This window comes from Mus musculus, chromosome 5, assembly GCF_000001635.26.
Source record: "Mus musculus strain C57BL/6J chromosome 5, GRCm38.p6 C57BL/6J".
NCBI classification, from domain to species: Eukaryota; Metazoa; Chordata; class Mammalia; order Rodentia; family Muridae; genus Mus; species Mus musculus.
In genome coordinates this window covers 64,559,441-64,631,529 of record NC_000071.6, presented here as the reverse complement: position 1 = coordinate 64,631,529, position 72,089 = coordinate 64,559,441, and the positions used below count along the sequence as shown (strand labels likewise).

At 44.8% G+C, this 72,089-nt stretch overlaps 1 long non-coding RNA gene across 1 annotated transcript; it reads left to right on the top strand.

Annotated features, from left to right (window-relative positions):
* The first annotated feature begins 20,830 nt into the window (after nt 1-20,830).
* Nucleotides 20,831-37,667, top strand: Gm3716 (predicted gene 3716). The gene is made up of 4 exons (NR_045078.1): nt 20,831-21,017; nt 21,375-21,430; nt 29,381-29,548; nt 35,207-37,667. It is a non-coding gene; the product is annotated as a predicted gene 3716 (long non-coding RNA).
* Nucleotides 37,668-72,089: the final 34,422 nt, after the last annotated feature.

The following is a 72,089-nucleotide window of genomic DNA, read 5'->3' as shown; positions in this document are numbered from 1 at the left end:
TGGCAACATAAACATTAGCATGTTTGAGGGTAACCTGGCCTACCTGCATGAGAGAGTTTAAAAAAAGAAAAGGGAAGGGCTGGCGGGATGGCCCAGCAGTTAAGAGCACTAGCTGCTTTTGTCGAGGACCTGGGTTCAATTCCCAGCACCCACATGTTGGTTCATAGCCACCTATAACTCCTGTTCCAGGAGATCTGATACCGTCTTCTGACATTCACAGGCACTAGGGATTACGAACAGACACTATCATGTCCTGCTTGTTTGCATGGGTTCTGGGGATTGAACTCACATTTCCATGCTTGCAAGACCATTGTTTTCCCTGCTGCCCTATGCTCAACGCCCTCCTTTAATTTGCTATATGATATCATGTTGTGAACTCAGGAATGCTTGTAAGAGGGTTAAAGCCAGCCCCTTGATTGTACATGTGTACAGCCCACCCATTCCCAGATCCTCCTTCTCTCTGACCTCCAAACATGACACCATCCAGGGCATGGCTAGGTAGACATTGAAGCAAGCGCTCCTCCTCCACTGGTCCCCACCTCCACTCTTGGAGCTTAGGCAACTCCAGGGATACTGCACCCTCTGCAAGACATGCACTGTGCAGTGGGTCAGCCCAGGTCAGTGGCTTGCCCTGCTTGTCACCTGCTCAGAGCAGGTGCTACGATGCTGCAGCCTGGGGCAAGAATGCCTATTGCTGTGCTCAGGCCTAGTACACTGGAGGGAGTGTGTGCTGGATCTTCCAAGCCTTCCTCCATTCACACCTGCTTCCTTCTGAGGTGAAGATAACAGTGTGGACTCTGGGTGGATATGCCAACAAGAAGGCCTAGGGTGGGGCCCAAAGGTGTCCAGGAAAAAGGAAGCAGGGAGCTAGGAACATTTCCCTGTGAGTCACAGCAGTGTCAGGATAGCAACACCTCCTGAGAAGATGCTCAGGGGCATCCCCCGCCCCCCCCATGCCGTCTCCTTCTCCGTTGCTCCATCAGATTTCACATGTAAAATACACATCAAAAGAGAAAACAAGATTGTAGAGCCTTTACCCCAAGGGTTAGACCCCTCTGAGCACAGTGTTATCTATGCATAAACACTATCTAACGCCAAAGAGATGAGCTTGATTCAACTGAAAGAACTCATCCCAGCCTAGAGCCAGCAAGAGACCTTGGGCTCAGCCTCTGGTAGGCTGATAGCTCTCATCAGACTGAGAGGTTTGTCCTCCCAAAACTGCTCTGGAGAAAAACTGGAGTGTTTTTAGATGAGTGAAAAAAACCAAACCACTCCTAGGAGTTTCCTGATAAACTGCGATCTGTCTTAGCTGAGGTCCAGAAGAGCAAGTCACTTTTCTTCGGTTTCTTTTCTTCCATTTTGCATTGGTTAAAAATGTCTTCAAAGGACTGGTTGTTTTCAAGTGTCTGAACAGTGAGAAGGGCCCTTGCTGCCTTGACTCGGGTCAACAGAACTACAGTGACTCTCTGGAGGCCGACTGAGGAGGAAGCCTGGGTCCAGATCATTTCTAGCGCTGAGGGCGTTGGGAAGTTGCACACGTGTGGAGTTCAGATGCTGCCTGCCTGCATGTCTCCCCACTTCCCCCATCCCCTTCTCTGTCCTGCACTAAGCTTGCTCGCATGAGGCGAGCACAGAATTACACACAAGGGTAAAACAAACAAACAAACAAAAACAAACAAACAAACAAAAACAAAAACAAAAACTCCTGAAATGAAGGTGAATATCAACATTCCCAAGCAGGTTGAAAGTTTTTTCTTCCCAAAATCAAGTTATAAGCTGAACAGACACCCTGCTGACCCTGTAGGCCAGTATAGCTTAGGAAAAAGTGAACATGCCTTCTAAGGTCAGATCTGAGACGGAATAGTGGTTTTCCTGTGTTTATTACCCTTCCCCTCCCCCTCCCCCTCTATCTCTAGTTTATAGCTCCTTGTACCCTGACTGCCCCTCCTCTTCCCTCCTTATGTCAGTCCAATCACCTAAGAGGATGATGGGCACCGTCCATTCTTTAGGATGGGGACAGTCCCTTCCTTAGGATGGGCACAGTCCCTTTCCTTCCCTGTAACAGGGAAGGCATTGAGCAGGCGTTACAAAGGTACCAGTGGGGACAGGGAACCCACAGATGCTATGATGGGTGAAATGGGATTTGGACAGGGGAAGGCATCACAGACAAGATGCTCACTCAATGTCATGGTCCTCCACTATAAACTGTGGGAATAGGGTAAGAAGCAGAAAGTCCCCAGTGCTGGTCTGTGTTGACACTGGGATGACTCAAACAAGCATTGGGAGGCTTCTCGAGAGACTGTCACCACAGCCCATTTCAGGCTACATTAGTGTTCATCACTGGATTTCTAGATTATTTTCATTACATTAATTAACTTTTTACTCTGGAGCCCTTTGCTGCAGTTCTGAGACTGAGCTCCCATGGGTGTCAGTGGAAAACAGTTATGCTCAGCTTCTTCTGAGTCCCCACAATGGTATACAGTAGTTGCTTAATAAGTATTTCTGGACTAAAATTCTGATTTATTCATTTTCTCAGGGGACAAGGCTGTGCACGTCACAGCCTATGTGCAGATGTCAGGGGACATCTTTTGGGTGTTCCTTTCACTGTAAGGGTTCAGGGATCAAACTCAGGCAGCAGGCTTACTCTGCTAAGTCATCTCACCGGTCCCTGTTGCTGGAAACTGAAAAGGAAAGAGACCCTAGAGAACAAGGCTCATAGTGTCCCAGAGAGTGGAGCAGTTTCACAGAAAGACATCAGAACCTGAAACCATCTCTGTGACCTCCGCAGGAGAATAAAAACCAACACCCCTGCCTCATCTCTTCCTGCGATATCTGGCAGACAGGATTAATAAGAGAAAGAATATTTCCTTGGAATTTCACTCTAAGGGATCCTTCATAATTAAGTGGTGAGCCATTAATTAAAAATCTAATCAAAATAAGCTTTTACTGTACTCCTCCGAGGGAGCAGGTTTTCTGAGAACAAAGAGCTATGAAAACTCTGAGTTGCATATATAAAAATAGATAAATAAGTAAGTAGGTAATTCTCCCAATTTTCCAAATAGTTGGTGAATCTCTGAGCAGGGTCTTGCTGGTCAGGTCAGGTCCAGGTTTCCTTTGCCGAGTCCCTATGCAGAGATGGACTTCACAAAGGGCTAATGGTTCCCAGGCCCCTTCCTTTACATAGGCTCCTCCAGGGCCAAGGAAAGGGACCCCAAGATGTGTTGGCACTTGTCTCATGCAGGTCTGTTCAATACATTTATGAAGTTCTATTGGTGAGATCGTTTTATACCCTTCTTGCTTTAACGGTTTCCTTTGAAAGTCAAGTCAACACACTTAGATTTCCCCTGTGAATGCATCTCAAAGAAGGGTCTGGGATGGAAGATGAAGGCCAGCTAGAGCCATGTCACAGCCAAGAAGACATGGTGACAGTGTCCATGAGAATATGGACTGGGCAGAAAAACTGCAATGAAGCCAGGATAACTTGCTAGCAAATAGCACTGGATTGGCCTGGGCAACAAAGGCCTAGGGAGAATGTTTAAGTTGATTAAGAATTCAATTCTTGTTGATGTTTTGCTGTTAGCATAACATGGTGGTTTCACTAGGGCATCTCCTTGCCCTCTTCCCTATGATGCCCTCTTCCCTATGATGCACCCAGGAGTCTCTTTCTGGTCCCCTTTACCTTCCCAAATAGCACCCTACTTCTGCTTTCATGTCTCATGTATTCCATTACCGAAGGCTGGGGCTTAACTCAGGGTTCTTGGAGGCCTTTAGGGACTATGTGGGCACCTTAAAATTATCAATATATGCAAACTCTCTGTGTGTTTGTTTTCCAGCCTGAGGAATTCTACCCACAGAGCTCAAAACCCCTGGACATGATAAATGGTGGAATATGTAGACATCCCCTAGTCTACGAGGGGTGTCGCAATTCATAAGGAAGTGTGGCCTTCTTGATTGTCCTTCACCATCTCCAGTTTTCGTCCCCATCACCAGGCATGTCCCCTTAGTGTAGGAGTGGTTAGGAGGGGACGTGGAAGTCACCCAGGAGGGAAAACAGCACTCAGGTGGTCTCCTAGGTTCCCTCTATTTTCGGGTTGTTAGGTCCACATACAGCTCAATCCAACTTAAAGGATGGAGAGTAGTCAAGGACAGAAAGACTGACAGAAAGATGTTCCCTAGCATCCTCTGGGGATCTATCCCTGGGCGAGTTAAATTCACTGAGGAGCTTGGCCAAGTCTCTGACATATTGTGATTTTTTTTCTCCTATTCATAAAAACTAGAACCAAAGACTGAAAGCATGGTGGCAAAGAGTTCTTTTATTTATTACATTAATTTTCTTGTATGTGTGTGCAAGTATGTATTATGTACGTAAGTATGTATGTATGCTTGTATGTATGTATGTACATGTGTGCATACACCTATGGAGTATCTTCATTATGTAGCTTCCTCTGACAATCCACCTCTTTTCGCCTCCTCACACCTCCACAGCAGATTCTTTCCCAAAGAAACCAACGAATTCTTTCAGAAGAAACTTGGGTTCTTGCTATCGAGGAAGAACTTACTGCTGTTTCTGGTGTTTTTAAGGAAAGGTTGAAAAACAGTAGATAGGGGGCTCAGGAAGGAAAGAACTCTGACTACTCAGGAGCTAGAAGAGAGCTAAGCTACTCAACAGCCCTTGCAGAGATGGAACTGGAGCGGTCTTATACCCTGCGGGTGGCTGTCGAAGGTCCAGAGCCACGGCAAAGCCAGATTGAGAAGTGGACTGGGAAGAGAGACCCTTGGACTCCGCAGAAGGAGCAGGGAGTTCAACAGAGGGGTCAGGGTGTGGCATGGGATCAGAACCAGGTGCCTGCTGTGGTTTCCTCTGACACACCCTCCTGAGCCAGGTGCAGCCACTTCTCTGCCAGCACCTGCAGGACCTGGGCTGGCTGAGCCAAGACCGGGTCCCACCCCAGCGGGAGGTTTGCGAGGCGCTTCTTGCCAGAGGCAAGCGTTGGCTCCCAATCAAGCTCTTCTCTGTACTTCCCTTCCTGGTCTGCGCCCAGCCTGTACAGCCGCTCTGTGAGCCACCCCCACCTCCAGCTGCCTGCTCTCTTTACCTCAATCCAACCCAGACCTAACCTATTGCCTACAGACTCCAACGCTTCTTCCTCCAGGATGAGAGCTAGGGAGGATCTTGAGTTTCAACTCAAAAAGCATAGGGACAAAGCCGTGACACAGGCGACTAGGAGAATGGTTCTTTTTTTGCAATCTCATTCAAAATCCAAGAAGATAAAGAGTTGGGTGGGGGAGCCACTGGGTTCTTCAATCTTAACCACTCTTAGTCCCAGAAAAGGGAACTAAAAAGAATAGGGGTCTGCTAGGGTTCTGAGGGCACCTATCCCAAAGGCGCGCTTGCCCCAGTGATGTAAGTTTCTGATAGCGAGACTTCTCTCTCCCTGGCACTGGGAGTGTGTGCTAAATCCGGGCAAGGGTTAACCACTTCAGGAGATTAGATCAAGGTTGGGTTTAACTTTTACACAAGACGCTGGAGGGCATGTCTTAACTGTTGAGGTGCATTGTGAATTTAGAGTTTGGGTGTGGAAGCTCAGCCTCCTTGTTTTATAATCTACACAGGTGTGCAGGGGACTTCAAAGCCAGTGCCAGAAGGAGGTCGTTGGTGGTGGGGGGAGGGTTGGGGTGGGGATGGGGGCGTACAAGCAATAGCAATCCCACAGAGCAGCTGCTAATTCAGCTTTTGCCAGCCTGGCTTTGCCATTGATTTTGAAATCCCAGCATCTTTCTATAAGAGCCCTTCTCACTGAAGAAAATGGGGACTTTCCCATCCAACTGTGTGGTTTCAGATCTGAAAACCCTTCGCTAAAAGTGACTCTAGTAGAATGTTTGCCTAGGCAAATTCAGCAGGATATTAGGTTAGGTCACAGAGCCCACCACACTGGGTAATTCTGGGCCTGGCATGGCATCTTGTGGTAACACTAGCCATCAGCTGGAATTTCATAATGGAGAATATATGGAGCGTGTGGTCGGGTTAGCCTTGCTTCCATCCTGCAAACTCAATTACATTAGTGACTATGGCGTCCCCTTTTATGAGAGAGTGATGCTCTCTAATTGATCAATGTTCAGTAGGGCAAACACTTGGAGTTGTATTTTTTCCCCTCAATGTTATTGGGGTTGATAACTATTACCATACTGGGGGCAAACCCCTCCTTCCAAATGCTGCTGTGGAATTTTATTGAAAGCTGAGGGGGTGTTTATGCAGTTACCCTCTGGCTTCTTTTCCTCTTTAGTATTTTCAATGATTTGTGGCCCATGAATCACCGAAAATAAAGTTTTAAAACCCCCCAGAAACCAGTGGAAACACTTAGCACATTTCACACTAATTATACCCACCCCACTCCAGATCCCAAATGTTCATTGCTCTCAATTTGTCTACTTTTTTTCATTCGTTGACAATTTGGAAAGGTCCAGATTCAACTGCCTGTTCTGAGGGTAGGGTAACTGAAAGTCACTTCAGTAAAGGGAAGTCCTATTAGTTTTGGTTCAACCAGTCTCTCTCTTCCTCAGAAGATGGGAGCAATCCTTTCCACCCCCATTTTCATAGATTCACACATTGTTTAGATTCCTTAGATGTCTTCACTTTAAAGAAAGGTTATTTTAAATACTGGGACGTTTTTTCATGGAAAAATATATTTTAATATGATTTTTACAAATCAGAAAATGTAGAATGGTTAACGTAAACCCGGAGCCCTGGGGCACCCACCTTCAGACACTTTGTATCTTCCACGGCTTGCCACGAAGCTAATGACCTTCTTACTAGCAAACACCACACATAAAAATAAATAATAAAGACAGTACTTTGTGTAACCCAGGCTAGCCTCAAACTGTTTCTATAGCCGAGGATGACCTTACACTAATCTTCCTGCTTCTGCCTCTCAAATGCCAGCGTTACAGGCGTGTATCACCGTGTCTAGTTTATGTGGTATTAGGCACTGAACTGTGCTTCATGCATCCTAGGCAAGCGATTCATCAACGGAGCCCCAGTGTGGGTGTATCCTTGAGTCCTTCCTGAGGGCCCCCCTTTTTTTCTTTTTTTAGTTCCACACACTTCTGGTCATTTGTACTTGCACATTCTGGTATTGTTGCAGTGACTCAATCAATGATTAACAAAGGGGAACCCACTGGCCCTTTCCTGAGCAACTGATTTGAAGGCATTAGAATTCTTCAGGAAGGCTGTTACCTTTTCGTGGGAACCAACAAGAAGAGCCCCAGAAATCTGATTATTAGTGGGTACCAATCCTTCTCATCTTTCTCACCAGCCCCTTGTGCCAACAGCATTAGCTTTGGTTCTCTTTGGCCTGCAACTTTCTTTCTATAACAAACACACAGGATACAAAGTCAAAATGTGTTGGAAAGAAAAAAAAGGTCTGTTTCTGTCTTCCTCCGACATCCCACACACTGTTGACGGCTTTAGCACCACCAAAGTAGGCAGTGTCCTTCCTTATACCCACAGCCAGGACTAGCTATCACCACCAGCTCTTTGAACCTTAGCTAAGTCCAGGTGACATTTCTATCTGTGGGTCCACATCAGAGCAGAGGAGCCTGGGAACCTGGAAGCCGAGCACAGCAGGTGTAGGGGAGTGTGTGCGGGGGAGGGGTGGAGGTGGGTGGAGGAGGCTGGGCCTCTCCTGCTAGGCTGGGCACCTGTGTGGGCTGGTTCCTGGCTTGACCCAGTCACTGCAGGATACTGCCACAGCTGTTAGCTAGTTTACACAGCTCTGGAACATGCCGAAGGTTAGGATTTTTATAGAGGTTTGTGTGATGTTGATACACAATAGGTCCTTCTCTCTAAAGCCTAAAACACTGCAAATAGTGCACAAAACAGATCGCCTACTTTTCAGAGTCTGTGCTCCTAGTGTGACTCAGCAGAGGGATGGAGAGAGGGGGCTTGGGGTAGTTCAGCTGAATACTTTTAGTTAGTTTTGCCCAGTAAGTGTTCCACAGAGGTGTGCGGTAATGTGAGGTGGTGCAGGGACGGACGATCAAAATGTTAACATTGTGCCCGTTTCTTCCTTGTACAGTAAGATAAAGACAGGGTCAGCAATGTCTTAGATCTGGGATAGCATCCTCATAGATGTTTAGGACAAATTGATGCATTTTAAAAGATCTTCAATAGTAGAATAGTAGGGGGCTTTGGGGATAAAGCTCAATGAAAGAGCCGTTGCTACGCATCAGGCCTTTGGTGAGATCCCTACGACCACAGATAATGGGGTATGTGTGTGCTGGGGGTGGGGTAGGAGTGGGGGAGGGGTGGGGCGGTATCTAAAAGCAAGCCGAGCCGGGAGGTGGTGGTACAAGCAGTTAAGCCCAGCACTTGGGAGGAAGAGGCAAGCAGATCTCTGTGAGTTAGAGACCACTCTGACCTATAAAGCAAGTTCCAGCAAGAGCTGTTACACAGAAAAACCTTGTCCTGACAAACCAAACCAACCAAAAGCAAGCAAGCAACCACCACCAAAACAACAACAACAAAACCCCAACAAAACACCCTTTCCCCCCTCTGTGGAGATGCAGCCAGTGGAACATTGCTGACAGCATGTGAGAGGCCCTGGTTTGAATCTCAGGACTCCTCCCCCTCCAAAGAAAGAATAAAGGCAGAATAAAGGATATCCCTATGTCTAGTTGAGATGGAATAATAGGGATTAAGAAAATTATACAAAGCAACAGTGATGTGTTTATAAAAACGATAAAGAGATAAGGACTATGTCCTATAGGGGTGTGGTGAGGTATAGTCTCAGCGGGCCCACACTGAAGCATCCCTTCTTCTGAGGGCCCAGCCACACAACACACAATGGTATAGTATGGAAGAGAGTTTATTCAGAGCATGGGGAGGGGAGCTAAGAGGGCAGTAGAGGCAGAGAAAGAGAGAGAGAATGGAGAAGTAGAGGCCAGCCATGACCAAGTGGAGAGAGGGGGGAAGGGAATGGGGAAAGGAGGGGGAAAGGGAAGAGCCCAAGAGGGCAAGAGAGAACAAGAGATCAAGAGAGAGGGGCGGGGGGCGGGATAAACAGCCCCTTTCATAGTGGGTCAGGCCCACCTGGCAACAGCCAGGTAACTGTGGGGTGGAGTTTAGACAGAATGCTACTCACAGTATTTAGGATACTCAACATCAGGCCATGGACTATAGCGACCATGCTCCCTCTCAGGATTGGTGCAGGCTGAGTGGTTACTAGATCAGAAAACTAAAGATCCCTGACAGATGAGAGACAATTGAAAAGAGCCTATGTCTGCCTGAAGAGGGTTCCCAGGTCAAGGTGTGGTGGACAGAGACCCAGGAAGAAGGCAGTGGTAGGTTTTTCAAGCCACAGCATCAGATGCAGGAGTCTGTGGTGGTTTGAATGAAACTGTTTTCCATAGAATTCTGGATTTACACACTTGGTCTCTGTTGGTGGTGCTCTTTAGGAAGCTTACAGATCTATTATGAGATGCCTCCTTGCTGGAGAAAGCACACTACTAAGTGGGGGTTTGAGAGGATGTACCTACACCCTGCTTTCTCCCTCCTTTCCATTCCCCTCTCCTCTTCTCCATTCTCCTCCTCTTCCCGCCCCCCACCCCTGCCTCTATTACCATCTCCTCCCCTCCCTCACCCTCCCCTTCCCTCCGTATTAGTTCTCCCCATCTCTCTCCTTCTTTCAACTTCCTGTATGGATATGTGATGTCATATCTCAGCTCCCCATCCCTGTCCCCATGCCTTCATGGCCACTATGGACATACCCCTCCCCAAACCATGAACCAAACAAACTTTCTTCCTAAAGTTGCCTCTGGCCATAGTAATTTCTTACAGCAACAGAAAAGTCACAACTAAGGCGTGCCAGTCACTGCAAAATCTAGGAAACCAAGAGATGACTGTCACTTGGTTCATGGGCCAAAGAGAGAAGACAGCTACCCAGAAAATGTCCCAGAAAACTCTGGCTGTGGACAGGTGGCCCTGATGAGTACATACATGGGTGGGGGTGGGGGGAAGGGGAAACACCAAAGCTGTAGAAAACAGTACCTAAGAGGTTAGAGTGAGCAAGGCCTGGAGATGATAGTCTTTCTAAGTAAGGAGTGGAGCTGGACAACCTCCATGTCTGTAAGCAAAAGCTACAAAATCTTCTTTGCCCCAGAGCTCACCTTGGACACGTCGGTTAGCTCAGAGTGTCACCACAGACCTACATGAAACACACCATGAGACATCTAGAAGAAAACTGTTGTGTTCATAAAAAGGGAAAGAGCTATTAGAATGTGTTCTGGTGGGGTGTAGGGGAAGGGGGTGCCTCGGCGGGCCCATGCCAAGGCATCCCTTCCCCTTGAGGGAAACTTGGAACCTCAGCCTGGAATGACATGCCCTGTTTCCTTTCTCACTTGTCTTCTTCTTGCATCCTGTTTCAGGTGAAAGCAGAAAGAACAGTTTGGGACTTACAGGAACACCCCTGGCCTCGACATAGGCAAGTTCTCTGATCATTTGTGCTCCCTAAGAGTGTAACTGAATTTCTTCATAACTCCAGGCCGCTTCTGTTCTATGACGCATCCACACAACCAAATAAACGCTTGACAGGGATCCAGGAGCCTCAGACACGATGCTGAGCTACATCTGCCAAATGTGTTGTTTGGTCAGTGAAGTAAGAGTTGATCATATAGAGAGAAGTACTGGAGAAAAGGTGGGTCATTTTAGCAGAGGTGCAGGGGAGGCTGGGTAATGGGTGCCTACATGAATTATCTGTTGTCTGCTGGGGGAAAATCACTGTGTCCAAGGCAACTTAAAGAGTTCAGTTTGGGCCGGGCGTGGTGACGCATCCCTTTAATCCCAGCACTTGGGAGGCAGAGGCAGGCAGATTTCTGAGTTCGAGGCCAACCTGGTCTACAAAGTGAGTTCCAGGACAGCCAGGGCTATACAGAGAAACCCTGTCTCGAAAAACCAAAACCAAAAAAAAAAAAAAAAAAAAAGAGCTCATTTTGGTTTAAGCTTTCAGAGGCTAAGCCATCATGGTGGGGAAGCATGATTGCTCTCGGTGGGCATGATAGGAGGCAGGGCAGCAGGAACAGGAAGCTAAAAACTTGCACCTTCAAATGTAAGCGTGAAGCAGGAGTGAACTGGCAGTGGCGTAAAGTTACAACCCTCAAAGCCCCCTGTGCTCAAAAGTTTTATGACCAGTTGACACCAGCTAAAGATATCGAGGGGAGGGAACTTCAAGAAGGAAAATGCCTCTGGAAGATCTGGTTGTAGGCAAGCTTGTAGAGAGAGTTTTCTTAATTAGTGATTGATAGGGAAGGGTCCAGCCCATTCCAGTGGGTGGTACTATCCCTGGACTGGTGGTCCTGGGTAAGAAAACAGGCTTAGCAAGCTATGGGAAGCAAGCCAGTAAGCAGCACCCCTCCATGGCCTCTACATCAGCTCCTGGCTCCAGGTTCCTGCTGTTTAAGTTCCTGTCCTGACTTCCTTCATTGATGAACAGTGGTATGGAAGCGTGAACTGAATAAACCTTTTCCTCCTCACGCCACTTTGGTCATGGTGTTTCATCATAGCAATAGAAACCCTAGCTTAGCCAGCCACACTCAGTGACACACTTCCTCCGAAACTTCCCCCTAAATGATGCCACCAAGTGGGGACCAAGTATTCAAGTGCCCAAGACTATGCGGGTATGTTTGGCATTCAAGCCACCAGAGTAGAAAAATACAAGCAGATGGGGGAACGGGTGCCCACTGTACTGTAGCCTGTCAATGATCTGCAACATTTAATTATAGACTTCAAAATAACCAGAAAAGTTCTCCACACACAGAAATAAAACTTGCAGAGACAGAAATACTGTCTGCATACTTTACACACGTCTATCAAGTTTCTAATATTATAATCCACAAACGAGTACAAATATCAGGTGAAAACCAAAACAATCAAAAGTCATTTGAAATACCATTTGCTAGAAACTCTGTAAATCAATGGAGCCTTGGGTAGGAAGTTGGAGGCTCAGCGTCTTACCTCGGTAGCCTCATCTTTCTCTTTCTGGTGTGTTCTTCTAGCATCTTCTGAGGTAGATAGCTTACATGTGCTCCAGTCTTGGAATCCTCAAAGCCTTTCATTGTGATGGAAGTAGTTGAGGACCATGAGTGAGAGGGTTTGCTCAAAGCATCCCACAGGCCAGCCATTGAGGTAAATCTTGGACCGCATCTCCTTCAGCACAGAAAGTAAGGACCCCTTTGCAATAGAAAAGGCAGTTGCATTCTTTCTCAAACCTATCTGGTAATTATGACATTGATAATCTCCTTCCCAGATAGGGTATAAAACAGCTATTGTTTGTCCAGCCAGTGTTCGTTTTTCACTTTCTGAAAGAAGGGCTTTCAAATAATGGTTTGGTTTAATAACAGTGTGGTTAGTTCTGTCTGTTTCCCTTTAGACCATACCTATTTCCCTCTCCTTAATCCTGAGCGTGCCGATCATGTCTAACCACCCTGAGTCCAGGGGACGAAAGGGGCTCCCTTTTCATTTTCGGGAGAATAGCAGGAAGTGTAGCATTTTCTGAGTACCTATTGTGAGGCCAGCACTGTGTGGTGGTTAATGTTATGTGTTGATTTGAGCAGGCCGGTGGTCCCAGGTAGTTGGTTAAACATTATTCAGCATGCTTCTGTGGGATTGTCTTGAGTGAGATTTACATTTAAATCAGGACTTGGAGCAAAGCAGACTGCTTTTCAGAACATGGGCAGACTGTGGAAGTCCAGTAGTACAAAAGATTGGCCTCCCCAGACAAGAGTTTTTCTCTAATGCACGATCTTGGGACAACATTCAGAATATTGGCCCGTTTCTAGTTCTGCAGCCCTTAAATTCTTTCTTGAGCCTTTTGCCTGCTGATTTCCTCTGTCAGATTTTGGGTTCATCAGACCTCCCATTTATGTGTGCCAATTATTTAACCTCATCCCCCAGAACCTTGAGTATGGTAATTATGGTCTATAAATCTGATGATTATTACCTTAAAGACATTCATCTAACTTCCTAAATACCGTTTGAGGTCTTAAGAGGTCCTAGTGCTTCACGGATGAAGAAAAGGAGGCTGAGGTAGAAGATGATTTATTCAATGTCTTGCAGAGAACACACGGCAGAGTTCTGATTGTCACTCAAAGTTCAAGGACCGAACTACTAGGCTTTGTCACCCTAGCTGCCTTTGACATGTTTTGGCTCTCTGTATCAGCCATCTGGAGTCTGACCTTTATCCAGACTTTTCCCTCTTGGAAGACTTCTGGGTGTCTACTCCAGGGACAGAAACACCAACAATTCTTTGGGAAAGTGGGATATGATGCTTTATCTGTTAAGCCCCACTTAATTCGCCTGCAGAAGGCAGGTCCATTACTCTATTCACTTCTGTGGCTTCTGTAGTAGGGTCTGCCTCACATAACAGACACCCAGATGCACTTCTCCAGTTTATCATGCTCTGTCACACTTGGGAAAGACACCAGCACATTACAGTTGGATTGTGGACACAATCAACCCCTTGGAGAGTGAGTCCCTCTATCCACTGCCTGTAACAAAAAATAAATAAATAAATAAAAAATAAAAAAGGGACAGCCTATACAACAACATAGTTGTGAAGGCTGGAAGGTTGAGACCTGCATTTCTTCTGAGCCTTTCTTTTGGCTTTCAGGTGTTCTCAACGGTCTTCAAAAGCCTCCATATGTCTCTATCCCTTGGATGGGTTTGCCCATGTTTCTGCATTAGTACACAGGTCCTATTGGATTGGAAACCACATAAAGGTATCCTTTTAAATTTACCATCTCCTGAAAGGCTCTAGTTTCTATATACAGGTGGTTCAATCTTCAACTCACACCTTTTGCAAGGGAACAATTTAACCTATAATACCATCTAACTCTCCAGGAGCCATGCACTTGGTACAACACCAGATCCATCACTATTGTTATTTATACACAGGCTTTTGAATCCTTCAAGTTTTCTCTCAGCTTGGCCATATTTCCTCAGGATTCAGCTGAGGGACCAGGTAACTTGATCAAAAGTTAAAGTCATGACATTTATTCAAACTGTATACACATGTCTTTTTTCATTGGTTATGAAGGTTGACCAGAATCATGTCGAACAAAATGTTTTTGTAGAAATTGCTTCATGTTCTTAATCTATAAACTGAACAGCCTCTCATCAGTCACTCATCCAAAGCGCACACACAAACACACAACACAAATGCTTCGGGAGATGGGACGTGCTATGAAGCAGACTTCAGCAGAAAATCATAGAAGATTTCATTGTGTGTGTGTGTGTTTTTTTCTACTATGACCCCAAGAGAAGCTGCGGTTGGGTTGGTCAACATCCAATAAAGGACATCTCTACTAAAATGGGTTCCCAGGCTAAGGAAACCTTAGAGGCCACATGCCTGTCTTTTGTCTCATTTATTTCTGCTTGCTTTGCCTGAGGCACCAATATTGGATCCAGCCTGAAACGGCTTAGAGAAAGGGGGCCTCAGGGTACAAACACAATGCTGCAGGAAGGGAGGTGCTGGGAGGAGCCATTCTCTGTAGACCCCTTTGGGATCTGCAGAGCTCCACTGTGCAAATTCACATCCGTATTGGCAGATCTCATTTCGTGGCAGCCTGCTCTTAGGCAATCATGATCCATTTTAGAGAACGTGAAGGCTTTCAAGTCTAAGAATCAGAAATTTAAAAAACCAGGAAACAAGAACCTCTGTTTTGATATTACTTATAACCATCCCATAGATGTTTTTAATTTTGTTTTTTAAAGCCACTAAAATAGTAGAAAGTAAAGTGTACACAGAAAGAATAAGTTGGTATTTTGGGGAAAAATAAAACCTACAGGGAAAAGAAACCCATGTATGAGATGTGGTCCTCACTACCCCGTCTGCCTTCCTCATGTCTTTTGAACATTTTAGTTAAAGTGTGGATGTCTATAGCTGAACATGAAGAATAAGAGGAATGAGGAATCAACGTGAATCACACTTAATGTAAGCTTCCTCCCGCCCCCAACACCTGAGAGCTCCCTAAGAGACTCTGTATGGGCTTCTGAAAGTTATCAGGAAGGGCTGGGGCACATAAGCCTGTGATTGATGGCTGCCATCAGCTGTGTGCCAGTCTCCTCACTCCCCCGGAGGCTTCGACAATTTCATCATATTTCACAAGCTCTCAATCATATTCATGAAGTCAAGGCTTCAAATGGAGCATGATTATAGCTTTAATCGCTAGTCCAGGTAGAACTGATTTGAGTGATGCAGGGTGTCGACATCGGTTTAATTACTTTAGGGTAATGATGCGAATCTCAATGAGGGGCCAATGTGATATTGCTGGCTATTATATGCAATAATTAATGTGGTCTAAGCGTGTTGCTTTGTAAACAGTTTTATTTCCCTATTTTCTCCGTCTATTTTTCGGCCAGTTTTCTTTCCTGTCTTTTTCACCTCTACAGAATTATATAGGTTTTTTTTATTAGCCCAGGCTAGCCTTAACCTCTTAAGTAGGCAAAGTTGACCTTGAATTTCTTGGTCCTCCGGACTCTATTTCTCCAGTACTGAAATTACCGTTGTGTACTTCTGTGGGAGCTAAAGTTATGCTTTAGTTACTGTGCTTAAGAGATCCATGAAACAAAACTGCCTCCAACCTGTAAGCCCCTTGCCCAAAGGCAGATGCTTCCTGAAATGCTTAGGGCTACTGTCTACGGAAGACGTATTTTCTCTCCCCTAAACAAGTTTGTTAGCCCCAACTAGACCATATGTGCTTGATCACATGAAGGTGGGAGATACATGGGCAGGAAATAGGTCAGGATGCATGCTTGTGCCTGATTGGACCTGATGGGAAATATGGTGGCCATGAAGTTTTGCTTCTGTAAGCCTCAGAGAAATGTGACTTGTGGCCATTTTCTCTGAACCTGAAAGTGGACCTGGCCAGAATCTATCAACCAGGTCCGTATTTAATTAAAGCTTGCTTCCTAGTTGGCTTAAAGTAGTGGCAGTGGTCTTATTCTGGTAATGGGGCTAGCACTACCATAACGAGTTTTAATGTGATGGTTGGGATCAAACCAGGGTTTTCTGTCAACTTAGCTACCTTCCCAGCTCCGAGGGTAAATGACAAATGATTTTTGGAAAGTTTGTGCAAAGAGGAAAGGGGCGGGCGGGAACCTTCCTGCCTTTTAATCTCTCCCTTGTCTCCCACTTCCCTCTTCACCTTCTCTCTTGATTCAAAATGGACCCAGCATTTCTCCGTCGAAGTATAATGGCTGCAGCAGTAATGCCAGCAAGCAGTGTTTGCCGGTGACCCCTCACATGCCATGTCAGGGATTGCTGTAAGTATTTCGCTGGTCTTATTTCATTGCATCAAGATGCTGGTTTGGTTCCTGCCTTATGGATCACGCTGGTGAAGCTTGAGCAGATGATACACCTCTTGAGTGATGGCTCAGGCACCTGAGACACAGAGTGGAATCCTGGAGTCCTGTAATTGAGGCGTCATCTTCTCTCAATGTGGCCATCATTTCAGCAGTGTATTCCAAAGCGCACATGGGCTAGAACCATATTATGACAGGGTTATGCTGACAGCTCAGGGTGCAGGAACTAGAAACTTGGCGTTTAGAGTGCTCCGGGCTTTCTAAAGGAAGTTGTAGGAGCTGCCGTGGTAGGGAAGAATTACAGAACATGTCTTCTAACATCATCATGAGGGATTCCGTATGTGCCTGAAAATATCAGCTGGTTCCAGTCTCTCCATTCCTTTGCAAACATATAAAGAAAAGCCCTGAGGTAGGACATGGATAATACACTCACCATCCTCAAACACCAGCAAGAACTGGATAGATGTCCTGACAATACATGAAAAGCCCACATAGAATGACACTGGCCTCATTTATATATATATGTATATGTGTGTGTGTGTGTGTGTGTGTGTGTGTGTGTGTGTGTGTGTCTTATTAAGCTGGGTAATCTTGAGAGCCCTTTCCTTGCCCTTTCTGGTCTTCTTTGCTTTCAAATGACCCTAGAAGCCGATGCTAACAGATCCATTCTTATTGGCTGCTAGGACAGAAGCTAACTTCTTTCTAGAAGAACAAGTCATAAGTCATATATTTTAATTTTTGCTGCTTCACACTGCCTCTGATACAATTATTCAGCTCTGCCAGTGGAGCAGAAAGCTAGGCCATAAATAATAAGCAATTGAAAAGATGTGACAATGTTTCAAATGATTTATTTAAAAAAAAAAAAAAGCTAGATTTGGCCCATGGGCTACAGCTTGGCCCTTACTGCTTTAGAGCATTAAATGAAACATTAGAAACAAGCAAGCAAGCAAACAGATATATAAAGGTCTTTGGTATTCTGTAGGTACTTAGACTTTTGTTGTTGTTTGTTTGATTGTTTTCTGTCTTGCCATTTATTCCATTAAACAGCTGGGTCACAAACAGGTACCAACACAGTACATCTCTCTCTCTCACTGTGCTCACAGTCCAGCTGTAGTCATCAAACAGGAGCTATAGAAAGCAATCAATGTATATATTGCATATATATATTAGTTGGGATCTAGGGTTTCACTATGTAGCCCTGGCTGGCCTGGAATACACTCTGTAGACCAGGACGCTCTCCCACTTAGCATTATACCTACCTGTCTCTGCTTCTTGAGTGCTGGGCTTGAAGGTATGTGCCATTGTGCCCAGCTGAGCAATACAATTTTGCAAATGGCAGTTATGAAGGAACCAGGATCAAGGAATGAGCGAAGGGTAGGGTTGTCATAGAAGAAATGGTTAATGTTAAGGGAAAGGGAAATAAATGACCCCGGAGGTAGTAGAGTGCTCTGAGGATCAACTAAAGAAGCTGATGGTGACTGCTTGTCTGGCAAAGGGGGACGATAACTGGAAGAGTCGGTGAGATCCTGTCTTGGTGGAGTGCTATTGGCCAGGTGATGAGGTGAAGAAGTGGGGCCTCGCTTGGATGTTGGTTTCCAGAGCTGATGTCTTATCCTCTAGAGATCATCCGGTGTGTTCCTGAGGACTTTGTGGATGACATCGAAGGGGCTCAGCAGGCATTTTAGGAGGGAAGCAAGTCATCAGGAAGTGATGTGTAAGGTAGAAAAGTGACATCTGAAAATTAGGATCAACCCCAAAGGGTAGATCAAAAGGACACAGGGCAGTGGAGACTATGGCAAAATGCCTCAGACAGAGTGCCCAATATTGAATAATAAATAAATAAATAAATAAATAAATAAATAAATAAACAGGAGTTCACTTTTGAAGCTCTTGAGGTGGACGTCTGAGACCAGGCCACTAGAGGAGCGAGCGTTTTCAACCTTTGTAATCCTGAAACCCTTTAGTACAGTTGTTCATATTGTGATGACCCCAGCCATGAAATTATTTTGTTGCTACTTCCTAACTGTAATTTTCCTGCTGTTGTAAAGGGTAATACAAATTTCTGATATGTGATCCCTGGGAAAGGGCCATTCGACTCCAGGGGGGTTGCAACCCACATGTTGAGAACCACTGCACCAGCGAGTTCAGTGTCAGGTAAGGAAGGCCTCAGTTTCCAAGATGGAACCATGATAGCATCCCTGGGATGGGGAGCACTGCATCCTCACTGGGCAGAAGGGGAAGAAAGACAAAAGGACCTAGGACCTACCATGAGTCCTTTATTATTAATTAATTAATTAATTTCTTGTTTGTTTTTCAAGACAGGGTTTCTCTGTATAGCCCTGGCTGTCCTGGAATTCACTTTGTAGACCAGGCTGGCCTCGAACTCAGAAATCCACCTGCCTCTGCCTCCTGAGTGCTGGGATTAAAGGCATGCACCACCACCGCCCGGCTCTGAATCCTGAGTCCTTTTTATAATGCACTATCCTGTCTACAGAGCCCTCAAGGTCAAATCGCCTCCTACAGGCTCCATCTCTTAATACTGGTACATTGGGTCTTACACTCCAATATGGACTTTGCAAGAGACACAGGTTCAAATGAAGCAGCCCTAGAGTAAAGGCTGTCAAGGATGCTGATTTTTTTGGAAGAGACATATTTGAATTTGGTGTCTCTGGAGAACAAGATGAAAAGTCTGATACATTAAAATGGACTCAAGGAATAGAGTAAACCTGGGCTGAAATGGGATCCTGCAACAGCACTGACCGAGTTCGGAACAGTGTCCAAGCTGTGTTTCCTACGCTTCAGCTTTCCTGTCACTTCTGGTTAGTGAAGAGAAGTGGCTAGGGGTCAAAAGACAAGAGCAATAGATCTTTCTAGAATACTGCTGCCATTCTGTTTTCTCTAAGTAAATCCAGGAAAGTAGTCAAGTCTGGCCTCGTTGGGGCTCAGTTCCTCTTTCGATTGTTGAGTTCCGAGCAGTGATGTTACCACCCAAGGTGGTTTGTCAAGGATTGCTTCCATTCCCTAGGCCAGTTTAGCTCTTTCTTGAAGCTGATGAAAGACCTCATACTTGTGTCACGGCTGGGTCAAGCACATTATTTCTAGGGAGTTCACAATAGCAAGGGAATGACAGGTTTTAAAAATCTGATATAGAGCTTGTCAAATTTAAAATGTTATTATTATTTTTCTTCCTAATATTATAGAGCATGTGAATCGGAGTCCAGAGAGTGCTCACTGACATTTTGAGTTTCCTGTGTGCCAAAAAGATGCCCTGGACCAGGGACTTATCAAGGGAAATAAAGGCAGTTTATTAATTAAGAAAGAAAGAAAGAAAGAAAGAAAAGAAGGAAGGAAGGAAGAAAGAACAAAACAAACAAAACAAACCCACCTCCAAGGATAGAAGTGAGCAAGTGAGCCAGAAAGACAGATGCAGACAGATGCTCAAAGGTGGTACCCACTTGTTCTTGGTCTTTATAGGTTAATTTACATGGCACTCTGTCCTCTGGGAGATATTGTGGAGGCAGATGCTCAATTGTGTCACAGGTAACCCTGGTAGGGAGAGGTCTCCAGTCTGTGCACAGCAGTGTTCTTTCAGAGTTAATCTTTTTTTTTTTTTTTTTTTGGTTTTTCAAGACAGGGTTTCTCTGAATAGCCCTGGCTGTCCTGGAACTCACTTTGTAGACCAGGCTGACCTCAAACTCAGAAATCTGCCTGCCTCTGCCTCCCAAGTGCTGGGATTAAAGGCATGCACCACTGCCCCTACTCTCTAGACACACGGAATGAGGTAGGTCTAGCTTTGTAGCCCAGGAACTCATTATGCATCTCAAACTGGTTTCAAACTCATGATCCTCCTGCTTCTGGGACCTGAATGCTGGGTTTACAGATGTGCCCCACCATAGCTGGGTTCAGATTTCTGACTTTGTTGTTGTTGTTAAAGGAGACTCAGCCTGAGTCAGGCTGACTGACTCAAGGATTGAGTGACTGAAGTCCTGGTTCTGAGTCCATTCATTCTTTCAAGGACACATTTATAGAGCTTCACAGTGGCCAGTGGTAAATTCCCTTTCATCGTGGGAATATGCGAAACACTGCAGAAAGCCACAACCACAATAAGCTGGAGATTATGGTCAAGATTCACCCACCATGCCCACCTCCGAACAGCACTTTCTGAAACTGGAACAGTCTGGCTAGAGACAGCCTCTTCAAGGGGAGAGCACAGATCTTTAGGGGGAAGGCATACTTCTTTTGACAGAGAACACTAAGGGGACCGAGTGCCAAACTGACTCTAAAACGTTGATATTTAAAGCAGTTGTCTTTACATAATGCCCGGGTTTGATCAAAGGGCCAGGCCACACAATCCAGGCAACAGGAAAGCTGACAAGTGGGGGAAGGGCCTTTTGTGCTGGAGGCCTGGAATCCGGATGCCCTGGTGGGCGGGGCGCTAGCTGGGCTGCAGAGAGGCTGAGGCCCAACCTGCCCTTTGCATGCCTTCCCTGCCCTCTGAGCTCACCACACTGAGAAATGAGTACGGGGGGGGGGGGGGGGGGGGTGGTGCCTTCTCCTGTCACGTTCCCACTCCTGCCCATCTCCATCAGTACATTTAGAGAAGCATCGTCCTTACTCCTGTAACGCTGGCTTGAATTCTTGTATAATTCTGCCATCAGTAAAGGTAAGTGCCCCAGTTTAACTCTTGGAGCCTTTGTCTCAGCGTGTGGTTTCCTGAACAAATATCCATCCATCCTTCAGGTCACATTCTTGACCTTGTTGATTCAGGTGCCTGATAATTCTAAACTAAGGACAGCCTGACAGCCCACAAGTGAAAGTCTGGCTGGCTTCCCCATTCTGGGCAGCCCACTTTCCTCCTGTCCTCAACATCTCTGCCAGGGTCTACTTCTGTTCTGGCCTCTTCCCCTTTAATCGCAGTGCCCCTCTCCTGCTGCCCTTTTATCCCCATGTTTGCTCTGACAGTCCCTCTTCAGATGCCCTTGGCACTCTCCTTCTGCTCACGATCTAACTTTTCTTCTAGGTCCAGTGATTGTTTTCATTCTCGATAGCCTCCAAATGAAGATTGTAGCCTCATAAGTAAGCTTTGTGAAATTATGATCTCTGATGTGTGCTGGTGTACACACACCCACCACCACCACCACCACAAATGGGAGTGAACTGTGCTTCAAGACTATATTCTTAGAAACACTGAATTTTATAGGTCAAAGGGCAGATAGGCTGCTCTCTGGCCCATGACAGCCTCGTGCACAATCATGGATGCATGTCCATTCTATATGCTGTCGGTATCTCTTTCTGCCCCACCAGGCACAAAATGTGGAAAAGATAACTCTGAGAAACTTTCTGGGTCATCCCAAGGTGGTGAGAGGTCTGATAGAGATTCAGTGTGATTGTGGGAGATGCAAAGGGAGGCAGCTCTTGATTAGAGTAATATTACTACCACAAATTTGAAGCAAGCTTTATTAAATATTGGCCAGGACTATGGACAATGGCCGGGTCCATACCCAGAATCTCCAGAGAATGGCAGCAAGTAAGTCAGGTGGTTATAAAGGCAAAACCCACAAGGCTATGCACTTCCTGCCTTAGTCCAAGTAGGGGCAAGCATATACCCTGACCTACTTCCTGCCTATGCTGCTCCTGCCTTCATGTGATCAAACATAGCCTGTGCAGTTGGAGCAGCCAACCTTGTTTATAGAAGTGAAAATGCATGGCTTGTTATATTCTCAAGCCATGAGAATATATTGTTATCTTATAGCCTCTAGTATCTAGGAAGTTATCTGTCCTTGGCCAAGTAGGGCTTACAGGTTAGAGGCATTTTTGTTTTATAGATTGTTGTAGGGATATTTGACCACACTGTGAACCCGAGATTATATTGTTTACTGGAAAAACCTGTTTCTACTTGTGGTGTGGCTCAGCCGTAGCACACACCTTTACTCCCTCTGGCTGGAATACAGACATTCTCTTACTATACATCTTTAACCTCAAACAATGAAGGCAAAGCTAGTTCGTAAAAGGAGGCACCCATGTCTGAAAGTGATGTCTAATTGAGAGGCAGACAAAGTGATGACTCAAGAATAGGATATGCTCAACTCTCATAAGAACAGAGAGAAAAGAGAGGCTGGAGAGAGAGAGAGCAAAGGAGACAGGGCAGTTTTACTGTTGTACAGAGACAGGCTGTAAAGAGAAACCAAGCTAGACACAGGTGAAGATAGAACAGCCAGAGAATGAGAAAGAGCTGGAAGACCAGGACAGAGTTAGCTTGAGGCCAAGCAGAGCGACTCTGAGAAGTTGAGAGAAGCCAGATTGAATCAGTCAGATCAGAGGAGTTTGAGACGGAACAATTGAGTTGAACCAGCCAGCCAGAGTTCAGAAGGAACTAGGAAGGGGCGAACTCATTCAGCATTAAGTCTCAGAGACGGAGAACATTCTAGGCCTAGATGAGATTGTATGGAGACCAGAGGCTTCCAGGACTAGGCCTAGAATAGCAGATAGAGGAGAAGCCTCTGAGATGATTATTACATCAGGTGAATAAAAGATATTTTTACAATAGATCTCTTAAGCAGATTAATTGAAACTTGAGATATAACTTTAGCCCTCACGGGTAACTAGCATAGGTCTAGACACACAAATCGAAAGACAGCAGGTCCCAGAGACTATGAATGATGTGATAATCTGACTCAGAGAACTTCTGATTTTCTCTTTTTATTCTTGATTTAACTTTTTGTTTTTACTTCAAAGCTCCCAAACATGTTCAGTATTTTGTTAAAAAACAAAAATTAGTTGTTTCTTCCAAATTTATATGTTGAACTTCTTTTCTTTATTTCTTTGCTTGTTTCTCTGTCTCTCTCTGTCTCTCCCTCTCTTTCTTTCTTTCTTTCTTTCTTTCTTTCTTTCTTTCTTTCTTTCTTTCTTTCTTTCTTTCTCTCTTCCTTCCTTCCTTCCTTCCTTCCTTCCTTCCTTCCTTCCTTCCTTTCTTTCTTTTTCCCAGATAGGGTTTCTCTGTGTAGCCCTAGCTGTCCTGGGACTTGATCTGTAGACCAGGCTGGACTTGAACTCAAGTGATCCACCTGCCTCTGGCTTCCAAGTGCTGCAATTAAAGATGTGTGCCACCTCCATCCAGTATGCATTGAATTTCTAAAGCAGGAACATAACTTTATTTAAAGACAGGTTCTTTAAAATGGAGACACTGATGACTAAGGATCATCAAGATGGCTCAGTGAGTAAAGGCGCTTGCGGCCAAGCCTGACTACGTGAGTTAAATCTCTGGGACTCACACTGTGGAAAAAGAGAACCAAGTCCCCCAAAATGGCCTCTTACCTCCGTACAAGAAAAAAAAAGTAAATAAATGTAATTATCATTTTTTTTAAAGGTGACTAAGTTAAATGCTGCTCGTGTAGCTTTTGCTACCCTGCCTAAGCTCTGGGAACGGACCACACTACCAGCCTCCACCCAGATCATATTGGATTCATGGATGAAAAACACAGACACACATGTTGCTCAATTTCAACTTGCCTGTTGGTTCAATTGAAGAGAGGCCCCAGTCTATCCTAGCTAGTGTGCCCTTCCCAGAACTCCCAGCTCAGCACCATAAATCTGTACTCAACCTCAGTTGCTCAGCCACCTTCAGTCCCAGCTCAACATCCCAACCTCCTGCCTGTAGAAGCAGCCTGTGGCCACCCTGCCTGAAATCTCACATGGCTGGTTGGATTTTCTCCCTCCCAAGCATGGCAAACGCTCTCTCTCTTCTCCTCATGTCTACTCATTTGCCTGTGGGGACCTGGAAGTCCTGCCTATTCCTTCCATCCAGCAATTGGCACTTGGCATCTTTACTGATAGGTCAAGAACCAACTGAGGAATAGGACCTTAGCATGAGAACCACCCCTGAAGTTAAAGAGCTCATTTAGGTGGGCTTCATCCAGTTAGTCTCCTTAATGAGAGACAGAAGGCAGGGCATAGCCCTGTACAAACAAAGGACTGTGTAACAATACAAGAAGGGAGAACATCTATAAGCCAAAGAGCGAGGCATCAGAAGAAACCAAACTAAGGTAATGTCTCAGATTCCCAGCCAATGGGGCTATGAGACAATGAATTTCTACTAAGTACCACCTGTATGTGGTACTTTGCCATAGTAGACCTAGCAAACTACTGTAAACAGTGGTATTTCAAGATGTTATTTATTTTAGATAGACAATGAAATAGATCAAATAGAGATTTCTGAGCAGGAAGCAGCTAGCTGTTCTGCCTCTCTTTGAATTTCTTGGTTCTTAATTCTTGTTTATGATCAAATAGTAGCTGTGCAGCCTGTGTATCCTATGTACTTACCTCACACTTCACACTGCTAGGAGATGAACAGATGCCAAAAACATATGGTGATCTCTAGAGTCTAGATGATATTAATTACCACACTGGCCATAAATGCATGCCAATGAGGGATTCCTTGACACAGTTGCGTTCCTAGAATTTAATGACCCCATTATAGTATGATTTACTTTCTTTAGTTGCTAGTTTGATTCTTAAGGTATTAGGTGAAACCATGTAAAATTGACTTTTGATGTAGGTTTTAAAAATAAATAAAATGCAAAGTGAAATCCAAACAAAGCATCTCAGAAAAGACTTACATGGCAACGAGAAGCCTTAAGTTTTCCCACATGTACCTGGCCTATGTGATATGCCAACATCGGAGATCCTGGGTCGAAAGATGTGAGAACTCTGAAATTTTTCTATTAACCCCACAAACCTTAAGTTATTTCTGAGTTCAAAATCTATCTTTAAAAGGGATTGAATATTTATGATTTTACATGATTGAGGCGAAAACCAGAGGTCTCATACACAAAGCTGACACCTTTTAACTGCACAGCCGTTGGGATTCCTCATTGGAATTGAAGGGTGCCTCACCCTGACTGATGGACCTTTGTAGTCTGGCGGCTCCACTCCTGGACATCTGGTTGGTTTAGACTCTTCAAGGAGAAAAGGCCAGGGGCCACTGCTGCGAGGCTGCTTCAGGACACCTGCTGACAGCATGGCTTTTCTAATGAGACAGAGGTGAAGCCACTTTCTTGGAATGTTATTGGAATGACCAACCTCATCTGCCCTCGGCTGACTGGAAACTTATTCCAGGAGAAATATCCATGTTCACACATGCTCCTCCTTCAGCTTAGGAGTCTCCTTTCTTCCCTACTGAGTCATGAGAAGAAAGGGGAGGGTTGTGCCTTATTAATTTGGGAAAGAATCTCACTTTTTTTTTAATAGAAAAAAAAGAACCTTTCTCTTGTTTAACAACTAAAAGTTGAAAATTAACTTTTAATCAGACCAATGTCAGCTGAGAGAATTGTTGGCGTTGACTGGCAAGTGGCTATGTCCACAGTTTTTAAGATTTTTTTTGCCATTCTTCAAAAATCAAGAGTGTTTCATGCTTAAAGTCTCTTCTGTGATTAGAGGTTCATCAGCAGGAACCTCGGTTCCCTTTCAAAGGCCATGGTCTCTCCATCTTCTCTTAGCCCACATAGCTCCTTCATCTGCTTGCCCATTCACTATAAACAGTTGAATTTGCCATTTGCTTTGCTTTTTCTAGTGCTGTTGTGACATACCTTGACAAAAGAAACCTAAGCAAAAAAAAAAAAAAAAAAAAGGGGGGGGGTTATTTGTGCTTGCAGTTTCAGGGTACAATCCATCATGGCTGGAATGCCAAGGGGGCAAGGGTGGAAGTATCTGGTCACATCTCATCTAAAGTCAGGAAGCAGGGAAGGCTTTTGCTAACATTACTCTCCCTTTTATTCATTCAGCCCAGAATCCTAGCCCAGGGAATAGTGCCACCCACTGTAGGCAGGTCCTCCTACCCCAGTTTAATCTGATCAAGATAATCTACAAGCATGCTCTGAGGCTGATGTCCCAGCTGATTCCACATCTCATCAAGTTGACAGTTGGGATTACCTATCTCATCACCCTGGGCTGCTGCTAAGTGCTATTCAAACTATGGCTAATCCCCTCTGTGAGACAAAGCAAAGCAAAGCAAAACAAAACAATCTCCCAGACAAACAAACAAACAAACAAACAAAAAACAAACAAGCAACCTCAAAACGCAAAACTCCAGGGTTTTGGAAAACCAGCACTAGAAGAAGAAAAAGAGAAGGAGGAAAAAAGAGAGAAAAGGAAGCAAGGGAAAATAGAAAATTCTAACAAAAACAATCAGAATACAATGCATATACAAAGAAGTCAGGGTTATTGTATGATTTTTCTCAGCTGCATTTGTACGTGCTTGTGTTAGGTTGCAATATAAAATATATTTTATCTGTGAGTGGCAATAAGAATCCTTAAAGTCAAGATTAATTAGGAAAGCATTTCATTACTTATATTTACTTCCTGTATTAGTTAACATCACCCCTAAATCACCCTAGAGGGGTAGGTGTTTGTTATATATGCCTATCTATAAGATTCAAGTACACACAAAACTGTGAATACCCGTAACAGACTCATAAGGATGAATAAAAACATCTAATTGAAATGAAAGGAGAGGTAAAACTTCCAGGTGCTTCTCGAACCTATGTCAACCAGAGTCTAGTTTATGGTCAATTATATTATACTTAATGATTTATTTACATAGGCTATATGTATGTAGTATCTGAGAGGACATTCTGTGATGATGGAGATGTTCTAATCTACACATCCAATATGGCAACCACTAGCCACACTGCCACATCCAATATGACAACCACTAGCCACACTGCTGCTCTTTTGTACCTGAAATGCAGATAGTATAGCTAAGGACTTGAATTTAAATTTGAAGGTAAGTAAACAGTCTTGGATAATATCTACTATAGTAAATGGCATCGCACTAGAAGGGTAACTAGAAAGTGGCTTTTTTTTTTCATAAGAGTGTCAATTGGTCCGATGGAAATCTAACGATGAGGTCAGAGCTGCCAGAGCTCGTGACTAGCATCCAGTCCTCTATAGCATCTTCACTTGTGTTTTCTTTTTGACAAGGTTACTGTTAACAGGAACTAGAAGAAGGCATGGCGTGTCTTTCTGCCTTTTGATATTTCACATTGAAAATGTGAACTTGTGAGGTGTGAGTGACATGTATTAAAAGCTCTGGTGATGATTGTCCAGGGATCATACTAGTAACTCTAAGAGTACCGAGGAAGGCAAGGGAAGCGACCGGGGACAGCGGCTACTCACTAAGTGCTCCACTTGCCGCCTGGATTAGCATTTTGTGCATCGCATTTTCCTAATCAAGGACTGGTGCTTATAGAGGTTAAGCTATGTAGTCAATTGGGAATGAACGCATGAAGTGCAGTGTGAACTCAGTTCTGTCTGGTGGAGACCCAGTAATTATGTAGCCACTATGGTCTCTAGAGAATGCCAACCAGTCAGGTTTCCATTGACCCATTGTTTCCTGAATATACTCATGAGCAGGTTAGGGCCAGGGCCTGGGTCCTGTGATGCTGAAGTGTGTGGTCTCTGTGCTCCAACATTCCTAAATACTGCTTCAGACACATTGCAGGAACATGCTTAGGGACCCTTTCTTCCATATTACTAAAAATTATATTTTTCTCTGCTGTTACAAATACATTGGAACTGGAGAGAGTTCAGTAGGGCTCACAACCATCTAGAAGTCCAGCCCCGAGGGCATCTAACTCTTCTGGCCTCCGTGGGCACCTGCACGCATGTATAAATATACCACAGATACGCAAAACAAAGACATATAAACAACAAATAAATCTTTAAAAAATATGCACAGATATTTCAGCTTAGACTCTTTTTCTTCTACCTAAAGCTTTACTTATTTTCCCTGGTGGCTTTAAAAAAAATCTGAAAAGATTTCCATGTAGAAAGGGGGAAGCGTGGCCTCCTGCTCTCTGAAAAAGATGGCTACATCTTAATTTCCAGAACCTGTAAACCTTTAGAGGGTGACTAGGTCACGAGGACCTTGCCTGATAATTGGATTAAGCATTTGTGCGGTGATGGGTTAATGACTCATCTCTAGCTCCGCTGTATCTGGTCTCTGTCTTTCATGCCCTCCTTGCACGGTACGGATCACTGTAGCGTCTTCATGAACAAGAAGGCTCTTGCTTTGCAGTTCTCAGCTCCCAGTATCTTGAGCTAAATAAAGCTTTGCTCATCCAAAACTACCAACCCTGGGAGCTGGGGAGATGGTGCAGTTGGTAAGTGCATACCTTCATATTTGCAATTTGCTTGCTTTGCAAATATGAAGACCTCTGACACCGGCTGAAAAAGCCAGGCATGGCGGCTATGAGGGTAACCACAGTGCTGGGGAGGGAGAAGGGAATAGACCCCTGGGGGCTACTGGCCAGACCACCTAGCCTAATTATTGAGCGCCTTGCCAATGAGAGGCTGCCTAAAAAGAAGGGGATGGGGTTGGGGTGGTGATGGCTCATTAATTAAAGTGTTTGTCACTCAAGCCGAACGACCAGAGTTCAGATCCCCTGAACCTACACAAATGCTGAGCAGGGCATGAGGGGAGTGGCTCCACTGGAATTCCAGTTTTTGGAATATGGAGACAGGGGAGCCCTGAAGCAAGCTAGCGAGTGAGAGAGACTAGTCCTATGGGTGTGCGTTGGGGCCAGTTGAGAGCCATGTGCCAGTCAGCTGGAGATGGATTGAGGAACCCCAGACTCACACCCATACATGCATATCACAGACAGACAGACAGACAGTCAGACAGACACACTCCGAAATAAATAAGGAGGGGAAAAGATTGCCCCTGAGGAACAACACTAGAGGTTAACCTCTGGCCTCTACATACCTTGTGTACATGCATGTACGTACACACACACACACACACACACACACACAACCTATTCTGTGGCACTCAGTCATAAGAGCTGGACTAGATAGAATACTGCCTCTTAGTAGTCACCCATCAATATCTAGAAGCTCTCACACTCCCACCATACACACACACACACACATACACACACACCGCCCCAGCACCAAAACAAACAAAAAACAAAAACAAAACAACAACAACAACAACAAACCCCTCAAACCACTGTCTATTGTTCCTATCAGCCCTCGCTAACCTGAGTGATTCTGAAACTACACAAGCTGCATTTGGGAGAAGGAGAAGTGTCTGGGAAGGGGCCCCGAAGAGAGGAAGAAGAACAGACGGAGACCAGGGGGAACTGGGAAGGAGCAAGTGCGGAGGCGATCCTGAAGCTGCTGAGGAAGGAAGATGGGGTGAGACTGGAAAATGAAAACAGACATGCAAAAGAAGCTGGAAGGAGTGGTGGGTGAGATGTATGTAGACCCAGGAGGAAAAGGGAGAAAACAGAAATGAAAAGCAAGCCAGAAGTGGTGGGCTTGAGAGCAAACTTCTCCCTCCAGAGCTGCGGCAGGACAGGGTTGACCTTGAAAGGTCAGGGGTCACCTGTGGCCGTCTGTCTGCACCCCACACTGCTGCACGCCAGTGGGGGCTGCACCCATGAGATGAAGGAGAACAGTTTGGCCATCTGGTCAGGGCTGCATCTTTCCCCTGCCTCCACACAAAGTGGTAGCTGACGTTGCTGCTTCCCATAACCCATGATGTTCACAGACGAAACTCAGAAGCCCCTGGTCACTCTCAGGCCTGTTCTTGTGATTGAGCCAGTTATCTCGAGGAACAAGAGGAGAGGCGTGCGTTTGTAGATAATCTCTTGTTTAGGGTGAGGCTTATTGTCTAGATTAATGTGTAGAGTCGGTTGGTACCGTTGACATTTTCACTGACAGATCTTACTTGTTAAGAGCTTAAGGGTGTGTGTGTGTATGATGTGTAGCTAAGTGATAGGAATGGAGAGAGAGTTCTAAAATACGCATAGATAGAAACCATACATGTTAAACATGAGTGTGTGATATGATCATATACACAAGGATACATATACTCCCATATAATATGTCTAGATTCAGAGTTCCAGGAAACTTAAGAATAAATGTGCTCTTCATTAAACCCCAGATTCCCATTTTAACTTCTATTTTTTTCCCAGAGATTTATTTATCTCTATTTTATGTGTGTATGTGTGCCTGCATGTATGTCTGTGCATGTGCAGAGTGCCCATGGATGCCAAAAGGCATAAGATGCCCTAGGACTGGAGTTAGATGGTTGTTAGTGTCAGTGTAGGTGCTGGGTACTGAGCCCAGGTTCTTCAGGAGAGCAGTCAGCAGCTCTCAACTGCTGAGCCGTCTCTCTTTTTATTTTAGAGGAGACCCATGTAGCTAAGCATATTACCAGCACTTGGGAGCAAGACTATGAGTTCAAGGACAGTCCAGGTTACACATGGAGTATAAAGCCGGGGGAGGGGGAGGGGAGACAGAGACAGAATGTGAATATGAGATGCATTACTTAGTTCTTAGTTGATTAGCTGAGACCATACTTACAGGCCTTTGTTTTTATTTTTAACCCTTTCCATGGACTTTTGCACACATATAACCATTCATTTGTGCAGGTTTTATCCAGCCAGTTTTTAAGAAAGACGTTTCGACCATATGGCTTTTAACTGTTCTTCCTCAAACTCTGTCTGGTATGCTGATATTCCCAGGGGGCTGGGTTTAGCTTATCCGTCCCCCTTCTTCTGAGCTGACACTGGGTGGTCCTCCAGCCGTGTCTGTCCTTGGGGTATCAGCAGCAGCTCTGGTTTGTGTATTTCACACATTCCCCTTCTCTACCCCAGTCCAGGAAGCGAGATCCCACCCTTGGCTTCCTTTAAAGCAGTTGATTATTTTTCCACAGAGATGGCATCCGTGCGTTATCTCACCTGGACATCAGATCTATGTCCAGATGGGCAAGCAACCTTTTATTTGTTATTATTTTAGATTTTTTCATCTTTAATTTATTAGATCTTAATTTTAGATCTTTAAGGATGTGATCTGCTACCTTAGCATCCCCCCACCCCCACCCCCGACCAGCTTGGGGAGCAGAAACCTTCACAGGCTTCACAATCGTCTGCTTCCTGCCTTGCTCACGAAGCCTGAGCAGCCGCCAATGAGGGTCTTAGACATTTGCTCCCTCGGTAGCTCAGCCCAGATGGTTTGTTTTCATTCAGCGTTTCTACTTCCGGTTTCTGATTCTTGGCCGTTACATCAGCAAGCAGCGCACCCGTAGAATCTGAGTGTATGTAGGGTTCTCGCTTTAGCATGTCTTCCAGCTGGCCCCTTTTGTGTTTCTTCTGTAGAGAACAGCTCTTTTTCTCTTGAGGAAAGGAAGGAAGATTTTGCAGTAAGAAGCTGGAAAAACTCCCCACCGAGTCCTGAGTAGCGGGGCCCTCTCTGAGTGCTGTGCCACTCAACCTGAAAGGCAAGGGCTGGTTGCCCCCAAAGGAAAGCTAGAGAAGAGAGAAACCCAGGCTTTTTAAAGGTTGATTTCTATTTCCTCTGCCCTGAACTGGAGGGCAGAAGACTGCAGTTTTCATCATAAATTAGACTTCATTTAATAAGTGCTCGCATGGATCTTAGCCTATGTACAAGACATGACTGCTTTGCAAGCTCCTCACGTTAATTCCATGTCAGAGTTACCTTCAAGAATAGTGCCAATCTCTGTATTTTACAGATGAGCAAACACCCATAGCTGAGTGACTCTGGACTCACACAGAGTCAATCAATCATATGACAGGAACGGAGTTGGGAGACCAGGTATATTATGTTGGTCAGACCCTATACCCTAGCTGCTATCTGCTACACTAGGGAGGGCAAATGGTCACCAATCTTTTATTTCCGTAAGGGACAGTCAGTGTCTCCAGAACAAACATCATATTTATTTTGTCTTTGTTCACAACAGATTTGATTTAAAAGAAAAAAAAAAAAAAAAAGGCCCACAAGAATCCACAAGGCCACATGCTGTGCTCCTGATCAGATGTCCCATGGGAGTCTTTCCTCTCTCAGGCAGGATCAGGTGGGCTGGCTTCATGGTTCAGGGCACGCTGGCAGTGTTTGTGTCACTTTGCAACTGTGTGATTCTTGTCATTCCCCTTTTAAGTGTGTCGTAAGCTTGGTGGCTTTTTGTTTTGTTTTGTTTTGTTTTTCATCTGTCTGCAAACCCCATTAATGCTTTGAGAGTCACACCCTTTTCAACCAAACATACTCAGATGCCGCACATAAGTTAGAAAGTGACCTTTACCCATGAAAAGGATTTTGAATCACAGGAAGTTCACTATCCTAGGCAAGGAAAAAAGACATTCATCTTTTTTTCCAATGTAAATCATTTCCTATGAAGTGCACTCTGACTCTAATGAAGTTCTTTAAGTGGGGACTAGGAAGATTCCAGAAAGATTAGAGAATCACATTTGTCCTGGTCTCCAATTTCCTCTGAAGAAGTCTGCAGGGTGGAGAGGCAGGTGGAGGTTGAGAGTCCTCAGAGGAAATGGCCAAGGGTGTTCTGGGTAGTTAGTTAGTACTGATTGGATGTCAGCATGGGCTGGACTCCTGGTAGCAAGGTTCCAGAGTTCGGACTGGGTTCCATTCGTGGACCTTGACATCAACGTAGAAAGAAATAGAAAACTAAAAATAGAAAACAAAACCTCACTGAGCAAGGCACAGAGTTAAAGCTGTATGGCTTTGTGAGACTCTTCTTTAAAGGTAAATGTATAAGTGACGTATGGACTGAGCTGAGATAAAATTTATTTCTCACCATGTATTATGTTCTAAAGCAGTGGTTCCCAACCATCCTAAGGCTAAAACCCTTTAATTAATAAATGAAATAAAAATAAATTAATAAAACACATGTTGTGGTGACCCCACAATCATAAAAATATTTTCATTGCTACTTCATAACTGTAATTTTGCTACTGTTATGAATCGTAATGTAAATACCTATGTTTTCTGATGGTCTTAGGTGACCTCTTTAAAAGGGTCATTTGACCCCCAAAGGAATCACAACCCACAGGTTAAGAACTGCCGTTTTAGAGAGTCTGTACAAAGCTACTCTACGAATAAACCTGCCACAGGCATACTCTCTCCCTTCTGAGAACTTAAACTGTAAAGCAAATGATCGTTCTGAAGACTCTAAAAAACATGTAGGGATTTTATCTATATGACCTGGAGAGTAGCAGAGAGGTTGTCTTTGTCAGGGTTTGTGCAGGATTCCTGGACAAACATCATGACCAAAAAGCACGTTTATGAAGGAAAGGATTTATCCAGCCTACACTTCCACATTGTTGTTCATCATCAAAGAAAGTCAGGACTGGAACTTAAGCAGGTCAGGAAGCAGAAGCTGATGCAGAGGCCATGGAGGAATGCTACTTACTGGCTTGCTCCCCGCTGGCTTGTTCAGCTTGCTTTCTTATAGAACCCAAGACTACCAGCCCAGGGATGGCACCACCCACAATGGATCCTCCCTCCCTTGATCACTAATTGAGAAAATGCCTTACAGCTGGGTCTCATAGAGGCATTTCCTCAAGGGAGGCTCCTTTCTCTGTGATAACTTCAGCTTGTATCAAGTTGACACACAAAACCAGCCAGTACAGAGATCTTCTTGGGGGATACTGGAGAAGGGTCAGTTACAAAGAGAACAGGTGACTGGAGTCGTCTCATTGGTGAGGGTAGATTCTTGAGGTGAGGTCAAGGCACAATTGTGAAGACAGAGATCAGAGTCTAGAACAATGGAGCAGTGGGTGTTCCAGCTTTGTGGGCTGGGAGAAGAGGCTGATGCAAATGTTGCTGATGGCTGACGCTGGCAGGAGAGAGGGAACAGGCTACAGAAGGGAAAGAGTGGATGAGACCTAAGTTGACGCACTAGATGACAACTGACCCAGATGAAACCACTGGTGCTCTTCTTTAGACTTGTTTGGTATTTTAAAGTTATGACGTCCTCATTTAAAAAAGAAAAATCAAATTTCTGTAGAAAATCAGAAGACCAGAGTGAGACCTGTGAGCATGTAATGGTGGTTAGCCACAATCAGCTGAAGTCTGAATATCCCTCGATGTCCCATTCGGCAGTCACTAACACAGTGAGCTTTTGCGTTAAAATTCCGTTGAAAATTCAGTCTCTCCCTTGACAGCAGCCATCAATCATCCCACAGCGGTATATCACCAATGTCTGCAGCACACACCATTATCACAGAGGGTTCTATTGGACAGAGACTTTTTAGACCCATGCTCTTACTGGTCACCCTGGCTTGCAAATCCTCTGCCTCCTGGAACCTCACTGGCTGTACGGCTCTAAAACTAAACTTGGAATTGAAACGTAGCTGTCATTCCTTGAATACACAATTGTGTGTGACTGGCTTTTGTTGTTGCTTGGTGTTTTGTTTTTAAAGGTAAGCAGCAATGTAAGAATTATAGAAATTGAGAATAGAAGAACCTTATGAAGTTATTAGAGTAGAAGTGAGAAACTAAACAAACAAACAAAACAAAAAACAAAACAAAACCAAAAAAACATTCATCTGATTACCCCCTAGACAACAGTTACGAGTACACAGGGTGTTAGATGGGACGAGCCACAAGGGCCATGTGTTACTAACAACTTTTACAAGCAGTGAATAACTTCCCAGGTCAAAGCTAGTATTCTGTCAGGAGAGAGAAGGAAAATCCTGATTTGCCAGTGATTTAAGCCAGCCACTAGCTTTGATTTTACATCAGGTAAGCATTAATGACTACGTAATTTGCATAGGCATGCACAAGTATTAAATATTCATTGTAACCTTGACCTCTCCCCCCTCTCAGACAGTTTTCTCTGTGTGACCCAGACACCTTAACACGCAACACATGCACACACACAAACACACACACACACAACTTGCAAGAGCAAGATGCAGATTCCAGGAGATGGAAGATGGGAGCATAGCATCCCTGGATGTGCTGCATATGAGCAAAAGAGGGATCCAAGTTGTATTTTAGCAAACTTTCTAAGTGTTATTTCTTCTGTTTCAGTGAGCTCGCCTCAAGCTCTTTTGCTGCAGAAATGCACGGAAAATATGAGAGGATCCTGAAAGAATTCTCTGGCAGAGAGCACATCTTGTTTTCGGCCGGCATTTGTTCGTCGTCGTCGTCGTCACTACCTACATTCCCCCGCCGTGTTCACATATGAAAACAATTATTTCTCAGTTCAGGAAGTCGGTTTTAATCGTTAGTTTGGCTTCAAAGGATCCAGCACCCTTTACAAGGTCAGACTAGCTCCAAAGACAGCTAGGCAGAAACTCTGGCCTGGGAGTAAGCTGAGCTTTCCTGGTAGGCAACTGCTTAGAACTTGTGCTTGAGTCCTGGAAATGAGGAAGATGTCCTATCTGAGGTGGAAGGGAAGAGTTCATCCCTGAGTGCTGGAGAGACGGTCTCAGAGAAACAACTTCCCTCGGTCTCACCTGCACTCGGTATTCAACAAGTTCCACTGGAGAGACTCGAGCCCCACACAGGGGTCAGGGCCCTGATTTCTTGCCCCAGATGTGTGACCCTAGGCAAATCCATCAGAATCTAGGAATTTCTATTTACTCAGGTGTATGTAGGGTTTCAACCAGTCCTTCTGCTAAGCATAAATACCTTCTGTTTTCCTTATTGGCTCTGCACCATGACAACTGTAAATTAATCTTTATCTTCAGACAGCAATAGAATTAGACGCAATATGAGCATTTTGCTTTGATGGATATAACAGAAAGCCTTCACATCTGTGCACGTGGTAGGGGTTAATATAATGGAGAGCCCTACACACCAGGGTCTTTCAGATTATAGTGGGCAAAAGAATCAGCTCATTGAAAATGCATTGAGAGATTGGCCCTGAGAATCAGCGCAGACAGCTGCACCATGTGGGTCAGGTCTGGAGGGGATACTTACAGACATCTGAGCCTTGGCTGGGCACCCAGGCTGTCCCCGCACAGCTGGGCCTGCTCTTCCTACCCAACTTAAGAGATTTTGCTGCTGCTTCTAACAGTTAGGAAACCAGCTTGGAAGGCTTGACTCTGCAAGGGAGGGGCCACCTGGCCCAGGTTAACAGCCAGCTAGAGTGCTAAAGAGGGAAATAAAAATTAAGAACATAGATTCTGTGAATCATTCACACCTTGGCTCACATAAATACTGATCGAAGCAGGCAGGAAATCATAGCACATCATGTTTTAGCCGAAGATGTGGGTTATAATAGCACCCATTTCCATAATTCTAACACACTGCAGTTTCCATTTAATGAAACGAGGCTGGGAAGATAAAAAGTGCCATTTGCCTGTGAAAAGGTTCTGAAGCAAGGCTAAAACCAGAGGTAGGTCTCTTTTGGAGTTTGGAAATGAGGGTGGAAATCATGGGCAGAAAGTATGCCCCCGCCCTCCTTAAATGTTCTGACAAGGTAGATGTCGCACCAAAGAAAAACACACACATTCAAGAGAGAACAAAGATTCGAATCTCGCCAGCTTTAGGACAGTGGCCAGCATGTGTGTCAGGGCAGGGTGTCCCTCTATCTTTGTTGGATGGAGGTGTTAAGCACAAGCTGGGGAAACAGGAAGAAGGTGGAGGGGATGTGGAGTATGAGAAGCAGGCTTTCTGAAAACCAGGAGAGAGCTTATAGCTTCAAATAAGCTCCAAAGATCAGGTAGAGCTCACTCCCTACCTTCTGCTCTAACAAAACCCTCCATTCTGGGCGACTTAAGGCCACAGAGGTTGGGAAGATGGCTCTGTGGCTAAGAGCACGTGTCCCGTGAGTATAAGGACCTGAGTTTGAACCCCTAGCCCCTACTGAAAAGCCAGGCAATGGCTACACATGCCAGGGCAGAGACAGGCAGATCCTGTGAGCTCGCTGGCCAGCAAGTCTCTCTGAAGTGAGGAGTTTCTGGTTCAGTGAGAGACCCTGTCTCAAGGAAGTAAGATGAAGTGATAGAGCAGAGATTTGACCTTCTTCTTTGACCTCTGGATGTGCATAAATAGGGGCATGCAGAACTGCACATACATGGTGCACGCACATATACCACATACTACACAAAGCAACACAAGTGCATTGCTTCAGAGTTCTGGAGGCTGAGATGCAAAAATCAAGGTATGTGCCGGGCCGGGCTGTGCTCTCTCTGAAACCTCCGTGAGGTTCCTCCTGCCATTTCGCAGCCACTGGTGGTTTGCTGGTGATACTCGGAGTCTGCTGGCCTGCAGCCACTCAGATCCTCTGTCTGCTCTTACTGACACAGGCATTCCTCCTGTGCGTCTCCGTTTTCAGATGCCATTTTCTTGTAGGGGTGCCAGTCATATTAGCTGAGGGGCCCTCTCTACTCCAGAATGACTGAAACCTAATTAATAACATCTGCAACAACCCTATTTTCAATTAAGGTTCTATATTAAGAGACCAAGGGGTTAGGACCTCAACATATCTTTTGGGCAGTAAAACAGTTCAATTTGTAACAGTGACATTTAAAAATTCACAGCATTTGTTGTTGTTGTTTTGTTTGTTTGTTTGTTTTGTTCAAAAAGAACAAGTGTTGATGAGGATGCAAAAAAGTGGAACTCTTGTGCTTTGCTGAGGAGAATGTAAAATGGTCCTCTAAAGTGAAGTGTAGAATTGCCACTGGACCCAGCACTTCCACTTCTGCTGTATCATATCATACAATATCATACCATGCCTTATAATATCATATCATTTATCTATATAACATGTGTCTACATTTATATCAATATCTCTATCATCTATCATGTATCTACCTCTATGTGTCTATAGAGATAACATGTATATATCTCTACATGTATATATCATGTGTCTGCCTCTATGTATCTACCTTTCTATATCTATCTATCTATCTATCTATCTGTCTGTCTGTCTGTCTGTCTATCTATCTATCTATCTATCTATCTATCTATCTATCATCTATCCATCCTCAAACAAAGACTCTGTCACATATTTTCATATCTATGTTTTGGGCAGCATTGTTTACAATAGCCTAAAGGTAGAGGTGACCCAGGTGCCTATCAAGAGCTGAATAAAGGGAAAATAGAATATTGTTCACACTTGAAGAAATAGAAAACTTGCTGGCCATCATGACCCCACCCTACAATGAAAATGTTTAGGAGGCTGAGGCAAGAGGAGCTTGAATTCGGGGTCATCTTGAGCTACAAAGCAAGTTCTAGCTATCTGAACTGCAGGTTGAAACCATGGCCTCTGTCTGCAGGATGGACAGAGAGAAAAAGGAGAGGGATGTGGGAGGAAAGAGGGAGAGAGAGAATGAAAATTCTAACACATGCTATGCATCATCGTGACCACAAAAGGACACACAGTCCTGATTCCTCTTCTACAAGGTGGTCAAATGCACAGAGACAGAAAGTCATTAGCAGAGATTGGGGAGCTCAGGAAGTGGGGGGCAGGGGGTGGGGGCGGGGGCGGGGGCGGGGAGGAGGTTAGTGTTTGCTGCATAGTTTCCCCTGGAGAAGATGGCAGAATTCTAGAAAGTGATGCTGGTTATGCAACCAAACAGCACACTAAGCATGACCACATGCTGCATTTTGTGTTATATCTCACTCCAGTAAAAATCAAAATGATGATTCAACACAGGTATTATCAAGGGCCTAGAACAGTGATTAGAAGAAAACTGAGGCATGTCTTAGAAAGTTAAGGAGATGCACATTAGCTATGTACGGGACAGTGGGTCATTTGGTTCGGGATTTACAAATGATGCCTTTCCTTTGCAATGATTCATCAGGTCTCGGCAGGCTATTAGCAACCAGGTGAGGACCTGGTCTGCTAAAAGGTGCACTTTGCAGTATGTAGCATGAAGGTGCGGGTTCTGGCTCTCTCTGATTGGAAATGGCTTACAGTTTTTAAGGAGCTTTCTGACTCTTAGCTATTGTATAATTCTAGGTAACTATCTGGGGTGACAGGTACTGGTGATAAAAGGTGAGAGCAGATGTCCACAAATTCCTATCTGATTTCCAACCCCCACCTGACACACATAGAAAGAGAGAGATCCAAAATACAAAATACATATAATTTTTTAAAAGTATATAAGACACTCAGGCAAAGCCCAGCTTTCAACCAGAACCCACTTTAAGGTAGGTCCCTAAGTGCCTTTGCAGGTTTCTGGATCTATCCCTCTATGCTATGAGCTTTCCATTGCTTTTCACTCTATATGGCTTAGTAAAACAAAATAACTGTATTCCATAGGACTAACATAAGGAACATTCTTCCTAAGTGGTTCAATATGTGAATGTAGTTTTCCTATGTAGAGGGATGCGATCCTAGATAACAACCCAGGGTAGAGATGGCCGCAGCCTGCAGACTTTAGATTTGTGTGTTTGATGGGGTGTGTATGTAGCAGTCAGGAAACTGGAAAGGACACATGAGAGAGGAAAAGGAAGATAGATTAAGAGGGTGCAGAGATAGTAGATCACAAAGACAAGACAGTAGAGTCTTTGGAGAATCCTGGGGGCTAAAAGTTGAAGCAGACACTATGGCCTACTTCCTCCAACCAATATAGTAAAAAGCAATAGAAGATTCATAGCACAGAGGAATAGAGTCAGAATCCTGGAAAGACACCTTAAGGTGGGTCCTGGGTGGAAAGGTGGGCTTTACCTTAATGTCTCGGTCCCACCACCCACCTCCACCACCTTCAAACAGTTTAATCAAATATTGAGCCTATCAGTAGGTTAAAGCATCCATTAGTCCAAGGCTCTCATGATGTAACCATCTCCAGACATCTTCCCAACTGCTTTATTAATCTTGCATTTCTCAATCTGATCCACCATCCCAGTGCGAAGTCCAGTGGGATTTTGAAGAAAGTAAATTGATGTGATGATTTTGAAGTGTATATGATAGAACAAAGGACCTAAAGAGCCCAAATGATATTGACGAAGAAAAAGTATATCAGTTGACTCCCATCACAGGACTTACAGTCCTTGGTAAACAGTTGACAAAAGGGTTCCAGTGTGGCCCAACTTCTTCACTTGCTCTTACCCAAAGACCTGGAAGCAAGCGTTCCCACTTCTTGATATTTGTCAACTTGTGTAGTTCCTTCCCATCATATATGGGTTCCTTCTGTATTACCAATGACGTATGATATAGCAGAGGTGGCAGAATGTTCCTTCAAAGATTAAGTTATATGACTTTATGAGTTCTCTCTCTCTTTTTCTCTCTCTCCTTTATTTGTCCAGAGGAAGGAAAGCCAAATTCTCTGTTATGAATAGCTCTATGAGGATCTACTAAGGGATATGAGACTCAAGTGATAGCCAGCCAAGAATAAGTGCTCCTCCCTGTAGCCACACTGCTGAGCTTAGAAGCAAACCTTCCAGTACTGGCCCAGCCTTCAGAAGGCTGCAGTCTGCTCTGAGACTCTTAGATACACCACCGAGCTTAACTGCTCTGAGCTCCCCAACCCTCAAACTGCTATGGGCTGATAAGGCCATGTTGGTTTGCACTGCTAGCCTTAGGTAACTTGTAAAACAGCACTAGATAAGTATAAAGACTTACAGTATTTTATAATAATTGTACCAGTGAGGTATTGATGTAATAATTGGCAAACAGATCAATGGGAGACAGCAAAGTCCAGAAATTAACTTCATACATACATTCGATTAGTTCTGACAAAGATACCAATAAAATTGAATGAAAAAAGATAGTCTTTCAAAGCATGACTCACAAGACACTCTACCATACTGTGTACCAAAGAAACTGCAGGTAAGACACAAAGAACATCTTGAAATAGGCAAGGATTTCTTACGTGGGACACTAACGGCACTGTGGTGATTAATTTTGTCTTAAATTGAGAACCTTAGAAAATAATCACTGGCTGTGCCCATGACAAGTCACCAAAGTTAGACTAACTGAGGGGGGAAGACCCACCCCAAATGTGGGCAGTCCCATTCCACAGATTGCTTTCCAGTCTGCAGAAAAAGGAAAATGTGATCTGAGCATGTGTATCCCCTTTCCTCTTGACTACAGATGCAACAGCGACCAATAGCCTCAAACTCCAGCTACCATGGCTTTTCCACCACAGTGCACCACACCCTTAAGTAAGAGCCTTCCTTCTTTGACATTCTCAGGGTGTTTTCTCATCTTGATAAGACGGGTAACTAATGTAGGAAGTGGGATACCCCAAAGTGGGGCTGTTGCTATGATAAACCCAATTATGTGGCTCTTAAGCCATTCGAATTGGTTTGTAGCAAGAATGTGAAGGAATTTGAAACTTTGGGCCAGAAAAGCCCTTGAATGTAGTAGACAGAGTATAACGAGCCATTCTAGTGGGAGCTGGTAAGCCAGGAAAGCCGAAAGAAGTACGGCAGTGGACCCCTGATTCGTGAGATTCCAAAGGAGAACCAGGGCTTTATTGGAGACTGGGCTAGTATAGGCTGAGCTGTACATTATCGAAGGGGGTGGCAGATGATCCACATGCATTGTGTAACAATTCTGTCTGTTCCATAAAAATGTAAGAACATACCTCAGTCTGATCCACCATTACTTTCTTAAACAGTTACCCAGGAGATGGAAGACATGTTTCCCCAGAAGGCCTTGTATAAGAACATTTACATTAACTTTATTATTACCTGCAACATGATTCTAATTACATTATTATATTATATAATTATATAAGAGCCAGAACCCAGAAACAAACTGAATGTCCACACATAATGAATAGATAAATAAATTGCACTATACTCACACAAAGAAATACTACTTAGGCACAAAAAGATATGCGTGTCTGACATATGCAGCAAAATGGATGGGAAAAGAATATCATGTCAGAGAGCCTAGCTATTAAAGAGCATAGACAATAAAGTAGGTAGTATCATGTTAGGATAGAGAGTTGTTTTAAGGTAACTAATGCTGGCAAGTATGTACAAGAGAATAATATTGGTGGGAATGTAGGAAAACAACATAAGGGTTCCTCAAAAAATTACAAACAGACCTATGATAAGGTCCAGCAATCTCACTTCTGGATATCCATTTAAAGGACAGGACACTGGTATCTTAAAGGCACATCTGTACTCCTTTGTCCTTTGAGGCATTTTTGTTTTTGTTTTTGTTTTTTTTTTTTTAATTATTTATTTATTTATTTATTTATTTATTTATTTATTACATGTAAGTACACTGTAGCTGTCTTCAGACACACCAGAGGAGGGTTCTCATTACGGGTGGTTGTGAGCCACCATGTGGTTGCTGGGATTTGAACTCAGGACCTTCGGAAGAGCAGTCAGTGCTCTTAACCGCTGAGCCATCTCTCCAGCCCTGTTTTTGTTTTTTGAGACAGGGTTTCTCTGTGTAGCCCTGGCTGTCCTGGAACTCACTTTGTAGCCCAGGCTGGCCTTGAACTCAGAAATTCGCCTGCCTCTGCCTCCTTAGTGCTGCGTGCGCCACCACGCCCGGCGAGGCACTTTTTATAGTTGCCAAGATATATAAACAACTTAATGTGTTTCATGAAGAATTGCTAAAGAAAATGTGTGTGTGTGTGTTTGTATGTGTGTGTGTGTGTGTGTTTATATGTGTCTCTGTATATGTGTGTGCATGTATATGTGCATGTATGTGTGTGTTTGTATATGTGCCCATATGTATGTGTGTTTGTATGTGTGTGCATGCATGTGATAGAATACTATTTAACATTTAAAAAGGAGGAAAGCCCATGAATGTCTCCATTTAGACAATATAGATGGACCTAGAAAAAAAAAGGATAAAAACAGGAGAGAAAGCTGAACAGAGCCAGCTATGAGGAGAGCTCTGCAGCCCTCCCAGGGTAGTGATGAGTCTCATGAGTTCCTGAAGCCCCCCCCCCCCCCCACACACACACATACACACAGTGTCCTGTGCAGACTGAGTCCTGTACATATTATACAAAGAGAGGGAAAGAGGTCATGATTTAAAGTCTTTCTTAATGGTGTTTATACGTTTTGGAATGGCTGCAGGCAAATTTTAGAAGCACCAAGCTTTCTCCCCATTCTTCCCAGAGCCTACCACAGTGTTGATGCACAGAATAATAAACATTCATTGATTAACTGGTGCGGACACCATAGAGGAGAAGAAATGCTCTGATCTCACAGCCCTATTGTTCCCGCCACCCAACCCCACCCCCCTAGCAGTGGAAATGTTTAAATATGTGTTTGGTTGTTTTACAGCCGTTTGCATTTAAATTGGGTGTGTCACTATCACATTTTATTAGCCATTCCTCATACCAGCCCAGTGAGGTTAGCCTGTTATCTGCACTTTACAGGCGAGGGCAGGGAGAGGTGAAGACTTGTCAGGATGGTGCAAGGGCAGCTGGCTGAAGAGCAGGATTTCTGCAGGAAGGTTCTGCTCCCTGCCCACGGGGCTGGTCCACGGGGGCTGCGGCTGGATGTGCAGTGATGAACTTGGCATTTTCTGCAGAACACTTTGAAAATGTTTTGATGGTTTTGTTTCCAGAGGGGAAAATTCAAGTTAGGACTGCAGTTCTTCTGCCTGATTGCTTGGTCCTTGAACTGACCGGCCTGCTCTCTCAGGAGACTCTAGCCTTTATTTCCTGCTCGGATGCTGACCTCCCAAGTCCCATCCCTTCCTAGCAACCTTGCTGTGAAGCCCACCCATGTAGCAAACCTACAGGACTGGACTTGCAGTAAAATACTTATTAGGAGGGACATAGGTCCAATTAAGAAAATTGTAACATTCTCCATGAACTTCCTAAATTGCATGCATATACCCAACTCTCTAATGCTGTTTTCCTCAGTGCATATATGGCCAGGATAATGTTTACTTAATAAAAACAAGAATGGATGGGGGCATGCAGGGTAGTTGGTAGAGACTTTGTCTAGCATGCACCAAACTCTTGGTTCTATGCAGCACAGCAGAAGGCCACCACGATGTCACAAGCCTGCAATTTCAGCACAGGAAGGTGAAGGCAGAAAGATCCGAAGTTCAAGGTTATTCTGGGCTTCACAATAAGTTTCAGGTTATCCTGGAACATGAGACCCTGATTCAAAAACAGAAAATAAATAAGTGAATGAATGAACAAGTGAATGCATAGATAAATCACACTGTAAAAAAATATAGATTCTCTCTGTTTCTCCAAAAAAAGGTCATTTGAGGGCTGCCGAGATTGCTCAATGGTTAAGAGCAGTTCTGTTGTTTCTGAAGATTAATTCTTAGCATTCACATCCCCTCTCACAACCAGATGTAACTCCAATTCCTGGAGATGTGACGCCCTCTTCTGGTCTCTGAAGGTACAAGACATGCTCTTAAACAAACATGATGACATAAGACAGTCTATTTGAAAACAAGAATAGATACTAAACTGGCAGGCAATGTATACGGTGTGGAAACACTGGATATAAAAGGGAGATGTATGTTTCAAGTGAGATGGAGTAAGACTGAACATCATTCCATCCTATTATGCAGAACCATCCATGATGTAAAATCCAATCAATTGCTTATTCCTGGAGTTTCATTTTGTTTTGCTTTCAGACCACAGTTCACTATTAGCAATAGAAACCACGGACTGCAAAGCAGACAGGAGACTATGCATAAATAACGTGGCTGCCAATGTTCATGACTTTTTCTTTCTTTTTTTTTTTTTTGAAAAACTTTTTACTGATTCTTTATGATTTTCTCATCAAGCCCCCCATCCCTTTCATCCCCACATTCCCTCTGATCTGCCTTCTGCCCTTGCAACCTCCTCTCGAAAATAAACCTTTTATTTATTTATTTATTTATTTATATAATAACCTAAACCTAAAAACAAACCAAAATAAAGCGCAGAGAACATCCCATCGTGAACGCTGTAATGAGTCACAGTGATCCCTCTGTCCACACATCTTCACTTAAAAATGTCCCTTGCAATGAGTCATTGGTCTGGTGTGATGTCTCCGGTTTCTGTGACACCATCAACAGATTATCCTGTCGTTGTCCTGTGCTATGGAGATCCTGCAGCTTTGGAGCAGCAGGGCTGGCCCTTTCATGTGCCCCAGCAGTTTACAATTTATGTACATTTAGGGGTAGGCCAACTCAAAGCCCTAGATCTGGGCCTGGATGGTAGCTGAACTGGTCAGTCCTCTGACTCTCCCTTATCCACACCACCAGAGTGAGCTCTCCAGAACTGTTCCAGCTAGACCATCCAATGCTGAATTGGCAGGAGGCAGGGTCAGCTCTCCTGCTCTCATGCCCTCTGGGGGGGTTGGGCTCACCAGCACCATCCCCTCCAGAGCCAGCTCCACTGTGCTACCCAGTCAAGGCATGGGGCCCACACTTCCAAGTGCTGCAACAGGTGAACTACTGAGCCAGCTCTCCCTCACTCATGCATCCATGTATAAGAAAGTCAGAAAAAGGCATTGGGTCCCCTGGAACTGGATTTATAGATGGTTGTCAAACACCATATGGGTGCTCGGAACCAAACCTGGGTCCTCTGCAAAAGCAGTAGTGCTCATATCACTGAGCCATCTCTGTAGTCTCCCAACCCATTTTCTTGATGAAGAACTGGTTTCTCCAACATGGTTCCCTTTTTAAGCATAAACCACCAGTCCGACCTTCCCTCCTTCCTTTAACCTCATGCTTTGGAACTTGATAGACATTTGGTGGGCTGAGATGCTCAAACTTCTGGATACCCTTCCCCCTAACAGCAGCAGATGGTGATGGCACTCTCAGAATTCCTACTTCTGATAACTGCTTTGTATGACCTGCAGCAGTCTCTCTGATACTCACTAGCCTCCTGTGTGACACAGGCTGATTCAATTAAGACAAGTGGTTTTTAACCTCCACTGCACTTTAGATTCACCAAGGGAGCTTTTAAAAATCCTGTGTCTGTGGCCAGGCTACACCCTGGGCCAATTAAATCAAAATCTCTAGAGGAAGGGCCGATTTAAGACTCCTTGAGCGATTCTAATAACCAATGATAGAAGGCACAAAGAAGCCGTGATTCTAGGTACCATTCCTCCCCCCCACCCCACCCCCCGGAGTCTATGCACTAGTCTATTTATTCCTCATTGGCCAGGAGAGGCTACGTATCAGTTCTGATATCACATGACTGGAAACCAGACAGTCCAGGTTGATACTGGGGCAATTCTAATTCCCTGGGCATGTGTAACACAAGAGCAGAGGATGGCTTCCTGCAAGCTGTTGGCAAAACATACACTTAGTGAAGATTGAATACAGTGATGCCACCCATAAAGCACCTTCAACAGTCAATGGGCTGGAAAGACTATGTTCAATATCATTTTCTTTTTCTAGATTGTTTTTTTTCCGGCCAGTGTTCTGATGAGAAATTAAGACTTTAGTACAGGAAAGTCTGTGTTCATTCTAGCAGGTAAGTAACTGTAGCATTGTGTGTGTGTGTGTGTATTAACCGTGTTAGGTCAGAATTGTATTGTATGGGGGTGTTAAGTTTTAGGGGCCATAAACTGATGGAGTATATTGTTGAATATATGTTCCACTGATTTGATACAATGCATATGTTTTTACGTCCTGTAGTCAGTGTGTCATCTGTCTGTTTCTGGCTCTGTCTCTCTCCATTATGGAATGAATGGGAGATTCTGCATTTAGCTGACAGGAAAGTTGTAATTGGTAACATGGTCCTGTTCTGCAGTTGAAACCTTGTATAACCAGATCACCCACCCACCTCTCTACCTACCATCATCATAGGACTTCAGCAGGGGGCTGTGCACCACTAATTCTGAGATGTAGTTTCTCTTACAGTTTACTTATGAGATTCACATACCACGAATTGTTCTCTCTCTCTCTCTCTCTCTCTCTCTCTCTCTCTCTCTCTCTCTCTCTCTCTCTTTCTCTCTCTCTCTCCTTGTTTCTTTCTCTGAATTGGTGTCATCCAATCAGATAGAGCAAATGATGAAACAGGAGCCAAGGCCAGATGTCTCTGCAGGAGACACCAGTGTTGGCTTCCATTGTGGAGGGAAGACAGTGACTTCTTCCAGAACATCTTTTTGTGCTGACAGGCATAGAAGGAATAATACTAACAAGAACCAACATTTCTGGCAGCCACATAGGCTGGGTATTGTCTTGGGTGTTTTGGAAGAAGGCAGGTAGTCTGGTCCAGAGCTCAGTTTCTATGCTCTCTGCTGTAGTACATCTGGCCCTCCAAACAACCACAGACTTAAAGTATTTCTTTTAATAAACATTCTTATTCTTGTCATCATTCCCTAAAATTTGTAACAAGTAATTTCATGACATTAGGTATTATAAGCAATTATAAACACATTGTATGTATAAGTGTGTGTGTCTATGTGTGAGAATGTGTGTGTCTGTGTGTATGTATATGTTTGTGTGAGTATATATGTATGTGTATGATTATGTGTGTGTATGTCTGTGTGTGTATTGAACTCTACTGGGTTCTTTACTTATAGCTGCATTTAACCTGATAGCAGCCTTGAACGTGCTGCATCTGGGTTTATAGTGAGTCAGAAGCTGATACAGGATGCTTCTGTCCCACTCTTCTGATGGCCTCTGTAGGGTCACTCACTAGCCTTCTCCCCCTTTCTGTGTGTCCTAGACTTCTGTGGGTGATGGGTCCCAGCCTTTCATTTCTTCATTTCATTATGGTTGGAAGTTGCCAACAGCAGGTAGGGCTAGAAGTGATAGTGTCACAGGTTCGCCTGGGTTTGGCAAGGGCTGTGACTGTAGCCACCGCATTTCCATGGCTACAGATCTCACCGGGTTCTCAACGGTAAACTTCAGTCTGCCCCTCCAGGCCTAGGAAGACAAAATTTCTCCATGAGTATCTGTTGGCAGCGTACAACAGACTGGACTTGGATGGTCCCCTCCTCAACTACTCCATAGCTGCATCCTTCAGTTACCTTGTGAGAATCTTTGCTGTTGGTCCCTGGATAAGTTACCTGAAACGTAGAGAACTTCACAGCACTTCCAGCTGAGGACTCTCTTTCCCTCTTTCTGTCCCTCCCTCCTCCTTCTCTTTCATCTCTGCTCTAGAGTCCTGCAGATCTAATTACAAAGTCTAGTCTGGTCACCAACGAGTTGTGTGACCTTAGGCAAGTTACTTACCTCATCCCCTCCTCGCAAAGATGCACTTTTCATATATAACAAAAAGATAGTGGTTTGCACGTATGGAAAGAGCTAACACAAGCTAAGAGCTAACATAAGCTAACCTAGCCGGTGTGAGCACGTGGTGAGCAGTTGGTTGAGTTGGAAAGGGCACATATTATAGAGAAATGCCAAATTATGTAGTTCAGTTATGAAGTCAGTTTCTCTGGGATTTTAATTATTGAGCTGATGAGTATCTCTTCAAAGATGACAACTGAAAGTGTAGATAGTGACATGAAGAAGTCTGAGGAGATCTTTCGGGAAGATGCTTTATCTTAAATATGTAAAGCCTAATATGTAACACTTTGTTAGAGCTGGAGAGATGGCTTGGTGGGCAAGAGCCCTTGCTCTGCAAACATGAGGACCTGAGTTCAAATTCCCAGTGCTCTCAAGAGAAGCTGCGCATAGCTGTGCATGCCTGTAAACTCAGCGCTGAAGGGCAGAGAAGGGCAGATTCCCCAGAGCTCACTGGCCAGCCAAGTCTAGCTAATATGGTGAGCTTCTGGTCCAGGGAGAAACCCTGTCTGAGAGCTGTAGGATGAAGAGTGATAGATGCTCTGATCTAGCTGCTGAGTATATGCACACGGGAGGACACACACATACATAAACACACACACGCAATCCAACATGTAATGGCAGTTTTAGTAATCCAAAGGAAATAATCAGACAAAGAGGAATGTACAAACATGACTGAATGATTATTATTAATACTTGGAGTTAAAGAATTCTTAGAAACCTGGGTAATGGATGTGACTGATACAGAAAAGTGACCACAGCACACTAAAAAAGGGTCAGTTGCCAATGGACCTTCTGTTCTGTATTTTTGAAAAACATTAGAAGAGGGGAAATGGAAAAAATATATTTTGAAATAACATCTGGGTAATAGGATCACAGGTGATATCCCCCCCGCCCCCCCCCCCGTCTTGTTTTTCCTGTTTCTCGTGACTTTTCTATGAGTATTGATGACAGGATCATCCTAAGCTGAAAACAGCAAAACTCTGAACTCACGTGGCACAACAGCTCAGCACTGTAGAGCTGATGCCTGAGAGCTTCCTGGCTCTTCCTTCATGGTTTACATGTGGCAGCTTCTGCACCCGTTATCACATCTGTATCGAATCCCTACACCCCAGTCATCACATCTGTATCGAATCCCTGCACCCCAGTCATCACATCTGTATCGAATCCCTGCACCCCTGTTATCACATTGCATTTGATCTTAGCCATATTTTCGTTTTTATCCCTACACCCCTATTATTATATATGTCTTTAACCCCTGCATGACCAAGTACTGCACATACATTCAAAGAAAGAAGTGGACAAGAAGGACTGCTAGGAGGTGGGGTGGGGTGGAGGGAAAGGACAAAAGGCCTGATTTGGGTCCTGTGACTGACCATACCTAGCTGGAAAGTGGATGGGGAGACAGAGTCTGGGAAACAGGATCGAAATCTGCCACTTTTGCAATGTCTGCCATGGCCAGCTACTGATTTTATAACCACTGGAATTTAAAAACCAGTTGTTTCCTTTATCCTTGACTCCTTCGATGTTTTCTCCTTCCCGCCACCCTCCACCTACTCAGGCTGCAACCATCAGCAAATTCACAGTCAACTGAGCCAAAAGGCTGAGGGGGAGACCAGAGAAGAGGCTGCAGCCGCCTCCTGGTGGGAGTGGAGCGATGGGCAGCGAGCCACAGGGCTGGGAACCAGCTTCTCTGTTCCGCTGACCTCATCTGGTCCTTCTGGTCCGAGGTTCTGGCTATGAATGTTTATCAGTGAAGACTTTGACAACTTCAGTAATAATATTTTCTAGGCTGTGCAGAGCTAGCCTGGGTATCTCATACAGAGAGACCTTTGGTTGCCCTCACCAAATAAACAGTTGCCCACAATCCCCACAAAGACAAGGGCTTAGGTTGCCTGGGTTCAAGTCTTGACTGGTGAGACCCTTGTGCCATGTCCCTGGACCATAAGCTGTGTTTGTTTCCTCCCCTGCAAAACAAGAATCCCCAGACTGTGCATTTCATAGGCAACTGGTGAAAGGTGGGCGGAGTCAACCTCTGTCAAGCGCTCAGAAGGCGCTTATCACACAGTGAGGGCTATGGAATGGAAAAATAAAATAAAAAAATAAGTAAACAAGAGAAAGAGCCTTAGGGTGTCTGGGTCCTGTGTGTTTGAAGCTACTTCTCGATCCATACAAAGCTGCAAGGAAGGGGCTGAACTTTTTTTCCTTTGTTCCTTGCTGGCTGAAGCGCACATGTCCTCTGTGGATTGGAGGAGGGTGCACAAGCCATACACATCTGTTGAGATGCCGGAGCAGCTGAAGGAACTCTTGGGGAGCCAGAGGCTATCACTGCCCTTACTAGAGATGGGGAACTGAGGCTGTAGATATGGGCCACAGCCACAGGCCTGGAAATGATGGAGCTGAGATTCCAGCTGGGCCTGTGACTCCCAAACCTGGACAGCCCCTATATTAAGCATAATACTTTTCCCAGACAAATTTTGACAAATCCTGAGGTTCACATTTACATCAATGCTCATTTTTAAAAGGGATCTATTTCTTTATTTTATTTTATTTTATTTTTTTTTTTATTTTTGGCTTTTCAAGACAGGGTTTCTTTGTGTAGCTCTGGCTGTCCTGGAATTTGCAGAGATCAGCCTGCCTCGGCCTCTGAGTGCTGGAATTAAAAACATCCACTACAACCAACCGGACTGGATTTATTTCTTCATATTCAACTTAGCAAGTCCAGAAGTTCAAGGCCAGCTCTGGCCAGCTGAAATAATGATTAACATCAGGGTTATCTTACAGGTCCAAAGTCCTCCCAGCAAACATCCTTTCTGCCCTTAGAATTTGTTGGTGGCCATCTCTGTGAAAGCCTCCCTCAAAGAGAAAAAAGAACTCTTGCCTGGTCGGAGTATTTTACTAAGGACTGCCATCACATCTGAGCAAACCACAGGCATTCAAAGAGGCGTCCCTAGTCCTATCCCTTTAAGAGAAAAGAAAGAAAGAATGACTCAGCCCCACCCTACCCCACCCTGTGCCTGCAAAGCTCTGGAGTCTGTGATGCCCAAGACAGAGCCAAGATAAGAAGAGTTGGAAACAAATTGAACTTAACAAAACAAAAAACAAGCCCTGTTGTTACCAGCTCCTAGGCACTTCTACCCTAAGTTGCAGTGTCCTAGGAAACGTGAACCAGGGTCACCTCTGGCCCCATTTGGGCCTTCTTCCTGGCCCCACCCCAAGCATAGCAACCCTGCCAGAAAACAGGCGCTGCCTCCATCAGCTCCCACCTCCCCCCTCCACGCATCTTTCCCCTTTTATATTGCTGGCTTCATAATGGTTTTCCTCCTGCTGCTGTGGGGTGAGAGGGTGTAAATGCCCCGGAGCAGCTGCGGGGAGCTCTCCAGTGCGGATCCTGTGGGTGGGGCCGGCAGTAGGCAGGAGAGACCAGGAGGGAGATTAGGTGAAACATTAGCCCTGGCCTTTTGGACACGGTCCAGTGTCTTTCAATGATTTCTTTGTGTGCTTTGGGTGCTGGGCTTGTTTGGCAGGGGACGGGCACCCATTAGAAGATTTCACAATGATTTGCCATGTTACAGTTCTAAACATGTCAACTCCTCACCGAGGTTAAATTTGTATTTTTACAGTCTCGTTAGACCTCCCCCCTCCCCCCAACACACCCTCCTCCCCCTAGGGAGCTTGAGGGAAAAGTACTCTAAGAGAATTAATCAAAATGACTAGGTAATGCTCTAAAAATAATAAATGTCGTTATGGGCTGGATCTCTTTCAAGTTCGAGTTCATTCTGTAAGCTTGGAGATCCACACGTCCAGTTGCCTGTCTTATGAGCTTTTTATTAGAAGAAAGTGGCCTGTTGTATAGAGACAGGTACTTTATGAAGACACATGGATGCTGCGACTCTCCCAACACTCAACTGTTTTTTTTTTTTTTTCAGCTAGATTCATTAAGCAATGTGACCTCGGAGGGGGCAAAGGGCAGACGCAGGAATCACTTCTTACCCTCTGTTCCTTCACCAGCCTTGCAAATTGGGATCTGCTACAGACCTGCTCAGAGCTCTGAAAGTAAGGGTGGCCAGGTCAGGGTCCAGATTCACCTCACTCACTCACAGGAGAGATGCTGCGTGCAAACAGCAACAGTAACAGCAATCAAATGAGCCAGTAACTCTGTATGTGTGTGTGTGGTGGTAGTGGTGTGTGTGTTGTTGTTTTGTTATCAGACAGATTCCCCCTATGGAAGCAGCTGGCTTTGAACTTGGCATCCTCTTGTCTCAGCCTCCCAAGTGCAGGGATTACAGTTGTGCAACTGTTACTATCACCATGGTTTCAAGACGCCTTCTGGGATATTAACTACAATAACAAAAAAAAAAATTGTGTGTGTGTGTGTGTGTGTGTGTGTGTGTACTCATTCTGGAGTGTGTGGAGGCCAAAGGTTGATGTCAGGGGCTTTCCTTAGTTGCCCTCTACCTTATTTTTTGAAACAAGGTCTCACACTGATCCTGGGGCTCCCTGACCCAGCTAGGCTGTCTGGCTAGCGAGCCCTAGGATACCCCCATCTCTGGGTGTCTCTGCTTCAACAGAGCTTGGATTCCAAATGTGTGCGGCCATACCTCGCTTTTGCATGGATACTGGAACGGTAAACTCAATCCTAATGCTGCATAGCAAGGAATGTATGTGTGCAACCATCTCCTCAGCCTCCTCCGCCTCTCAAGAATGTTGTTACGTGATGGGGAAAAATATGTAGCTGGGTCTTAGACTCCTACGGCCATTAAGCCTGGCTGTAACAAGATCAGATAGACCTTAAGGTGAGACTGAGAAGGAAAATCTAAATTGGAGAAAAAAGGAAACGGTGGTGATGAGTTGAATCCCTTGCCTACTTTAACTGATACAATTTTCTGGTTTTCCATTGGCCTTTTCAGTGAGTAGATGCCCCCAGATATCCATGAGCAAGGACCCTAACCACCCACAGCCCATAGATCATTTATGTGTGTCAGGCAGGGCTACTAGGTCAGAGTGATTGTGAAGAAAAATAGGAGCGAGGACTCCTGCAGCTTGATTGTGCTTGCTATTTGTGTCCAAGTCTGAGCCTGGCTGCTCTTGGGCCAAGTCACAAAGATATTTCCAACCTAAGAAATGTCATCAGGCCTGAGACTGCCCCTTAGATAATTCCTGGACCTTCATCTTCCAAAGAAAGGCTGATTGCAGTGTTATGGGTCCCAACCTTCGTTAGCCAGCCTCTATAAATCATGGCCTGGCAGAAAAGACCGGAGGGTCATGGGTAATTGAATTCCAACCAACCTTCACACCTAATTCAAGTCAACTCTCAGACCTCTTTCCTGGATCAATCTGCTGACAGAGCTGGTAAGTAACTATTGTTTTTAATTTTGAAAAAACCTCCACTGAGGGTCTATTGTGCATTTAGATTTGTGAGAGATGGAGCTATCATCTTCATTCATTCATTCATTCATTCATTCATTCATTCGTTAACTCACTCACTCAGTCAGCCAGTCCAATCTCCAGAATCCAGACTCATGAGTTAAGAGATAGTGGGAAGGAAGGGAAAGGTCACCTTGGGGTCAATCCTGGATTAAAAGAGTTCTCCAGACACCCTAACCTCCAGTCACTGCTGGGAGATAAGTCCTCACACTGTGGAACCGAAGCTTGTACTGTGTGAGAAAACAGATAAAGAAACAGCTTCCTTCCTTTCAAAGAACAGCCAGCCTCCAATCCTGAAGACGCATTCAGGTTCCCTTTCCACCATATCTGATGTGGGACGTCAGATGTGTTTTTTCACACGTTTTGGGTTTAAGGGATCTCGTCTGTGATGTGGAGTGGGCTGTGTGTTTGGGGACGGGAGAGGATAGTACAGCCATCACTAATTGAGCCCTGCCTGGGAAAGTGCTGGAGAACTCTAGGCTCCTCACCCGTGTGCTAAGGACTCTCACTCTCTGTCCGGACTCAGCAGCCCCAGAGCCTTGCTTGACAGGCCTGCCTGGAAACTAAGCCTGAGGCAGACAGCGCTTATTCAAGAGTCAAGGTTTGTGAACCGTCTTCCGAAATCCCTCCGTTCAGTGTGTTTAATAAGCCGTATCTCTCTGCTCGCCTGAGTGTATACAAGCCTGGATTCCATGACTAGGACACAACCTTGGCATTTTACATTTTCCAAAACCCATGGCTCTTCCTTCCTCCTTCCAGAGGCCACATCACACCCTGGCACTTTTCCTCTTTCTCAGACAGTTGCAACCCAGCTTATGGGTGACGCTCCATGCTCTGGTCCTCCAACCCATAATGAATTGAGCACACTGGCTCACTACAGATAGTATTCTTGGCAGCAATACGAGTTGGAGCAATGAGTCAAGATTGTGCAGAGGTTTGCTCGGGGGGAGAAAAGAATTAATGTGAGTGAATAATTTTTACTTTCTTGTTTTAACTCCAGAACGATAAGAGGCCCCCGTGATGTAGCCAGCGGCCCAGGGACCCTGAAAAGCCCGGAAGACTGTGTTTAGGTGGGAATGTTAATGGAATTATCCCTTGCTGCTGGCTAAGAGTCTGCTGTTGAGAGATAATTACCCAGGCAAAGATGAAGCATCATGGGAGCCTAATGCTGAGGCAAAGACCGAATTGTTTATTTTCCATGTTGCCGCATAATCGCCTTCGCCATTTAACTTCATTAACATCTTGGGTAACCCCGGGCCACACAATTTTACTTAAAAGAGAGAAATTAAGTAACCCTGAACTTACATGTAATTGTAAACAAAGTTATCGGAGATGTGGCTTGAGATGTTTTCGCTGTTGCAGTGGGTGGCAAATGAGTCCCTCTTTTCTTCTATCCTCCCTTCTCCCTGAGAGAGGAAAGTAAGACCAACCTTTGCTGGATGCTCACCGTAGACCGACCCTTGCATTGAACATCACACATACACTGCCCTCTCTATTGTCCATGTGCAATTCCATGAGTTGTTAGTAGAGGAAACTGTCAGAAAGGTGAAGAAACTTGCCTGAGGTCCCATGACTTGTGAGCGGAGCAGTGAGGGTTTCAAATGTGACAGATTGGTCCCAGCTGTGTCCAGAGAAATCACAGGACCATGCTTGTTCCAGCTTCTCAAGTCTGCTCTCCTAGACTCTACAGAGGAGTCCAGGCATTTATTACCCCTCCAGCTGTCAGGGCTGACTTTATCGGAATGCCTGCCAAGTCTCCCATCCCATCTCCCCTCCAGTTCTTTAGTCTGTATTTCTGTTTTATTGAGAAAACATCTGCAACCAACCCCGTGTGGTCACCGCTAAGTGTCTTAAGTCATCCCCCACAGGCCTTTGTGTTGGACAGGTTCCCTCCCTTCTCTGGACGATCTGTAACCAATCATTGTCTCTTCAATCTCTATCCCTCTCCCAAAAGTCGTAAAAGCTACACCAGAAAACCTGAAAGATGTTTTGGTACACATCTGTTAGTCTCTACCCAAACTCAATAATCGTTAACACTTTTCCACATTGAAAGTTCCAATTTATCAATCCAGTTTCCCCTAGACCACTTGAAAGCCTGTTCCAGAGACACCTCAGCCCAGAATGCTTCAGCAACGTAGCCTGCATCTCCCAAGAACATGGGACACATTTCCACGTGATCATGTTACCATCACAAACCTGAGAAAACTAGCTACCATTTCTTGACTTTAGTACCCTCTCTCTGTGTGTGTGTGTGTGTGTGTGTGTGTGTGTGTGTGTGTGGTGTTTGTGAGTGTGAGTATGGGGACTCACAAATCAGCCCTCAGCTTCTACTTCATTTGAGACAGACGTCTCCTGTTCCCTGATACATATGCAGGCTAGCTGGCCCACAAGATCCAGAGATATTGCTATTTCTGTCTCCGGTCTTGCCTTAGGAGGCCTGGGATTATAGGTGAGCCATGTCTAGCCTTACATGGGTCCTGGGAATCCAAGCTTGGCAACTTATGCATGAGTGGCAAGAACTTTACTCAGCAGTCATTTTGTAACTAGTCTTTCTTCTGTAGATGTTCTCTCATTTTCCTTTTTTATTTTTTAAAATATAAGCAAGCTTATATTAATTACCTATAGTGATTAGCTTAGTAATGCATCTTAATCATTTTTTAACCTAGAACATTATCTTCATTCCCCTACCCCCCTCACTGATTAGTTTTTGGACAGCTGAACCATTTTCCATCTCTAAGGGTCTTTTTTAGTTCTGTCCCTTCTTAGTCAGTTCTCAGCAAGATGGAGAGGTACGGCTGCAACATTTTCACTCTGGGCAACTTCAGAGGGAATGAAGTCTGTGAGGAATAGGAGGAGGTGTTTTCTCATGACAAAAACAGAACAAACCTAGATCAAATAAATTATTTTTCAGGCTGAATGCCTCGAGGCGATTAAAACTGTAGGGGAGGCAATATAGGGAAGCCGGGGATGGTATAGACAGCAAACTGATTGGATTCAGACCTCAGCTTCAACTCCTTCAGGATGGATGACACTGGAGGAGTTACTTAAAACCTCCATTACTTGACTTTATTGTCTTTAAACTGGTGATGTAATTATATGAAATCTAGTTCACAGAGTTGAACTATAATGAATCAATAAAGAAAAACAAAACAAAACAAAAAAAAACAGCGAGCACTGAGAACATAGCCAGCAACGGTTGCCCACGCATGGGAGTCGCCAGTCACTGCCATCACCCACTGCTGCCCACTTCTACCTCCTGTCACCTCCTGGAACGGAGCATCCGGCTTTTCCGGCCGCCTAATCTCCTTTGACTGTGTTCAGTTTGCCCCAGAGTCCTGAGGAGCTTTAGTGAGATGCCCTAAAGACCACATCCTCTTCTTCCTCCCAGACGCCCTGCTGTTGTTTTCCATTCGAGGTCTATTCCTTTTTTCCAAAAATCCATTCCACTCTAGTTTCTTCTGTTAGGTTGCATGCCTAGGTTAACTTCCTTTGGCATGCTGAAACTTAGCTTCATCTGTGGATTTAAGATGCTAATAAATTTGCTCTTTGTGCATCTGGAATAACAAAAAACCTAGGATAGCAAAAACTCTTCTCAAGGATAAAAGAACCTCTGGTGGAATCACCATGCCTGACCTAAAGCTTTACTACAGAGCAATTGTGATAAAAACTGCATGGTACTGGTATAGTGACAGACAAGTAGACCAATGGAACAGAATTGAAGACCCAGAAATGAACCCATACACCTATGGTCACTTGATCTTCGACAAGGGAGCTAAAACCATCCAGTGGAAAAAAGACAGCATTTTCAACAAATGGTGCTGGCACAACTGGTTGTTATCGTGTAGAAGAATGCGAATCGATCCATACCTATCTCCTTGTACTAAGGTCAAATCTAAGTGGATCAAGGAACTTCACATAAAACCAGAAACACTGAAACTTATAGAGAAGAAAGTGGGGAAAAGCCTTGAAGATATGGGCACAGGGGAAAAATTCCTGAATAGAACAGCAATGACTTGTGCTGTAAGATCGAGAATTGACAAATGGGACCTCATGAAACTCCAAAGCTTCTGCAAGGCAAAAGACACCATCAATAAGACAAAAAGACCACCAACAGATTGGGAAAGGATCTTTACCTATCCTAAATCAGATAGGGGACTAATATCCAACATATATAAAGAACTCAAGAAGGTGGACTTCAAAAAATCAAATAACTCCATTAAAAAATGGGGCTCAGAACTGAACAAAGAATTCTCACCTGAGGAATACCGAATGGCAGAGAAGCACCTGAAAAAAATGTTCAACATCCTTAATCATCAGGGAAATGCAAATCAAAACAACCCTGAGATTCCACCTCACACCAGTCAGAATGGCTAAGATCAAAAATTCAGGTGACAGCAGATGCTGGCGAGGATGTGGAGAAAGAGGAACACTCCTCCATTGTTGGTGGGATTGCAGGCTTGTACAACCACTCTGGAAATCAGTCTGGCGGTTCCTCAGAAAATTGGACATAGTACTACCGGAGGATCCAGCAATACCTCTCCTGGGCATATATCCAGAAGATGTCCCAACCGGTAAGAAGGACACATGCTCCACTATGTTCATAGCAGCCTTATTTATAATAGCCAGAAGCTGGAAAGAACCTAGATGCCCCTCAACAGAGGAATGGATACAGAAAATGTGGTACATTTACACAATGGAGTACTACTCAGCTATTAAAAAGAATGAATTTATGAAATTCCTAGCCAAATGGATGGACCTGGAGGGCATCATCCTGAGTGAGGTAACACATTCACAAAGGAACTCACACAATATGTACTCACTGATAAGTGGATATTAGCCCAAAACCTAGGATACCCAAGATATAAGATACAATTTGCTAAACACATGAAACTCAAGAAGAATGAAGACTGAAGTGTGGACACTATGCCCCTCCTTAGAATTGGGAACAAAACACCCATGGAAGGAGTTACAGAGACAAAGTTTGGAGCTGAGATGAAAGGATGGACCATCTAGAGACTGCCATATCCAGGGATCCACCCCATAATCAGCATCCAAACGCTGACACCATTGCATACACTAGCAAGATTTTATTGAAAGGACCCAGATGTAGCTGTCTCTTGTGAGACTATGCCGGGGCCTAGCAAACACAGAAGTGGATGCTCACAGTCAGCTAATGGATGGATCACAGGGCTCCCAATGGAGGAGCTAGAGAAAGTAGCCAAGGAGCTAAAGGGATCTGCAACCCTATAGGTGGAACAACATTATGAACTAACCAGTACCCCGGAGCTCTTGACTCTAGCTGCATATGTATCAAAAGATGGCCTAGTCGGCCATCACTGGAAAGAGAGGCCCATTGGACACGCAAACTGTATATGCCCCAGTACAGGGGAATGCCAGGGCCAAAAAGGGGAAGTGGGTGGGTAGGGGAGTGGGGGTGGGTGGGTATGGGGGACTTTTGGGATAGCATTGGAAATGTAATTGAGGAAAATATGTAATAAAAAATATTTAAAACAATTTGCTCTTTGTGGCACACTTTCACTCAACTATTTAAAGCTTCACTCTAGGTCCCTGTTCACCCATCGATCCATTGGTCCATCCATCCATCCATCCATCCATCCATCCCTCTGCACTCAATCAGCAACACACACCCGGCACTTCCTCCCTCCAGAGAACCTGGGCCTGGGGCTGCAGAAACACTTGTGAGTACATAGGGTCCTGCTTTAGGACAGGGACCAGCCAGTCACTCAGTGAATATAAGTCAAGGTCTTGAAACTCCCTGTACCCTGACTACATGTGGAGATTCAGGGTGGGTGCCTGGAGGAGACGTATATGCTCCTCATTGTCTTGAGAGTACCACAGTAGTAGCTAGACTCAGTTTTCGTTCTCCTATGCAGCCTCAAAAAACACTTCTAGAATCATTCCAAGTTTTAGCTACTTCCCAAGAAAGTAGATGTATTTTATTAAAATAAGTGTCATGGCCTGGCAAGAAGGCTTACCAAGTAATGCACTTACCGCATAATCTAACAACCTGAACTCCTTCCCTGAACCCACATAGAAGTGGAAGGAACTGACCTTCTAACACTATCCTCTGACCTTCACATGATTGTCATGACATAGACAACCCCTCCCACACGTCAGTCTGCTCACAATAATGACAGCAGCAGACTTTAAAGATGTAAAGTAAGGCTCATCTCATCTTCCTCTGAAGAGCAGATTAACAACAGTACAGCCTCTGGGGTCGTCACAAACACCGAAAGAAAGAGGTAATACCAATGGTCTCTGAGCACACCATAAATGTGATAAACACAAATAAGGATATGAAGATGGAGTCAAAAGAGAATAAGCTTCAGAGCAGGTGAGCCTTATGGGGTGTTGAGGGAGGAAAGGCAGATGGATGGATAAGCCTGGCTCAGGGAGCAAACAAGGCAAGGGTTCCTGAGAAGCTGTGGAGAGGGCAAAGGGCAAGGGTCACTTGATGTCATAGCTTTTTATTGCTGTGAAGAGATACCATGGCCAAGGCAACTCTTATAAACTGAAACATTTAATTGGGGCTGTCTTACAGTTTCAGAGGTTCAGTCCATGATCATTATAGCAGGAAGCGTGGCAGCATCCAGGTAGATGTGGTGCTGGAGAAAGAGGGTTCTACATCTTGATCCTAAGGCAGAAAAAGGAGACTGTGTACCACATGGGGCATAGCTTGAGCATAGGAGAACTCCAAGCCAACCCCCACAGTGACACACTTCCTCTAACAAAGCCACAACCACTCCAACAAAGTCACACCTACTCCAACAATGCCATGACTTCTAACAGTGCCATTCCCTGTGGGCCAAGCATTCAAACACATGAGTCTATGGAGGCCATAACTATTCAAACCACTACAGTTGAGGAAGCCATGAGAAGGTACAGGAAAATCAAAGATAGGCCTAAGCTGCTTTATAATCTAAAATAGAATAGAACACAAAAGAATGTCTCCCACTACTTCCTTTATTCTGAATTGTGGACTCTGAGCAGCCATATGTATTGGCAAAGGGTGTGTGGAAGCTGGTCCTCTCTGGGTCTCCAGTTTCTGTGTATCTTGTGCAAAGGGATGCTGACCAGCTTTCTCTTGAACAGAGGTTCTCAACTGGTAAATGGATACCTCTTTGGCATCAAAAGACCCTTTCAAAGGGTTTGCATAAGACATCAGAAAACACGAGTGTTTATATTATGATTCATAACAGTAGCAAAATTACAGTTATGAAGTAGCAATGAAAATAATTTTACGCTTGGGGTTGTACATCAAGAGGAACTGTATTAAAGGGTTGCACTATTAGACAGGTGGAGAACCACTGCTCTAGGATCTTTGTGAGCAGACTGGGAGCCAAACATAGACTTTCACTGTAAAACAGAGGTCAGAATTTTCCTGTTCCTGTGAAATACTCCAGCTTCTAGGGTTAGGTTCTGCTTCTGTCACAATTCCCAGTGGGTAAAGGGTTACTCTTATCCTTACCTTGTCTATATGGGAAGCAGAGGGAAAGAGAGAGAGATGTTTAATCTTAATTGTTCACTTGATTAGACATAGACACACCTAGGGGATTGTCAAAGCACATATGTGCCTGTCACGGTGCTTCCAGAGATGATTAGATTGTGATTCGGGGTGTTTCCTGATCTAATGAATGTACTAACGCCTTGATTTATAGTGTGATGGCAGTATATAAAGATGATGCAAGACTGGACAAAAGAGATGGCTCTACAGTTAAGAATGGTTGCTGCTCTTCCAGAGAACCTGAGTTCAATTCCCAGCACCCAGGTCAGGAGGCTTACAGCTACCAGTAACTCTAGTTCCAAGGGGAGCTAACACCCTCTTCTGACTTCCCAAACATGAAGAACTACACACAGGTCACACACACACACACGCACACATACACGCACATGCACACGCACACATGGTACAGTGTTAGAGATGAGGCTCAGGGAGAGGAATTATGTCACCAGGTGTGAATCCTTGGGGTCTATGCCATGTTCTGGTCCATTCCTTTCTTTTTGCTTCTAAGCCACCACAGTGCAAATAGCTCTGTCCCACCATGACCTTCCTGTCATGAAAGAAAGATGTTTCTGAAACTGTGAGCCAGAATGTGCTCTTTCCTCTCTTAAGTTAGTCTCCCAGGTGTGTTGTCATGGTGATGAGAAAAGCAGCCAAGGCAGGGAGCTGTCAGGTGCTACTGAGATGGCCACTGCTGTTGCTGTAAGGAACCAACTGTCTTGAATCTCTGACCCAGGAGTCTTACATCATCTATCTTGTTCATCAAACCATGGCTCCCAAGTAGAGTAGCCTCAGCTGGGGTAAACTGCCTCCTGTTATTTAGGGGAAGAAATCCTCTCTTGTCCTGCATTCCCACCACATGGATGAGAAGCTGGCTGGTAGGATGCCTTCCATCTGTGAAAATTCTCAGCTTTCTGCTGAGCAACTATTTTTCATCCTAACTGTATTAGTTATGTCTGCATCACCATGACAGAACCCCAGACAGAAACCACCAAAGGAGTGCAGAGCAGAGACTGAAGGAAAGGCCATCCAGAGACTGTCCCACCTGGGGATTCATCCCAGATACAGTCACCAAACACAGACACTATTGTGGATGTTAAGAAATGCTTGCTGAAAGGAGCCCAATATAGCTGTCTCCTGAGAGGCCCTGCCAGAGCCTTACAAATACAGAGCTGTATGCTTGCAGTCAACCATTGCACTGAGCTCGGGATCCCTAATGGAGGAGTTAGAAAAAGGACTGAAAGGAGCTGAAAGGGTTTGCAACTCCATATGAAGAACAATAATACCAACCAACCAGACATGCAGAGCTCTCAGAGACTAAGCCACCAACCAAGAAGTACACATGGCTCCAGCTGCATATGTAGCAGAGGATGGCTTTCTCAGGCATCGGTGGGAAGAGAGGGCCTTGGTCCTGTAAGGGCTCGATAGATGTCCCAGTGTAGGGGAATCAATGGCAGGGAGGTGGGAGTGGGTGGGTGGGTGGAGGAACACTCTCATAGAAGCAGGGGGAAGGGGGGTTGGATAGGAGGTTTCTGGGGATGGGGTGGGGGACTGGGTAAGGAGATAACACTTGAAATGTAAATAAATTAAAAAAAGAAAGAAAGGAAGGAAGGGAGGGAGGGAGGGAGGAAGGAAGAAATAAGAAAGAAAGAAAGAAAGAAAGAAAGAAAGAAAGAAAGAAAGAAAGAAAGAAAGAAAGAAAGAAAGAAAGCACCAAAGGAAGAAATGATTTACTTTGGCTCATGATTCCAGAACATCTCCGTTGGGGCGGTGGCAGATGTGGCTGCTGTTCACATCGTGGTAGACAGGGAGCAGAGAGTGACTAGAACCAAGGGCCAACCACAATCTTCAAAAGTCCACCTCTGCTGCTTCCACCAGCCACTGACAACTTCCCAAGTTGCCCCAGATTCCCCAGATAGTGCCACCAGCTGGAGAACAAGCATTGAAAACTTGGAAACAAGTGTTGAAGGGTGGACACCAACCCTTCTCTCCCAAACCATCTACATCTTTCCTCTTAAAGGGCTTCTAGGAAAACTCTAAAGGAAGAAGGAAAAAGGCAAATGAAACAGCCCAATTTTATTTCCTAAATGGATACTTAAAACCCACAACAAATGCTATATTGACTTTTTTTTTTAAATAGGCTATAGTCATGATCTCTGTTTGTATTTTTCTTGCCTTCTACTCTTTGGCTGCCTAAACATACAAAGTTATCTGTGCCATTAGCATCCAGCACAGAGCTATGGTTGGGTGACGCAGGTTGAACCGTCTGTATAGCATTTGGTGACTGATATGAACACACCGCTGTGGTAAAAACTTATCTTTTGAAACTAGCGTGGTTGCTGAGGTATGAGTCAGTGGTGTGAGCATGGGCAGAAAAAGAGTGGCAGCTGGTGCCCCAGTCGTGTGGCCAACTCTCTGAGGGACAGAAGTGGGAGGAGGTAGAGTTTCTTTGCCAGGATGGTGTTCTCAGCACCAGCCAGGAACAAACACAGGTCTCCCTGGTCCATTCAGAACACCCAGCCTACCTGGAGGTCAGAAGTTAGAGATGGGCACTGCCACTTAGAAATAACAACGACATAAACGGACAAAACTTCAAAATTTACATGCGAATGTTCTAGAAGTATAGAAGCTATAGCTAGAAAATAAACACACCACATGTAAGACATGAGACAGTGACTCAGATACTAACAGTTGCACATCCAGTTTTATTCACATTTAAAAGACTGTGTACTTACATTTTAGACACACATGTAAGCAAACACACATACATTGGATATGAAGACCTTACATATTTTCTTGTATGCTAGCTTTTTACTTTTGCACACACTATTCTGTGACCAAAAACTATAAATCCACAGACTGTTTAGGAGGGTTCCACATTATTTAACCTCTGGTAATTCTGATCTAGTCAACCTGGTTTCTGCTTTCTTGTTCTCAGGAACGTTGCTGGAACACAAACCCGGGCTCCATTTTGGGACACTTATCTAGCTATATTCTTGAATAAGCCTCTAGAAAAGGAATTTTAGGTCAAATAGTATGCATGTATTTAGAGCTTACATCCTATTATAACCATGCTCACCCCCTCGCCCCACACCCCCCAAGGCCTCCATATACAGGACCATCAGCAATCAGATAGATGTTTTGAGCCAAGCGTTGCATTCTGAGGAAGGGTTTGACAATCATCTCCCGCTGAGTGTCTTAGGCTGTCTCCATTTGTGGTGAAGGAGAAACCACTGTTGGCCATGTGTGGCTTTTCTCTGATGGTGTGGCCTGGCAAGAGTGTCCTTGAGTTTGTGCCATGATACACAAGGATGGTGAAAACAACCAAGACCAATAGTTCTCAGACTTTCAGAGAGAGATGAACCCAGTGTAAGAATACAGGGTCAAAACAACAGGTTGGCTGAGGGGAGTGTATGTAGTGTTCAGTGCTGTTTGCAGCCAGGTCCTCTGAGGCTGCAAAGAAGTTATCACCCATGGCTGAGTCTCATCTGGCACTCGGTGACAACACCCAGTACATTGTCGTTTTCTGTCTCATTTCAACGTAGGTCTGGTAGAAGTCTGAGTTCTCAGAGTGATTAGAGAGACAGAGACTCTAGACTGCGTCTTGCATAACGTCATGGAATCATAACGGAGTGAAATTCCAGATGTTTCCCATGTTCTAAAGCAACTCACAGGGCCTCACTACACGCAAGGGGAGGGGACTTTGCAGCAGCGTGCATTCCAGGGGACAAGGATCATAGAGGCACCTTAATGTCTGGTTCGTCATAATAAACAATCAGAAGCCTCTCTCCTTAAAGTGTTTGTTTTGTTTTGGCCAGGATAGTCAGGAAAGCCAAAAGCTTAGGAAAATGTAAAAATCTGAACCTCATTGACTGAAAGTAGTCATTTTGCCTGTCTCCTCTCAAGTGGAAGTGAATAACCCCCCATTGTGGACACGATGTTTGGCCCGAGGTAAATGTGGCTTCTTCAAAGGTGTTCCCCTAAACATGTGTTTTATGTTTTCTTGGAATTCGGTTCTGCCTCCCCAATGACTAAGTCATTTCCTCCCAACTCTGTCTCATGGAATGAGGTGGCATATCCAAACCCATGTCATAATGACCACATCGGAGACATTTTTCCATGTGAAATTCTGTGAACTATTCTTATGCTTTAATTACTATGTCTCCCCAAGACCAACCCTTGAGTCGCCACAGCTCCTTAAAAATTTTAAAACATGCAAGTGGCAGCGGGCAGTCAGAACTGTTCTTTAAAATGATATGAATGGAATTGACAGATGTGGCTCAGTGTGTAAACTGTTTGCCTAGTGTACACGAAGCCCTGGGTTCCCTCATAAGTACTGCATAAAAACCAGTGCTGTGTATACACATGGAAGCCCAGGCACTAGAGGTGGAGACAGCAGGATCAGGGCTTCAAAGCCATCCTCCTTAGTTACCCAGCAAGTTCTAAACCAGCCTGGGACACACGACACTTGGTCTCCAAAAATATCATCGGGCTGGTAAGATGGTCCGTTGCCTCCAAGCCTGATAACCTGAGTTCAACCCCCAAAACCCACATGGTAGAAGGAGAAAACTGAGCCCTGAAAGTTGACCTCTGACCTCCATTCATGCAGTATGGCACGCACTTTGTGTCTAAATACATAAGCATAATAAAATATTACACAAGTGCATGCGAAGTCATGTTATTAAAGGGGACCCCTACAGAAAATCCCTGTCCGTGTCCATACCATCTTCTTGTTTAAGCCTGTAGCCATGTTTATGTTCTGTATTCAACTCTTGCCTTCTGGGAAGCAGCTATAATCCACCATTTCCTTAGGGAACCGTTAGACTCCCTCCATACCCTTTGAGGGGTCAATGGGAAGGGAACAAGATTCTTATTCTTTTTTTTTTTTTTTCTAAGAGAATCTTTTAAAGGACCTATGTGAAGTGGAATTTAAGGGATCTTCGGAGAGTCTGTTGTGTTGGATGGTGTTTTGCTAAGGCAAACGTGAAGGAATGTCTCATTGAAGTAGGCACAGGTGAAAGACCAAAGCAGACTTGTGAAGGCGTGTTGTGCTGAAGCAGACACAGGAGAGAGGATGTTCTGCTAAAGCCAGCTCTTCAAAGGACAATGATGGAAGGAGTCTCTGCTAACGACTCGCATGTATTGTTCTGCCTTGCATTGCGTAGTTGAGCTGAGAGAGGCACAGCTGAGAACTTCTCCTGGTATGCCCTCAGTGTCCCTTCTGCTGAGCTTGTCACATGGTGGGAGATGAAATGGGCAAGCACATGCAGTGTTGGGAGCCGCCCCCACATTCGCCGTTACAAGATGGCGCTGACATCCTGTGTTCTAAGTGGTAAACAAATAATCTGCGCATGTGCCAAGGGTATCTTATGACTACTTGTGCTCTGCCTTCCCCGTGACGTCAACTCGGCCGATGGGCTGCAGCCAATCAGGGAGTGACACGTCCGAGGCGAAGGAGAATGCTCCTTAAGAGGGACGGGGTTTTCGTTTTCTCTCTCTCTTGCTTCGCTCTCTCTTGCTTCTTACACTCTGGCCCCATAAGATGTAAGCAATAAAGCTTTGCCGTAGAAGATTCTGGTTGTTGTGTTCTTCCTGGCCGGTCGTGAGAACGCGTCGAATAACAATTGGTGCCGAATTCCGGGAAGAGAAAATCCGGGACGAGAAAAAACTCCGGACTGGCGCAGGAGGGATACTTCATTCCAGAACCAGAACTGCGAATCAAGGTTATAAGGTTCCCGTAACACAGACTGTTGAGAAGGATTCAACTGCCGAATTCAGAACTCATCAGCTGGGGAACGACGGTGATAAAGGTTCCCGTAAAGCAGACTGTTAAGAAGGATTCAACTGTATGAATTCAGAACTTTTCAGCTGGGGAACGAGAGTACCAGTGAGTATGTTTGGCCTTGAATTTTTTCTGGTGTTAGGAGCCCTTTTGTTCTTTTTCACATGCTATCAAGTGATTAAGATAGGGCTGAAAATTCTAGAGGAAATTCAGGACAAGCTATCAGAAGTAAAGCGGGAAGAAAGAGTAGGAACAAAGAGGAAGTATGGTACACAAAATAAGTATACAGGCCTTTCCAAGGGTCTTGAACCCGAGGAAAAGTTAAGGTTAGGTAGGAATACCTGGAGAGAGATTAGAAGAAAAAGAGGAAAAAGGGAGAAGAAAAAAGATCGATTAGCGGAGGTCTCTAGGAGATACTCGTCACTAGATGAGCTCAGGAAGCCAGCTCTTAGTAGCTCTGAAGCAAGTGAAGAATCCTCCTCTGAGGAAACAGACTGGGAGGAAGAAGCAGCCCATTACCAGCCAGCTAATCGGTCAAGAAAAAAGCCAAAAGCGGCTGGCGAAGGCCAGTTTGCTAATTGGCCTCAGGGCAATCGGCTACCAGGTGCACTCCCGCCCTATGCGGAGTCCCCGCCCTGCGTAGTGCGTCAGCCCGTAGTGCGTCAGCAATGCGCAGAGAGGCAGTGCGCAGACTCATTCATTCCCCGAGAGGAACAAAGGAAAATAGAACAGGCATTTCCAGTCTTTGAAGGAGCCGAGGGTGGGCGTGTCCACGCTCCGGTAGAATACGTACAGATTAAGGAAATTGCCGAGTCGGTTCGTAAATACGGAACCAATGCTAATTTTACCTTGGTGCAGTTAGACAGGCTCGCTGGCATGGCACTAACTCCTGCCGACTGGCAAACGGTTGTAAAAGCCGCTCTCCCTAGTATGGGCAAATATATGGAATGGAAAGCGCTTTGGCACGAAGCTGCACAGGCGCAGGCCCGAGCAAACGCAGCTGCTTTGACTCCAGAGCAGAGAGATTGGACTTTTGACTTGTTAACGGGTCAGGGAGCTTATTCTGCTGATCAGACAAACTACCATTGGGGAGCTTATGCCCAGATTTCTTCCACGGCTATTAGGGCCTGGAAGGCGCTCTCTCGAGCAGGTGAAACCACTGGTCAGTTAACAAAGATAATCCAGGGACCTCAGGAATCTTTCTCAGATTTTGTGGCCAGAATGACAGAGGCAGCAGAGCGTATTTTTGGAGAGTCAGAGCAAGCTGCGCCTCTCATAGAACAGCTAATCTACGAGCAAGCCACAAAGGAGTGCCGAGCGGCCATAGCCCCAAGAAAGAACAAAGGCTTACAAGACTGGCTCAGGGTCTGTCGAGAGCTTGGGGGACCTCTCAGCAATGCAGGTTTAGCGGCTGCCATCCTTCAATCTCAGAACCGCTCCATGAGCAGAAATGATCAGAGGACATGTTTTAACTGCGGAAAGCCTGGGCATTTTAAGAAAGATTGCAGAGCTCCAGATAAACAGGGAGGGACTCTCACTCTTTGCTCTAAGTGTGGCAAGGGTTATCATAGAGCTGACCAGTGTCGCTCTGTGAGGGATATAAAGGGCAGAATTCTTCCCCCACCTGATAGTCAATCAACTGATGTGCCAAAAAACGGGTCATCGGGCCCTCGGTCCCAGGGCCCTCAAAGATATGGGAACCGGTTTGTCAGGACCCAGGAAGCAGTCAGAGAGGCGACCCAGGAAGACCCACAAGGGTGGACCTGCGTGCCGCCTCCGACTTCCTACTAATGCCTCAAATGAGTATTCAGCCGGTGCCGGTGGAGCCTATACCATCCTTGCCCCCGGGAACCATGGGCCTTATTCTCGGCCGAGGTTCACTCACCTTGCAGGGCTTAGTAGTCCACCCTGGAGTTATGGATTGTCAACATTCCCCTGAAATACAGGTCCTGTGCTCAAGCCCTAAAGGCGTTTTTTCTATTAGTAAAGGAGATAGGATAGCTCAGCTGCTGCTCCTCCCTGATAATACCAGGGAGAAATCTGCAGGACCTGAGATAAAGAAAATGGGCTCCTCAGGAAATGATTCTGCCTATTTGGTTGTATCTTTAAATGATAGACCTAAGCTCCGCCTTAAGATTAATGGAAAAGAGTTTGAAGGCATCCTTGATACCGGAGCAGATAAAAGTATAATTTCTACACATTGGTGGCCCAAAGCATGGCCCACCACAGAGTCATCTCATTCATTACAGGGCCTAGGATATCAATCATGTCCCACTATAAGCTCCGTTGCCTTGACGTGGGAATCCTCTGAAGGGCAGCAAGGGAAATTCATACCTTATGTGCTCCCACTCCCGGTTAACCTCTGGGGAAGGGATATTATGCAGCATTTGGGCCTTATTTTGTCCAATGAAAACGCCCCATCAGGAGGGTATTCAGCTAAAGCAAAAAATATCATGGCAAAGATGGGTTATAAAGAAGGAAAAGGGTTAGGACATCAAGAACAGGGAAGGATAGAGCCCATCTCACCTAATGGAAACCAAGACAGACAGGGTCTGGGTTTTCCTTAGCGGCCATTGGGGCAGCACGACCCATACCATGGAAAACAGGGGACCCAGTGTGGGTTCCTCAATGGCACCTATCCTCTGAAAAACTGGAAGCTGTGATTCAACTGGTAGAGGAACAATTAAAACTAGGCCATATTGAGCCATCTACCTCACCTTGGAATACTCCAATTTTTGTAATTAAGAAAAAGTCAGGAAAGTGGAGACTGCTCCATGACCTCAGAGCCATTAATGAGCAAATGAACTTATTTGGCCCAGTACAGAGGGGTCTCCCTGTACTTTCCGCCTTACCACGTGGCTGGAATTTAATCATTATAGATATTAAAGATTGTTTCTTTTCTATACCTTTGTGTCCAAGGGATAGGCCCAGATTTGCCTTTACCATCCCCTCTATTAATCACATGGAACCTGATAAGAGGTATCAATGGAAGGTCTTACCACAGGGAATGTCCAATAGTCCTACTATGTGTCAACTTTATGTACAAGAAGCTCTTTTGCCAGTGAGGAAACAGTTCCCCTCTTTAATTTTGCTCCTTTACATGGATGACATCCTCCTGTGCCATAAAGACCTTACCATGCTACAAAAGGCATATCCTTTTCTACTTAAAACTTTAAGTCAGTGGGGTCTACAGATAGCCACAGAAAAGGTCCAAATTTCTGATACAGGACAATTCTTGGGCTCTGTGGTATCCCCAGATAAGATTGTGCCCCAAAAGGTAGAGATAAGAAGAGATCACCTCCATACCTTAAATGATTTTCAAAAGCTGTTGGGAGATATTAATTGGCTCAGACCCTTTTTAAAGATTCCTTCTGCTGAATTAAGGCCTTTGTTTAGTATTTTAGAAGGAGATCCTCATATCTCCTCCCCTAGGACTCTTACTCTAGCTGCTAACCAGGCCTTACAAAAAGTGGAAAAGGCCTTACAGAATGCACAATTACAACGTATTGAGGATTCGCAGCCTTTCAGTTTGTGTGTCTTTAAGACAGCACAATTGCCAACTGCAGTTTTGTGGCAAAATGGGCCATTGTTGTGGATCCATCCAAACGTATCCCCAGCTAAAATAATAGATTGGTATCCTGATGCAATTGCACAGCTTGCCCTTAAAGGTCTAAAAGCAGCAATCACCCACTTTGGGCAAAGTCCATATCTTTTAATTGTACCTTATACCGCTGCACAGGTTCAAACCTTGGCAGCCGCATCTAATGATTGGGCAGTTTTAGTTACCTCCTTTTCAGGAAAAATAGATAACCATTATCCAAAGCATCCAATCTTACAGTTTGCCCAAAATCAATCTGTTGTGTTTCCACAAATAACAGTAAGAAACCCACTTAAAAATGGGATTGTGGTATATACTGATGGATCAAAAACTGGCATAGGTGCCTATGTGGCTAATGGTAAAGTGGTATCCAAACAATATAATGAAAATTCACCTCAAGTGGTAGAATGTTTAGTGGTCTTAGAAGTTTTAAAAACCTTTTTAAAACCCCTTAATATTGTGTCAGATTCCTGTTATGTGGTAAATGCAGTAAATCTTTTAGAAGTGGCTGGAGTGATTAAGCCTTCCAGTAGAGTTGCCAATATTTTTCAGCAGATACAATTAGTTTTGTTATCTAGAAGATCTCCTGTTTATATTACTCATGTTAGAGCCCATTCAGGCCTACCTGGCCCCATGGCTCTGGGAAATGATTTGGCAGATAAGGCCACTAAAGTGGTGGCTGCTGCCCTATCATCCCCGGTAGAGGCTGCAAGAAATTTTCATAATAATTTTCATGTGACGGCTGAAACATTACGCAGTCGTTTCTCCTTGACAAGAAAAGAAGCCCGTGACATTGTTACTCAATGTCAAAGCTGCTGTGAGTTCTTGCCAGTTCCTCATGTGGGAATTAACCCACGCGGTATTCGACCTCTACAGGTCTGGCAAATGGATGTTACACATGTTTCTTCCTTTGGAAAACTTCAATATCTCCATGTGTCCATTGACACATGTTCTGGCATCATGTTTGCTTCTCCGTTAACTGGAGAAAAAGCCTCACATGTGATTCAACATTGTCTTGAGGCATGGAGTGCTTGGGGGAAACCCAGACTCCTTAAGACTGATAATGGACCAGCTTATACGTCTCAAAAATTCCAGCAGTTCTGCCGTCAGATGGACGTAACCCACCTGACTGGACTTCCATACAACCCTCAAGGACAGGGTATTGTTGAGCGTGCGCATCGCACCCTCAAAGCCTATCTTATAAAACAGAAGAGGGGAACTTTTGAGGAGACTGTACCCCGAGCACCAAGAGTGTCGGTGTCTTTGGCACTCTTTACACTCAATTTTTTAAATATTGATGCTCATGGCCATACTGCGGCTGAACGTCATTGTTCAGAGCCAGATAGGCCCAATGAGATGGTTAAATGGAAAAATGTCCTTGATAATAAATGGTATGGCCCGGATCCTATCTTGATAAGATCCAGGGGAGCTATCTGTGTTTTCCCACAGAATGAAGACAACCCATTTTGGGTACCAGAAAGACTCACCCGAAAAATCCAGACTGACCAAGGG